General features: G+C 47.4%; 1 protein-coding gene across 2 annotated transcripts; it reads right to left on the bottom strand.

Moving 5' to 3' along the window:
- Window positions 1–43,409: 43,409 nt before the first annotated feature.
- On the bottom strand, window positions 43,410–69,988 carry TRIM29 (tripartite motif containing 29). 2 transcript variants are annotated; one of them, XM_054005707.1, is made up of 9 exons: window positions 68,893–69,988; window positions 61,434–61,529; window positions 59,505–59,738; window positions 58,887–59,085; window positions 55,479–55,562; window positions 52,485–52,574; window positions 51,093–51,194; window positions 49,844–49,920; window positions 43,410–46,076 (listed from the first exon to the last, which is right to left on the bottom strand). In XM_054005707.1, exons 1-9 carry the CDS (start codon window positions 69,748–69,750, stop codon window positions 46,014–46,016), a joined length of 1,803 nt encoding a protein of 600 aa, XP_053861682.1. In that variant the 5' UTR covers window positions 69,751–69,988; the 3' UTR covers window positions 43,410–46,013. The 2 variants fall into 2 exon arrangements, with proteins under 2 accessions (XP_053861682.1, XP_053861683.1); XM_054005708.1 differs by lacking the exon at window positions 51,093–51,194.
- Between the last annotated feature and the right edge of the window lie 1,359 nt (window positions 69,989–71,347).

The raw sequence follows: 71,347 nt of genomic DNA, 5'->3' as shown, positions 1-71,347 counted from the left end.
GATGTCCTTTCTCTGAAGACTGAGGCATTTTTTAGAAATGCTAGCAAATGACTTAGGGCTCAGGGCTTCCTTCCCCCCGCCATACACTCTTCTACTGACATGCATATTAATTCAAACAAGCATTTCCTTAATTATGCAAATGGCTTCACCAACAACCTCCCTTCCTGTCACAAGCGGGAATGTGTCCTTGTGCTAATTATATATATTGAGAGAAGTTTTGAGCAAGGCCCGAAAGCAAACCCCCAGTTGTGAATATGCCTGAACCATGGCCAACGGGTTGGTTAGAATTTGGGGTCCAGCTCTGCGAGTCTCACGTCTATGACTCTAGCATTGATGATGATGATCCTTTTGCATTTCTCTAGCGTTTTTGCCCAAGGATCTCAGTGTGCTTTACAAATATTTCCAACTCATCAATACCCACAACATCCCTGCAGGGTGGGTGAGCAGATACATTTGACGGTAGCTATGCCACTGTAGCACCACAGTGTAGATGCTTCTTACAGTGAGGGAGGGGGTTTTCATTGCTGTTGGAACTCCACCTCCCACAGCGAGGGTAGCTAGGTCAGTGGGAGCGTTCTTCAGCTGACCTTGTTTTATCTACACCAGGGGCTAGGTTGGCATAGCTACCATGCTCAGAGGTGTGGGCGCTCTGAGCATCGTTAATATGTCGACCTTGCTTCTTAAATAGAGATCAGACCGAAGATGGTGACTAGACTATGGGGCATCTTATTCCCAAATGCGGGACAAGGGAACAGGCAGAACCAATGGGTAGATGTTTCTTTATCTCCGTCCAGGGTTTCCTCAGAGGAACAGGAACACTGGATTCTATGGGCATGCAAAAGGCTTGGCGGAGGAATGTTTTCCTAGGGGCTATGGAGCGTGAAGCAGATGCAGTAGAAACTGGCCAGGAATCTAACTGGTCCGGGTTTTACTGCTGCTGTACAGAAGCATTACAGCTGACTTGCAGGGTAAAGGTCTAATCCCAGCTGAATAAAGTATTTCTCCTGTGCATTCTCCCATCTTCTTGCCACGATCCCAGTTTAACAATCTGCGTGTCAGTAAAGTAGCTGTATCCCTTTCCATTTGATAGCATCTAATTGGTTGTGGATAATCCTATATTAACTCTCCCGGCTGGATCAAAAGGCCCTTGCGCACCTCAGTCACGTCCCATCTCCACAGAAGGTTCTGTTATCATGTTTATGAGCAGCCACCACAGACAGGAAATTTGCATATAAATAACCTGCCAGCACAGAAAGTCAGAGAGAGGCACCTGGTAACTACTTCATTTATTACTCCGGAGAGAAGCAGAGGCAAATAGGCCACTGCGGCGGTCAGCTATAGAATCATAGAATCTCAGGGTTGGAAGGGACCTCAAGAGGTCATCTAGTCCAAGCCCCTGCTCAAAGCAGGACCAATCCCCAGAGAGATTTTTACCCCAGTTCCCTAAATGGCCCCCTCAAGGATTGAACTCCCAACCCTGGGTTTAGCAGGCCAATGCTTAAACCACTGAATATCACGGCAGATTCATCTCCCATCACTGCTTCGTCCACACCGCTTCCATGACCCCATACAAAGGAATTTTTGGGTGTACACCTAAAATTTAGATACGACCGTGCACATTTCAGTGGCTCCTGCCTCCTACTGAGAGGGTGGGGGCAAGACCGGATCTACTGATGCTCAGTGCCAGGGCATTAACCCAAGCAGAGGGCGAGGGAGTCTTTACTTAGCCCCGTTGTCAGAGCCATCATTGCAGATTAATGATGTGTTAGCCTTGAGCTTGACTTTCTCTGTGCTTTGAAGGCAGGAGGAAGACAGAGAGAAGGGATGATCTTGTTGTGTAGGCAGCAGACTGGGATTCAGAAGAGCTGTGCTCACACCCTAACTCTGCTACAGATGCCTTGTGTGATTTTGGACACATCACCCAAGCTTCCCTACTCTGAGTCCCCCATCTGCAAACCGGGAGAATAACACTCCCTTTCTCCCACCTTTTGTCTATTTGGGTAGCTAGCAAGATGGGCCAGGGACTGTCTCTTTACTCCGTGTACGTACAGCGCATTGAACAATGGAGCCATGATTTCAGTGTGGGCTGCTAGAGCAACCTGAATACAAACAGTGAAGTGGAAAGAGACGTAGGAGGGCAGCTCTGACTTCCTGAATCTGGGGACCGCAGGTGTAACGTGAATGATGGTGCCACCGGAGCAGGATTCTGGTGTCCCGCACAATGGGCTGGGTTCCCCTTATTGCATGTGGGTTGTTGATATGAGGCTGCCATGGCAACCAGAGCATAAGGGAACAGGCTGTAATGCTGTTGTGCACAAAGCACTAATGGGGTTCGTTAGCACAATGCGACGCATGTTAATAACGCGACTCGGAGGCCTGCGTCTCCAGCAGGAGCAGACACAAAATAGACCATTTGCAGAGCTCCATTAAACTTGAAGGCAAAAAGCTCTTAGCGGGGGGAACAAACTTGTGCTTGGTGTCTAAATCAGGCCCAGAACTGTTCAGACCAATGATCCAGAGAGATTTCTGGAGAATCCAAATACCAATACCAGTCCCCATGGCCACGCCAGTCAGTGAGCCTGTGTCTGTTACTCCATTCCTAGGCTTCGGAGGAGAGGGTTACGATGGCTTTAAAGCACCTGTACACTTCTCACATTCTGCAGCTGCGCAGGGCTTTGCCTGGCCCTCCCAATGAGGTTAGAACAGCTTTAGGACTGCTCTAATTTACATTCTACATCCCGTGGCTCCCTGGGAAGCCGAGAATACCCCATAGCGCAGTGTGCTCTGACGATGCCCCTGAGAGGTGTGAGCAAAACCAAGACTTTAGGCCCACTATGTGGAGGCAGTTTGCAGGCCAGAGCCTGAGGGATCAATAAGAACAGCCATATTGAGTCAGACCAACGGTCCGTCTAGCCCAGTATCCTACCTTCCAGCAGGGGCCTGTGCCAGATGCTTCAGAGGGAATGAACAGAACAGGGCAATTATCAAGTGATCCATCCCCTGTCGTCCACTCCAGCTTCTGGCAGTCAGAGGTTTAGGGATATCCGGAGCATGGCGTTGGATCCCTGATCATCTTGGCTGACAGCCGTTGATGGACCCTATCCGCCATGAACTCATCTAGTTCTTTTTTGAGCCCAGTTCTAGTTTTGGCCTTTGCAACATCCCCCAGCAATGAGTTCCATGGGTTAACTCTGTGTTGTGTGAAGAAATATTTCCTCCTGTTGGTTTTAAACCTTCTGCCTATTAATGTCATTGGCTGACCCCTGGTTCTTGTGTTTTGTGAAAGGGTAAATAGCACTTCCCTTTTCACTTTCCCTACACCATTCATGATTTTATAAATGTCTATCGTATCCCCCGCTTAGTCGTCTCTTCTCTAAGCTCAGCATTCCCACTGTTTTTAACCTCTCCCCATATAGAACCTGCTCCATGCCCCTAATTCTTTTTGTTGACCTTTACTGTACTTTTTCCAATTCTAATATATCTTTTTTGAGATGGGGCAACCAGAATTGAACATAGTATTCAAGATGTGGGTGTATCATGGATTTATAGTGTGGCATTATGATATTTCCGGTATTATCTATCCCTTTCCTAATGGTCCCTAGCATTCCGTTAGCTTTTTTGCCTGTTGCTGCACATTGAGCAGCTGTTTTCAGAGAACTATCCACAGTGACTCCAAGATTTTTCTTGAGTGGTGACAGCAAATTTAGACCCCATCATTTTGTATGCATGGTTGGGATTATGTTTTCCAATGTGCATTACTTTGCATTTATCAACACTGAATTTCATCTGCCATTTTGTTGTCCAGTCACCCAGTTTTGTGAGATCCCTTTGTAACTCTTCGCAGTCTGCTTTGGACTTAATTATCTTGAGTAATTTTGTATCGCCTGCAAACGTTGCCACCTCACTGTTGATCCCTTTTTCCAGATCATTGAGAAATATATTGAATAGTACAGGTCCCAGTACAGATCCTTGGGGGCCCATACTATTTAATTCTCTACTGTGAAAACTGACAAATGATTCCTACCTTTTGTTTCCTATCTTTTAACAAGTTACTGATCCATGAGAGGATTTTCCCTCAATGACTCCTTACTTTACTTAAGAGCCTTTGGTGAAGGACCTTGTCAAAGGCTTTCTGAAAGTCCAAGTACACTGTATCCATTGGATCATTCTTGTCCATGCGCTTGTTGACTCCATCAAAGAATTCTAATAGATTGGTGAGGCATGATTTCCTTTTCCAAAAGCTGTGTTGACTCTTCCCCAACAAATCGTGTTCATCTATGTGTCGGATATTTCTGTTTTTTTGCCATAGTTTCAACCAGTTTGCCTGGTCCTGAAGTTAGGCTTACCAGCCTAACATTGCCAGGATCACCTCTGGAGCCTTTTAAAAAAAATCAGTTTCATATTAGTTATCTGCCAGTCATCTGGTACAAAGGCTGATTTAAGCAATAGGTTACATACCACAGTTAGTAGCTCTGCATTAACTTTGATTTCCTTCAGAACTCTGGGGTGAATACCATCTAATCCTAGTTTCAGAGTAGCAGCCGTGTTAGTCTGTATCCGCAAAAAGAACAGGAGTACTTGTGGCACCTTAGAGACTAATCCTGGTGGCTTATTATTATTTAATTTATCATCTTGTCCAAAACCTCAATCTAGGACAGTTCCTCAAATTTGTCACCTAAAAAAGGCTCAGGTGTGGGAATCTCCCTCACATCTTCTGCAGAGAAGACAGATCCCAAGAATTCATTTACCTTCTCCGTAGTGTTCTTGTTTTCCTTGATTGTTCCTTTAGCACCTTGATCATCCAGTAGCCCCACTAATTGTTTGGCAGACTTCCTGCTTCTGATGTACTTTTAAAATGTGCTGTTCGTTTTGTAGGAAGGAATTGGGGAGAACAGGGCAGTGTGGGACGTCTGACATTTCCTTCCCCTTCCCCCCTCCAAACACACAAGCAGAGGTACGGCCATCAGGAAACGTGTCAGTGGAAATAAGTTGATGGGAAGCCTTTGCAATGGCTGGTGAACAGGGTTGGAGGAAGGCGGATGTAGCTGTGATGCTGAGGATGGAGGGGGTGAAAGAGAGACAGCAGACTCTGGGCATTAACCTCGGACACTGTGGCGGTCGATGGAGAGGGCTAAGCAGTGATCTCAGGCATGACTGAGCACTCAAGGGGCACACAGACGGCTTACAGCTTGGCATTTGGCGTGGAGGTGGCTAAGTGTGACTGGGAAGGGCTGATCCAACAGGGCATTTGGGACGGGGTTGATCGAGCAGGCGGGTAGGAGGAGGGGACACTGCAGGACGACGGGGTGGGCGTTGATTGAGCAGCATGGAAGGGATGGATGAAAGTTTTGCTGCAGCCAGGCTCTTCTGCAGGGGGTTGTGGAGCAGCCTGGGAGGAGCGGAGGGCTGAGGCGGAGGAATTGCCAGCTTACAGGCGCATGGGGATGGCTGAGAGGTATCAACGGCAAGAGAAATAAACACGTTTGCAAGGGGTGTGAGGCTTTTGCTGATGGGTTTCTTCTCCCCGCCTCTCCCCCCTTAACTAACGATAATGAAAACAGAAACAATTAATATAATGTCAGCCGCAGGGTGAAGTGCGAGTCCCAATGCAGAATAAATAAAACAGGCCCGTTCTGGCTACACATTCAAACAAATTCCAGCCTAGATAAAAAACAAAGGAGTTCAAAGAGAATATAATGAATTGGATGAAATAAACAGCGAATCGCCTACAGATACTATCGGATGGCAGCCGGGGGAGAATGCTGAGCAGTGCAATAGGAGTGGGGAGCAGGGAGGGGAACATCTGAGTCAAATGCACCTAAAGTGACAGCGACAGACTCGGGGCCAGATCCTTAGCTGCTCTAAGCAGCAGAGCCACTGTGAGATCTGGCTCATTCTATGTCAGACCCAGCTATCACGGCCCTGCTGTAAAGGGTCTGCATAAACCTGCAAAGGCAGGAAGGGCCCCAAATGAAGCAGAGCTGGTGAAGTTCCTCCGAGTTGGGTTGGGGGAGTGTGGTTTGGAAGGAGTAGGGTTGTGGGTGGAATAGGGCCACACACTGGAGGGAGGTTTCCTTGCACTGGCTTTGTGATGTTAGGGCAGTAGGGGGGTGCCTCCAAACTCAGATAGACAGACTCGCCCTAGCAGGGATCGCGCCAGTGTGTTAAAAGGACATTGCAATGCCGGCGGAGACTCCGCTCAAACTCAAGGGCAGGGTAGACTTGACCTCAGGGGGCTAGCCTGAGCCGCCACCAGTGCCACAACCTCCATGCTGTGATTTTTAGCATGCTAGCTCAAGCCAAGCGAGCATGAGTCTGTCTCTCCTGGACTGGAAGCTCGCTCCCATCCCAGCTCCAGCATCGACATACCCTTTGAGGGTAGGTGAAGACACTGCTATATGCATCCACTGGCCGTTACCCCCTGCAGGACTAAAGGGAGTTACCGTAGCCTGGGGAAAAGAGAAGGCATATTTCTCAGCCTTCCCCGGAAGCCCTGCTTTTGATACCAGGCCCATATATTATGACTGCTACTATCATAGCATTTAGGAGCCTGTCATCGACCCATTGCGCTAGGCACTGTAGAAACGCAGAAGAAAGACTGTAAGTTCTCTGGGGCAGGGACTATCTAAGTAGCCAGGAAATTCTCATCCCTCTCATTCATTAGAGATTAATCCAAATCCAAACTCCACTAGTTTCAAATACTCCAAAAATTTGGATCTGGATCCGTAATTCATGGTTAGTCCATAACTCGAACATGGGCCAAACCAAAGTCCTCTGTTTACCTATCCATCCTATCGCTCTTCAATGCTTGGGAAAGTTTACATTTGGATCTGAACTCACTAGTTCAGGCCACATCTGGGCGGTATTAGGTTTTCTAATTGAACTATAACCCTAAATCATGTGTTTATAATTGAATCTGAGTCAAAGTTTAAGTCTGTTTATTATCATGGTCATTATTTATTTGTATTACAGGAGCACCTAGAGGTGCCAACCAACCCTGAGGCCCCTTTGGAGTAGGTGCTGTACAAACTCATAGGTGGGAGACAGTGCCTGCCCAAAAGAGCTTACCAATCAAATAGAGCAGTCAACAAAGGGTAGGAACAAAAATTGACACATGCTTGTCCAAGGTCACCCACCAGACCTGGGTGGTAGAGTTGGAAATAGACCCTATGTCTCCTGAGTCCCAGCCCACTGCTCTATCCATTAGACCACACTGCCCTCCAAATCAGGGGTGGCTTTTCTCAATAGCTACCTTTCTTTAATATGTGTCAGCATTCAGCCTACACACAATTGTGCTGTCCTTGATACCAGAGAGGTGGGGTGAAAGTCCAAAGGGGATATGAGAGAGAGAGCATCCACTAACCTTCAAGGTTTGTACTTGAAACCTTGAGTCTTGAACATTTCTCATTGCTATCCAGATGGGACTCATTCCAAGTGGATGTTTGCAGAACTCCTGAGGGGCACTCGCATCTCCAGATCAGCATTTTAACCTTCATTCATTTTCTATTTTCTTTCAAGGCCCCCGGGGACTGCCTCGGAGCTTTTATCAGAAACAGAGACGTGAGGTAAAATGGGGCCTGGTTCTCTAGGCTAAGAAATGTTTGCCCCAGAACTGGAGGGACTTTAACTTCAAAGTCTCAGCAGGGCAGACTGAAATGATTAACAGCATTGTTGGTGCTCTGATGCCATGGTGATGAGCTCAGAATAAGACCCCAAATAGCACAAAATAGGATCCCATCACCATGCTCTTCTAAAGCTAATATTGAGACAAATCCTTCCACCATTCTGCATTCCGAAGTAGTCAAAAAAAAAATGTCCGCTATGCTCAAAAGCAAAGCCCAGGCCTTCCCATATTGTCAGGAAACAATTTATTCAATAGATCTGGCCTCTGACTAAGAGCATGGAGTGGTGGGCTCCAGGAGATCCTGAATTCTAATTCTGGCTCTGACTATGGTCTCTAGAAAGTCTCTTAATCGCTCCATGCCTCAGTTTCCCCATCTGAAAAATAAGGATTTAATCCCCACCCTACCTATGAGCTCTATTTTATCTCATTGTCTTCTCTCCACCAGTAATGCTAGCCTTTAGTGCTCATTAGTCAATCCCCACCCCCCACCCCCAACCAGCTCTGTGCTTTCTTTGTTACGGCATGGAACAGGCTCCTCTCAAGATGTCAAGTTCCACCATTTCTAATCAAAACAGAATGATTTGACCTTTTTCTTTTTGATTCTCCTAAGAGGAAAAAACAGAATTTCATGGAAATCGCCGTTTTCTTTCAGAAAACTTCCATTTTGATGAAACGGTCTTTTATGATGGGGGAAATTTGTACATGAAAAATTATGACCTGCTCCATGGTGTAGAAAGCATGCAAAGGGTTGCTCTTGTGTTTATGTGTCCAGATCCCTTTGGCTGCCTTAGTTCTGCAATGACTGTCATCCTCTCTTGGGCCTACTATATTGATGACCTTAATATTACCATCCAGCAGGCCGAGCAGTGGGAAAACAACTCTTTGCTGGACTTGGGTAATTGAGTAGCAGGGTCCCATAAATAAGGAGCACGGGCACGCAGAGCATGTGTGTCGGGCTCTTTCGGGTGATGAAGGGACAGTGCAAACACTGAGCCTTCTGCAACAGACAAACTAAATTTTATTTCCTTCGGTATCACAGCCTTTGTTCCCCAGCCGCTCCATCTGCCTTCTCTCACTGTAAATGAATCTCAGTGTCGCTAAAGTCCCCATCCCGGTTCCTGTGTTCCACCAGGGGAATTTCTCATCAGCATTGTAAAATGCCTCATTAGGAAGGAACCAAGCTGAGCAGCCTTTGTTATGCTGGAATCCAAGGGGTGTGAAATGCACTCTTCACTTGCACCGTCTCAGGGTAGGCGATGTGGTGGTTTCATCTGTGATATCTTGCTTGACTTGACCTGGAAGTGGCCTCTTCACATGTGAGGGGTTTTATTCTCACATTCTCATCTGCATCCATTGAACTGAGTGACCTGAGAGCCTATCTGCATCTCTTAGCATCAGCCTGTCTCCCCCACACACCCTCCAACTCTGCAGCTCAGGAAGACATGATCTCACAAGGGACAAAAAATAAAAACACCTAAGCCCCTATTCCCCCATATCCTTTCTCTCTCAGTCCTGGCCTGGCAAATGATGAGCTTCATGTACTCAAATGGCTTCTTCCCATGCAGTGAATTTGATCAAACGGCTGAACATAGAGCTATAAAAAAAACTTAATTTTTATTCCACTATTTCTTGTGTGTGGCTCCCTAACTCTGTTTGCTTTAACCTTCTCCTTTTCTCTTCCCTCTGAACTGGAGTGGAACAGAGGATTTGCCAATCAAGTCTCATGATACTTGGTGTGTTTTCTTAAGCCAGCTCCTGGAGTCCTGTGATTATCTGAAAAGCTCAGATTTTGTTAAAAAACAAAAAAAAGTTTTCTAGCCCTCACAGTTGTAGAGAACAGTTTGAAAACCTGAACCATAAAGACTCAAAAAAATAAAAAAGAAGGCAAATAAAAAAAGAGCCTGAGTGTAGCAGCCTTCCTGGAACTTGGAAGGAGGAGCACAGGTTGCAGAGGGAAGAGTTTGGAGGAGGCTCTGGGAAGTCAGTCTGCATGCACATGGCTGGAATGTTAGCTGCAATTGCAGCATCTCTGTAAATAGTTCGGTTAATAAAAAGCCAGTTTGGTTTTAGTAACATGGAGGCTTCTCATGTTATTACTCAGCACACACTACAGGAAACATCCAAATTTGTTCTTTTATTTTTTAAATCTCATAATTTTTTTAACAGTTGGGGATAGGAATTGTAGTGTATAGGAATAGGGAAAGTTTTCTTAAAATAGTTTATGGGCCCTGTAGGTGGTGCTCACTGTCCTCTCTGCATTAGAAGCCAGCAAAGGGCACAGCAGGTAGTTTGTGTATTCATTGTGCCCATGAGCTTCATATTGTTTTTGTGCAAAGAGCAAAAGACACCACAGCAGTAATGCCAAATTATTATTTAATTGTATTGTGATGGCGCTCAAAAGTCCTGATCAGGATCAGGATTTCAGTATGTGTTGGGTGTTGCACCACCCCAGAGGTAGACGCAGTTGTGTTTTGGATGGAGTGGAAGAATCAAAGTTTTCCACAAGGCATACTGAGAGGGCTTTCTCAAATGCTGAAATCCCCTCCGGCTCTTTTTTTTTTTTTTTTTTTTTTTACCCCGCTCCCAAGGATACAGTCTCCAATTCCATTAACCTCTTTCTGCAACTCATGAACAAATGGGCTGCGGATGACAAGTAGGCTCAGGAGAGTAGGAGTCTGTCACAGAGTGAAAAGCAGAACAACCCTCCCATGAACACCCCTCCTCAGGTCTGGGATAATCCCAGACATGGGCAGGGGGAGGTGTGTGGCAGGGTCACTTAGAAGCACAGTGCTGGGGTACGTGTCACTTCTCTCATCCTGCTTTGCCTCAGACATGGAACACGATTAGTAATTCCTGCATCTGAGACAGCCCATGGGCCAAATTCAGAGGGGGTGCAGACAGAAATGATCCCTGGGTAATTGGGTCTAAGGCTGTCTAAGCTGCTGTAACTCCCAGATGTCAAGGAGCCTGTAGTGAGGGTGTCATGAACTGCAGCTAGCAGGAGCACGTAAGTTAAAGCTGCCTACACAGTTCACACCCATTCTTCCATCTTCTTGCAACCCCTTGGCACGTCAGTGCACCAGCTGAGGGTCTGATTCAGATCCTGCTTGTGCTCCTGCAAACCCCGGGGTATCTCTGAAGTTAATGGTGACGTCTTAAGTTCAAAACTGTTGTAAGGGAGATCAGAATCAGACCTGTAGGCAGCTCTCTGGGTCAGATCCCATTCTCATACACCAGTGTGAAGCTGCTGTGACTCCAGTGACCGTGAATCAACTAGCTGTGAAAGATTAAAATAACTTCCTCATGCCTAACACCAGTGAAACACTCAGGATATGTTTGCACTTAAAACGCTACCGCAGCGCCACTGTCGCACTTCAGTGTAGACACTCGCTACAGAGACAGGAGAGGTTCCCCCATTGCTGTAATGAATTCACCTCCCCGAGAGGTGGTAGCGAGATTGACATCAGAATTCTTCCATCAACTGTCTGCAGCGGGGGTTAGGTCAGCAAAGCCATGTCTCTCTGGGGTGTGGATTACCCCTGACAGACATAACAGTACCGATGTACGTTTTCAGTTTTCTAAGAGGAGTCAATCCCAGGACCCCGGATAAGAATGCAGAACGACTCTGCTGAGCTACCCAAAGCCCTAGAACCTTAGAGAGAGATGGAGAGTAATTATTGCAGCCACATGGAACCTGGTACCCTCATCGCTTCTGGGGCAGAGGGAATTAAGGATGGAGAGACATCATGCAGAGCAACCTCTGGGAACAATTCCTGCCTTAGGTGCACAATGGGAGTGAACCCTGTGTAGGGCTGGCTGGGGAATAAGATTTCTGTTTCATGAAAAATTGTGAGGTTTCAACATTTGTTTCCATTCCAATAACTGATTCAGAGCAGGGACCTGAACGCAGGCCTCTCCTATCCCAACTGGCTGCCCTAACCACCGGGACTCTCTCTGGTTTTGGCCAGAAATTGCATCCCGCACTGAGAAACCTCACCGGTGAAAGTTTAAGCTAAACTGATAGGTTTCCGCCCAAAGTTTCAATTTTGATGAACTGGTATTTTCCAACAACAATAAAGTTTTGTAGAAAAAGTCTCGACCTGCTCTAGCCAGGTATCTCTCTTCTGTTCAGAGCTGGGTGGGAACATGGAATTCTTTATATATATATTTTTGGCCTATCTATTCTATTCTCTCACCAGTCCGTCCGGTGCATGAGGACAAAGGAGCTCGTAAATAAAGCCATGGATTTAAGGTTGGCCTAAAATCTTATTTGAAGGGATTTGCTTTCCATTTCATGTTTTTAATGTGTTTTATTAACAAGTCTATTCAATCAGAACTGGAACTCTGCTGCTTCTTAATCCCGGAAGGATCTTTTCAATGTAATTTTTCAGCTGGATCCTTTCCCGGTCATCTTCCTGTTTTTCAGCACATTCAGATTTCTCCGTTTTTCATCACATGCAGCCACTTTCTATTCCTGGTGCATGGGGATGTTTCAATCACGATTTTTGCGTACACACACACACACACACACACACACTTATTTATTTATTGAGCTTAAAGTTTTCATTGAGTTTTATGTGGGGGGAGGAGTAGGAGGGGAATGTCCTGACAACTTGACACATGAAATTACAATCTTCTCCCTCCTCTGCTTGCCTTACAGAAATTGTATGTAAGCCGTGTCCACACACTGGCAAGTCTCACCGTTGCACTAGGCCTGGCGCAGCAGTAGCGCTGTGTGTAGCGACAGCTGGTGTTTTTTACCACCGAGTCAGTGAGGGTTGAGAGAAGGGCAGGTCAGTGAAATGGTTGGTGCAATCTCTTATTGTCCTTGTTGCGGACCTACTTTGAATAAATTGAGGACTACAGTAACACCCCGCTTTGTCTGCTGGTTTGATCACTATCTGGGGGCTGGATTTCAGGGACTGTATAGCTGACCTCTCGGTGATGGAGAGATGGTGATGTTTGTTAATGATTTCATCATTTCTCTACTTATGTCAACCTTAGGTTGTGTTCTCCTAGAAGGAGGCAGTCCTCCTTGAATGCTCTTTGGACATAATGGGTGCTTCAGAGCAGGGATGGGTCATGCAATAGTCTAAAACTGATCAGTGCGGATGGCTTGTACAGAAACAGAGCCCTTCCCAGTCAATAGGCATCCATTCTTCCAGCAATCAACTAGAACTTATTGCCGTGTTAGCATTACAACCATTGCTCCATTTTAAAGGGGAAGGCAAAGCCCAAACCACACATGCCAGATGTTAGCTACATCGTGTAATGGAGGACCGCAAAGCACTGAGATACCGCAGCGATGAGGAGGGTTGGTATCAGAAGCTATGTAGAGTCGAATAAATACCCCAAGGTCTGGGTATTCTGCACTCCGCCTGTACATGACATTCCCATTGATATCCATTTCTGGTTTCCTGAAAGTTTGGGAGTTTCCCGAGCAGGGGTATAGCTTTGACACACACCTCTTCTTTCTTGCACTTTTGATCTATCGTGCACCCCCCTGTTGTTGTTCATCGTTAGTGGGGAGTTTGCAAAATACCCCCCTGGCTGCCTGCAGGAAGGGGCCATTCAGAAATGGAAATCTCCTACTGATTGCTGCTCCATATCAAACCTTGGATTTCAAAAAGTTTAATCATCCCTGTTAGCATAATTTGGGTGGATTTATTCCATATCTCAGTGACAGAGCTGATTATTTATGGGACCTAACAGCAGATTACAATTAACTTTGATTAATGTAAAGATTTTTGAGGGGAAAAAACCCCACCTTCCTCCACTCCCACTATAATTTATAATGCAGATTAGTTTTGGTGCAGATAAATTGAACCAGGTCATAAACCATTGAGACTCAAAGCATGGGGGTCGTGGGGGGAATCTGTGAGCCAGATCCCCAGCTGGTGTAAACTGGAGCAACTTCACCAAAGCCGACAGAGACGTGTTCGTTTGACATAAACTGAGGATCTGGCCTTTTATTTTTAATCCTGTTTTTTCCTCTTTCCTGCTGATCTCTCCTTTGCTGAATGCTAAGAGAGGAGAGGGAGAAAGTGGGTTTTAATTTATGTAGATTTATGCACAATACCAATATTTATGTAGGTGTGAGTGCGCAGAGAGGATAGGGGGAGAACAGGGTGTCCTCAGAGATGTCCCTAATAAGCAGATGCTGCAATCTCCAGGGATCTTTACTCCAGTAAACAGATCTCTAAGCAGGCTAAATGAGAGAAATAATCTCGTGAGCCTGGAATGTGAGAAAAGCTGCATGGCAGAAAAATGATGCAGCCTCAGATCAAGGTAATAACCAGAGAGAGGTGGTATTGAAATGTCGAGGAGCAGGGTGGGAGAAACACTGTCTTCACTGGGATGCCATTAGCATTCCAGGGTGATGCTGTATCCATTGGGGGGGCGGGGGTGTCAGTATGAGCTTGGGCTGGTATTAGTTACCCTTCTGAGATATAGCATTCCGAGATGCAAGGTCAGTTCCTGAGTGATAGAAAGATGCCTTCAGGATGAAAATAACTGCGCTTGGGATGTTGCTATGTCATTTGAGAGTTTCCCCAGAGATGCTCTGTGAATTCAGATCAGTCCAGCACTACTCCAGTTCCATGCCCAATTAACTCTCATTGGTTGAGATCTGGTGTGAAGGGCTGGTTCTTCTAATCTCCTTCCTCTAGTTCTGGAACTGGACATCTTTAGCAAAGAGCCATTCTCTGGAAATGTAGTTGCATCTGATTGGAGTGGCTGGTTGAACTATTTCCTATCCCTTCTGAAGTCTGCTCCTGCCCTGTACGTAATGGCTATTCAATTAGGGCAGGATGCCTTGGAAGATGGGTAACAAGGGATATAGAGCTTTTCCCACCAAGTCTCCTTTGACTGGTCAGTGGTAACTGAAAGGTGGCTAATATCTAATGTCTGCTCAGCGGCCTACGTGAAACTGGGGGATGTGTCACAAAAGAGTCCCACTATGGCTGGCTCCCTGCTGGCAAGCTCAGCAGAGAGGCCAAGAGCAAACAGGCAGGGAAGCCTTAATCGTCCTCCCTATTTCTTACCTGGAGACGGGGCTCCTGGCTCAAACACACTGGCTGGGCAGCATGGAGGAAGATGGCAGTGCTGCGGTCCCTGCTCTGTGGATAAGCAGAGCATTCCGTCACTAAGGCTTTAAGCCAACGCTGGGGCCAAAGTTTAGGGGTCAGCTAGCGCCAGCAACGACTCTGAGCTCCCACTTCTGCCCGGGCACAGGTCTGCCACCCATGAGGTCAAACTCTTCCCATCAGATTCACATGGCAGCTCTATCTCCAGGCTGAGAGGAGGGTTACCCTCGCACCGATGACCAGGAGAGCATGCTGCCTAGTGTTACGCTATATGCCTCTTGTGCAAGAACATACTGCCTCACTCAAAGGAGAGACAGTGCTTTTGCCTACAGGGTAAATGCTGCCCTCTGTAGCACATGGCAGCTGAGCTGTGATTACTCAGCTTGAGAGCAGCATGCGTAGTTCCTTCTTCCCCAGAGCGTGCATGATAGACCTTGTATGCTCAGCCATGTTTCACCTCTCCAAATCGCTGGTTAGCAACAAGTCTCCGCGGATGCTCACGGCTGCAGCCTTTTGCCCTGGACTCGCTCCGAGTGGGGTTTTGTTCATGTAGTTGTGTTCAATTCCTTAGTCACAGCTGCCTGCTGAACGTGGTGTTTGCACCAGGTCTGCAGCTGCAGCTGGCTTGCAAGGATTCCAAAAGGGACTCCCAGCACCTGCCTCAGCCATGGGATCTGTGCCTGGAGCCTGCTCACATGGAAGCAGTAACCAAACTATTTTAAACAGCAGAACTTAAAAAGGATCAGGGAGGTGTTTGGATTGACTGCCAGAAATCTTGTTGTTTGTCCTAAGCTTCCCTGCTCCTGGCTGGGAAGCGTGTGATGTTGCCGGTGCTCCTGGGTTTTGTCAGGTCAGAATTAGAGGCTGGGACAAGATGAAAAGTTAAGATCTTGGATTGAGAACACTCAGTTTGGAGGTGTTAGGATAAAGGGGCTGGGCTCATCTCTAGCTAGACTATTGCTGTTAGGAAGGTATCCTGGCCAAATTTCTACTCAAGCGATCTTATGCTGCTGATCATAGAATGAGCCATACCCTTATAGGATAAGCTCTCCCTCGCTTTGAACGTGCTCTTGCTGAAAATCAATGGGAACTTTACCATGAAGCAAAATTGAGAGCGGTTTTTCGTCCATGGGTCCTCACTCTGCAAAGGTTATAGTTAGCTACTCAGCACCTGCAGGAGTCACTTGGCACCTTGTGGAATCAGGTGCTAAAAGCAACTCTAAGCAGCAATGCAAGTGCAAGAACAGCTGCCGTATTCCATCTCCGAGGCGGCTGCACATCACTGACGAGCAATGTGGCAGCAAGAGGAAGGTCTGGCCTGTTAGTAGTTTAGAATATGGGAGACTTGGGTTCAATTACCTGTTCTGCCACAAACTTCCTGTGTGACCTTGAGCAAGTCATTTAATTTCTGTGACTCGGTTTCCCTTCTTCAAATGGCAAAAATAGCACTTCCCTCCTTTGCCAGGGTGTTGTAGGGACAAATGTATCAGACTGTGGGGAGCTCAGTAACCTGTTGTACGACAGTGATTGGGGGGCCATAGACGTACTATAGATAGAACACAATCCCTGCGCTTGCAGGACCAGCCTCAAGTCAGCATGTTAACTACAACCAGCTGAGTAACTGGCCCCCAGTCTGTTGATCACTGAGCAGTCCCCTTTGTGGATGAAAAGGTGCTATTGGAATGCACAAGGCATTGTTCTGTTTAACATAAAGGGGCTTGCATGCAATTGTTTCTTTGTGCTGCTGACCTCGGGGTGACGTCCTCACACTGAGCTTTTTACCAGCTGTGGTAAATGTTCATTCTAGATTAATTCTGTCTTGGATCAATAATTAATGTTGCTGCATCCTTTACAACTCTCCCCAGCGAGAAGGAGAGAGAAGCTTGGTGACAGGATAGTATTTCACACGTTCCCTGTCAAAAGATCTTTGTTGTATGCAATGGTGGTGTTGCCGTGTTGGTCCCAGCATATTAGGGACACAAGGTGGGTGAGGTAATATCTTTTATTGGCCCAACTTCTGTTGGTGAGAGAGACAAGCTTGTGAGCTTACACAGCTATTTGTGAAGGGCTGAAGAAGAGCTCTGTGTAAGCTCAAAAGCTTGTCTCTCTCACCAACAGAAGTTGGGCCAATAAAAGGTATTACCTCACCCACCTTGTCTCCCAAAAGATCTTTTGTATTCTTTGAAGACCCCTCTGGCCCAAGCTCTATCAGGCTTTTTATATCATAGATGCATTTTACTGCTTTAGGGAAGGCAAGATCTCAGGCCATGTTGATTGACATGCTCTTTAATAGCTTCCCTCCTTGCTACGTACATGAAACCCACCTAATACGCTTGCCTGGGTCTGTGAAGCAGAACCCTCGCTGTCCAGACACAGTATCTTGTTTTAAGGGGGAGTTGAATATTTTGAGTCATCTTAGTGCTGCTGAAAGATGCCAGATGGCAATGGAGATCAATCCTCCAACCACAACATAGACAGATTCCTCACTCTTGCACCTCACTCCTGGCTTAGAGAGAGACCCCTTCTAAAAGTGAGAGGGGAGTTAAGTCTCCATAACCCATTCAATCCAGGCCTTTCTGGTGAGACCCCCAACAAGGGGACAAGTGAGTAGACCAAGACCACCGACTTCCTTTTGGCCACCAAACAACTGTTAGATCACTGACGTCCAGCTGCTAACAAACGGAGTCAGACATGAAGCGGTGACCTAAGGTGAAAATCTCTGAATCCCATTACCAGCCCCCTGAGCCATCCAAGTTCCTAGAGCACCTCGTGTTAAAAATCAAAGTGATCTTGATTCTGTCTCTTTAGAAGACAAATAGGTCAAGACAGAGCAAGTTTGAGTCAGAGCTCCTTTAGCCTCCAGCTCCCCCGGAGACAGCTCGCGACGCATCAGGGTTCCTTCCCAACTGCAGTTTTGACTAATGCATTCGCCACTGGATAGAAGAATCTAAGCATCTATGTTTATTTCTATAATGAAGAAAACTAGCAGTGCAGCTGGACTTAGCCATGCTGGTGGCTATTGAGAAGCCTTGCGCTTGCACCTGGGACATAGGATTTCTAATAGGTTTACCGTATATCGGACAAATGCTCACTTAATACTGTGTTTCAATAGCCCCTTTCATGCATGGATCTCAAACAGATTTTGCAAGTCCTAACGTGTGGATTATGAATTCCTTTAAAGAAACTGAGGCAACGATAGGTGCTGGAACAGGCCGGTATTCACCCAGAAGAGTTTTGAATGGAGCTAACTGAAAAATGCCAACTTTCCATGGGCAATCTTGAAAGATCCTTGGTTTATTTGGGGGTTTGGGGAGGGAGGTCTCAAAATTTCTTGTGATTTTGTTTTTTGTCGAAAAATGAAACAAGAAAAACTTTGATTTTGTATTTTTTCTCAAATTGATTCCAAAAACTGATTTTTTGCCTGTTTCTTTTTAGAAAAGGTTGACAACTTATTTTCTGCACCCACACAAAAAATACATACAAAAATCCTTTTTGTAAAAAATTGTCAAAATGGCCTTTATGATAGAGAAAAAAATTGATGAGAAATTTGGAGTTGTAGTTGTTAATAGAACTCAAGTCCTGCCTCCTAGTTCCCTCTCCTAACCATTGGTTACACTCCTTTCCAGTCCATGGGTATCACAGTGGATCAGCTAGACAAAGCAACAGAACCCAAAAATTCTTACTCTGTAAGCACCACTTCCCTGATCTTAGTGGCCAGAAAAGGGAAAACAGAGATTCTGAGTATAGAAAGAATAAAAATGTGAATAAGGATGTGGAATGTAGACTGCAGTTCCTCCAATTTAATCTCTCTGGGACCAGGACTGACTCTTGCTATGTGTATGGACAGAACCTAGCATAATGGGCCTAGACATCAACTGGATTCTCTAGGCTCAGGTGTAATAACAACAATAAGAGCACTGACATTTGGAAGAGCTGACTGGTAGCTCATAGTTAGGCTTGACAGAACTAGATTTTTATTTTTTGTGCCTCTTTATTTTTAAGCATTTTTCCGTTTTTATAAATGTTCACATTTGTGAGTAAATATGGGGAGGGGCTCAGACAGCAATTATTTAATGACCGTAGAGGCTGACATTCAAAAAGTTCAAGCTTTATAATCGTCAAAATCCAAATACTCAACATCACACGTCAGGATACACAAGCAAATATCCTTAACTCAAACCCTGATAAGTTCTAAAGCAGCATTTTTCTTACCTGGCCTATCTGTACATTTTGATCATTATCGATGGGAATATTTTTTCGTCAGTTTGTAAGCACGCAGCAAATTGACATTTCCCGACATTTACTGGGGTAAAAATCTAATCCTTCCAAGCCTACTCCTAGCACAGCCCAGGACCACCAGTTCTCTCTCTCTGTCTCTCTCTGTCTCTGCAGATTTTTATTACAGGGAAGTCTTGCAACAAGCAATTTCTATTCATCTATCTGGGAACATATGAGCTCTTTGTTCTTGGTTTGTTTTTTCCTCGATCAAAATAAGTCGTCTAACCTGAAAGAACCAGTTTCACTCTTATGTCTACAAAATAGCATAAGAGACAAACCTAGGGGGGCAAAAGGATCCCGGTGCGCAATAGATCCTCAGCTGGCAGAAAGCATCGAAAGCTGCAGTGCTTTACACCAGCTGCGGATCTGGCCCTCACAATGGGAGAAGCTTTGATACAATTGGCCTTTATTCTCTCTCCTTGCCCCAGACTTGGGCTCAGGGAAATCCTCTGCATGCTTCCTAGCCAGCACCAATCGGTTGGTGACAAGCAGAAAGGCCCTAGCGCCCGCCCTCATGCCGCTGGTCTCGTAACACACGGGATTGTGACAGCGTTGGTCTGTTAATGTGATTGATGCCACGGGAGTGGCTAAAGCCCAGCTCGTAAATCTAGCTGTGCAGACGTCGTGCCGAACATCGGTCGCATTGATCACTGAATCGAAGAGTCTGTGGCTGAGTCTCTTGGGGTTCCTCCCACAGGGTGTCTTCACTTGTGAGTCCATTAATCAGAGCTGGGAAGAGCGAACACAGCCTAACTCCAGCCTTGCTGCTGCAATACGCGGTGTGGCTTTCTCCTTGCACCACATACGCTTGCATATAAAACAACCCGCATGTAAACGGATCCTCCCCGCGCTGCCCTGCAACCAGGGCCGGCTCTAGCTTTTTTGCCACCCCAGGCAAAAAAAAAAAAAAAAGGCAGTCGGACAGCCAAAGCAAAAAAAACCCGGCAGCCGCAGGGAGTGCGTGGAGGGTGGTCAAGGCGGCTTGCAGGGGGATGAAGGGCGGCACCCGCACGCTCCCTCCGCCCGTGGGCAGCCAGGCGCTGCAGCCCGCTTGCAGCCGGGCGAGAGGGGCTCCCCCTCCGGCCTTGGGGTGCCTCTCTCGGCCGGGCAGGCTCCAAGGAGGCCGACACGGGCAGTGCTGGCTGGGGTCTGTGACCTCCACGTGGGGCCGGCATTGCAGCGGGGCTCAGCACAGTGCAAACGGCGCTGGGATCAGTGGGGCCCGCCCCTCCGCTGCCCGCCAGGCCACCGCAGAATCCTCCCTCCCTCCGATGCCTGCCGGGCCACCGCAGAACTATCCCTGCCTCTGCTGCCCGCCGGGCCGCCGCAGAATCCTCCCTCCCTCCGATGCCTGCCGGGCCGCCGCAGAACTATCCCTGCCTCTGCTGCCCGCCGGGCCACCGCAGAATCCTCCCTCCTTCCAGTGCCCAGGGGCTGCAGGAGGTGCTGGCTCAGCCACTCCTTTAAAGGCGGCTCGGCCGGGCCGGGTTCAGAGCGGAGTGGGAGGCGGAGGCCCGTGCAGGTGGCGGGGAGTGGCATGTCCCAGGGAGCCCGGCGGCACGATGAGCAGCGGGGATCACTAGTTCCTGCCCCCCCGGGTCGGGGTCCGTGCCCCTTCAGGGCTGGGCTGGCTGCTCCAAGATTGGCCGGAATGCACCCCTTACAATGTGCCGCCCCAGGCACGTGCTTTCTCGTCTGGTGCCTGGAGCCGGCCCTGCCTGCAACGTGCTAAGATTGAAACAAACAGCCTATAAATAATCCAATCCCCCGCCACAACCTGCGTTACCACTCCACTCACTTCTATTGTCCTCTTCGTTTTCCGTGGACATCCTCTCCATCCTTCAGGCGCTTTGCCAAACTCATTGTTCTCTCTGTGCCCAACAGCCTTTCCTCGAGGCCTGGCAAGGCATCGTTCAGCTCCCTTCTGCTCATCTATTGGGTTACCCTAATTAATCCATAAATATGTCAGTGAAATGGGTCGATCAGCCTTGGTCTCTTGATTGGCATCAGTGGAAAGCCATCTATTGACATCAGGCCTATCCTGACTTGAGATTCCATTACGCCTTCCTTTATCTCCTAGCTGAGAGTACATGGTATGTTGTTTTTACAGTTCAGGTGCTCAGATACTCCAGTGAAGATCAGGCAATAGAGTTGTCTGGTGGTGAGGGGAGGGGTGGAAGCAATATAGGGAGAATAATCTAATTACAATGGGACATAGGGAGAAAATGTGTAAATATCAAGATTAATTGTGAAGGATTTTTTTTTTTTTTTTTTAGGCAATATACTGTTTGCTCTGCTGTAGTTCTTGACCTGCAGAAGGGACTGTGGGATTTATTCCTGAAGTCAAACTGGTGGTTTTGTCTCACACAGAAGGGCAAACACCTTTGATTTTTTTTTTAAAACTAGTTAACTTGTTTCTGATAATGGGGGGGAGGGGGGGAAACAAAGAACAAATATAAAGTCTCTATGAAAGAAAGCACAGTGATCTCGCTGGAACATTCTGCATCTGAATTAAAACACACAATGCCTGTGCAGCAGACAATAAGGGTCCTCTGCATTTCAAGGGGAAGAAAACAGAAGGACCAACATCTCCATAGCTACAAACACCATCCAGACCAAGTGTTTCCTTGGGGAGTCGGGATTTGGAGTTATGGTTGGTGGCTGGCCAGAAGTACTTAAGAAAGAAGTATATGAACAGGAGTGTGTTGCTGTACAGTGCCTGTAGGAGGAGCAGGAAAAAATGCTCGGTTCACAGATTTAAGCCCTGAGGAAGGGAGATGTAAGCGGTATATGCATGATAGTTCCTGCCTTAGCTGACACATTAGGGACTGAACTGGGGACCTCAAGAGCTGAAAGCATAAGCTAAAGTACCAGGGCTCCTTAGGTGTGATTGTAACAGACACACATCCTCGCCAGATTGGGCACACTCACCAGTGGATTATGAGGGCTCTTATCCCCATGGGGAGCCTAGGCTAAGGGACTTGCCCAAGGCCACACTGAGGGATTCTGTGGCAAAGCAAATAATTGAACCTAGGTCACCCAGTTCCCAGGCAACCTCTTAACCACTGTGCCATCCTTCTTCACAGATTTCTGGGCTGTTCAAGGGGCCAGAGCAGTCCCTGGTGTTGCTCTAAGTTATGGCCTCCCATCCCAGGCTGTGCCACTGCGTTGCCTAGACCTGCACAGAAGGTCCACAGTGCTATGGGGCTGTCTCTCTGAGCTGGGACTTTGTGAGGGAGCTTGTGTAGAGCAGTTTATAGCAGCCCTAAGCAATGCCTACACTGTGGGAGTTCTCCCCTGGCAGGCTATGGGCTTTTACAGCCAAAGGCCAGTGCAGGAGGGTGGGGGTAGTGTTTCCAAGACTCCTGAAGAAGGCAAAGGGGCAGGTAAGGGACTTTGTCTCTCTCTCACAGGGTCAGACACTTCCTCCTCTCTCGCTTGTTAGCAGAAGGGACGAAGACCACTGCAAAGGGCGGCTCTCTCGCTCCACACAGGAGTGTGCTTTACAACTTGAGGTGCTCAGGCGTATTCCTGCATCGAGGAGACTGAGATGGAGAAAGTAAAATATGGATTTTTGCAGAGCTGCAGCAATTATGCCAAATTACAGCTCATGCCCACACCTTGGCTACGAATACATACTTATGAGGAATGCACAGCATTCTGGGAAGGGGGGAAGAGGAGACAATAATAGGTTTCTTTTAGCAACCGCATTAGAATAGCAATAGCAGCGGCCATGCGGACTGGCCAGCCAGGCCAACCTGCATTGCTCCTGCTGGAATAATTCACTGCAGCACAGTTTGCAGCTCTTGCCTAGGACAGTCATTGGCCCCAGTAACTGTACGACTTCATGCACTGATTGTATATGCTAAGCAGGGTTGTGTCTGCTCAGTCACTGGAGGGGAGACCTCCAAAGAAAATTGGGGGTGCTGCAGGTGAGGTACTAATGATTTAGTGGCTGCTCCCTGGCAGTGGTGTGGGCTGGTGGGTCTGCCTTCTAGCTGAGGTATAAAACCCTGATTTCAGTCACCTGTGATCACTAAAAACTCCATTGTTCTGCCTACCTCATTGTCCTTCCAGTGTGAGTAATTGCATTCTGCTTCTGAGTTATCCGCCCCTAACTTTCCATTAGAGCTGCCATTCTCCTTCATGTCCTGTCCTTGCTTTTTACAGACCCTTTCTAGGGCCTCATTTTGTCCCAGAAGCGGTTCAGTGATGGGAGAAACTATTTGTATAATACTTAGTCCTGCCTTGAGTGCAGGGGAATGGACTAGATGACCTCTCAAGGTCCCTTCCAGTCCTATGATTCTATACGCTATCCATGTTTTGTGCTGCATGCCATGGTCATGAACCAGGGAACTCAAATTTGTCTGATCTAAAAACACAGGCTGCTGCCCCTGGAGCTAAAAGAGAGTGTTAGAATTATAGGGCCTATGATATACAGCTGCGTTGTTCTGATTCCATCCAGTAGAGGACAGAGGCCAACTCACTGCATGGGAAAGCTGTAAGGTGCTTTGGGATTTGCTTAACTGCAAGGGCTTAGGTAAGCCAAAGCATTCGGGTAGTTGCAGGGCTGTCCCCAGAACAGAGAGATGAGGGGGGAGCGGTACTAGCCTTGTGTGAGCATTTCCAGTCTGGGTAGTAAGGGAGTTTTGGGGAATGCTTTCACTGCCCCCGCCCTGAGAAGCCTTAAGGCCTGCGAAGTACCTGTCTTTATGCACCCCCTCTCTGAAAAGCTACCGCAAAATCATCTCGCCCCAAACAAGAGCCCACAGGCGTGAAACCGCTGAGCATTGTCTCATTAGGAGGTGTCAGTCACAGAGGATGGAATAGGCTGTGGGAGGAAAGCCGCTGAAAGAAAGAGAAAGAGAGAGCTGGGAGCCAAAGAAGGGTGGGGAAGGTGCAGGGGAAGTGGGAGTCTGACGGACGTAGTAGTGAGAACAATCTCTGACACAGCACCTGCACCAGCAGTCCTTCCCACCGAGTACACCTGCTCCACTGCACCCTGGAGCACACACAACATTTGTCTCTCCCCAATGCATTTGACCATGCAATAGACACCTGAGTGAGCAGGGGCACCTGCCAGGTTCTCTCTGCCTGTCCTGAGGAAAGGGAGAGGAGCACTTCTGACGCTTGATAACAACACCGAAATAGCCGTCCTGGGCCGGGCCTTTGCTGGTGTATATGGATGTAACTCTATGGGTGAAGTCAACAAAGCTCCACCAAGCTACGTGAGCTGAGTCCCACGGCCCCCTGTCTGCGGTTTGCGTGCATTCACGTCTTCTGAGACTCCAGCACCAGTCAGGGACCGCATTGCATTGCATTGCATTCGGTGGCAGGCAGTGGAGTTTGCAACGTGGTGATTGGAGGATGGAGGAAATGGGAAACCTGCCTTCCATGATTACCCAAGCAAGCTGCAAAAATCAGTCGCCTAGAGTAGAGATTGGTCTTTAGAGTATCCCCCAGGTGCCACTGTAATTTCCTTCAGCTTTTATTTAAAGAGCTGATTTAAGATGCAGTCAGAAGGGTCCTTTGTATAAATTTCCCTGTTATTTCTTGTCCACCAAGTGCCTGTCTGTCTCCTCCTTCCAATCTCTGCATCTCCCACAGATCCTCCCGACCTTGCTCTCTCCTCTTCCTTTCTCTCCTGAATTGCTTCCTATCTGGGCCATACAGAATACACCCCCCTTCCCTTCTGGCATGATATGGGGAACTGTAGCCTCCCTAAAACAGGAGCCCTTTCTGAAACTGCAGACCCACAAACCTGCTTCCCCACAACTTGATGCTAGCTCTGTCCCCTCTGTCTACCAAGAATCTGCAGGGAAAGGGAAAGAGACCTCTACTGGCTGAATATCCTAGAGCAAGCAAAGATGATATTGCTCTGCAGGGAGAACAGAGGGAAAAGATGCAATAACATCCTATATGCTGGGAACATATTTCATTTGCCTGATGACTATGTTGTTATCTGCAGCATATTGCACAGTGGATTAGGTCTCTGCCTTTTTCCTGAGCATTGTGGAAAAGCTGCCCCTAATTCAGAGTTAAAGTGAAATCAACCCATCTGAAGGCGATGAAGCTGTAGCCCATCGTGAGGTTGGTTTAGTCACACTGGCTGTTTTAGATGTAGTTTAGCAAAGATCAATTCATCTGTTTCTGCTTTAAATTACATATGAAACCGGTTTATTTCATGATAACTCAGAATTAAACTAACTGCTGCCTGGCTTACTTAATCTGTAGCGAAATGGGTCCAGGTTAATCAGTCTGCACCCACCAGTTTAGTGTGGATTTGGCTGGTGAACAGCAGGTGCTGGCTGCAGTCACATAGATAGTAGCTGCCTTGGTTTCTCTGTACTACTGGCCTACCTGTCTGTGGGGTTACTAGGCAGCTCAGCTTGTGTAGACACAGCAATAGCAAATATTGACTGCTATAGATTATGATCCATTGGCTGCATCAGCGGCACAGGAATGATGGAGCGTTGTGCCATGACTGTTCCTTAATGCCACTCAGAACTATGGTGGCTGATTGACACATATAAAGTGCTACCAACCTCTCGGTCCCTCCCCATCCTCAAGCAAATACCTCACTGTCAAAGCCCTCCTTGCCTTTTGTCTCAGAAAAGGAGTCTCTTTTCTGCCTTTTCCCACATTCTTGCTTCTGTGGGCACAAGGGCCTTATCGTCTGCAGCTCCTACTATCTGGAAAAGAGGTCTTCCTCGTCATCTCTCCATTTTCCCCAAAATGTCCTTGAGTTGCTGGCACTATAGAGCTTATGACACACAGTAGGGCACTTGTGATTCCATCCAGCAGAAGGCAGTGATACAGTGGCCAACTTATTACAGTTTATCAAAGAGAAGGTCAAGAGGTGACTTGATCATGGTTCACAGGTACCTACCAGAAAGAAAACTTCTGATGATAGAGGGCTATTAACCTAACAGACAAAGGAAGAACAAGATACAATGGCTAGAAGCTGAAGCTAGAGAAATTCAGGCTTGATATAAGGTACAAATATTTAACGATATGTAACCATTCCAATAACTGACCGAGGGACAGGGTGGATTCTCCATCACTTGAAGTCAAGATTGGATGTCTTTCTAAGGCCTGGTCTACACATATAATTTAGATCAACATAGTTAGATCCCTTGGATATGAAAAATTCACATCCCAAGCATTGTAGCTATGCCAACCCAACGTTCAGCGTAAACATGGCTAGGTTGATGGAAGAATGCTTCTGTCGATCTAGCTATTGCCACTTGGGGATGTAGATTACCTACCGTGATGGAAAACCCGTAGCACTGTAGTGCCATGGTGTAGCCATGGCCTTAAAAAAGTGCTCTAGTTCTACCACAAGATATGGGCTTAATGCAGGTATTAGTGGGTGAAATTCCTTGGCACGTGTTATTCAGGAGGTCAGACTAGATGGTCCCTTCCGGTCTTAAAATCTATGAATTACAGCGTGATAATGCATGGTCTGTTCTGCAAATCTTTCTTGCCTCAGTACCACTCGGAGCACCAGGGTCTCAATGCTGCTCAGAGTCTGGGTAGCACCACTGAAAATCTTGTGGCCCTCGTCAGCATGCCTATTAGCACAGCTGAAAGAGTTTGACATGAACTCCACAAATCCCAGGATTACCATAGGTAGCTAAATGTTTGTATAGTGCTTTGGAAAACAGAGAACACCGTCTTTAAGTACTTAGGTATTATTATTGCCACCAGCTCTCAAAGGCCTCTTTGGTTGGAGTTCAAGCTGTGTTCGTGCACAAGGACGTCTTTTGAACCCCATCAGGAAACCATCTGTCAAAGCTTTACGTGACCTTTTCTGGGCCCTCTCTGGATGCCGAGGAACATTCTGAGGTCTCCGTGCTTTAGGGGACGTGAGGTTCAACCTGTGTTTGCTAAGAACATTCACATGAGGCAACACAGGCAATTGTTACTTAGAGGACTCCTAGTCCCGGTTCCAGTGAGGCTGTTACTAGTGTGCATGTCCCCATCCCGCCTGATTACTCAGTTGGCAGGTTCTGAACAAGACTTGACCCACGGGGAAAGCTCAACCTGAACCCCATTCCAACCCCCACAAATTGGCCAACTTGGAAGTACTAATACCTGTCCTCTTGGTATCATTTAGAATACACACTTGACCATACTCTGGAGCTTCTAGCAGCGGTGTGGTGAAGCTGGGCTCTCTCCTTAATTCTGTTGCTGTGTGAGCCGAGGCAAGTCACTTCCCCTCCCCGGGCCTCAGTTTCACCGGCTGTCTGGCATGTATGATAATGCTTAAAGTGCTTTGAGATCTGTGGATGGGAGGTGAAGCCAAGAGCTTAGCAGGATTTGAAAAAGGATGGGACATTTCCACGGAGAATAAGACTATCTGGAGTTACATTAAATGGGATTATTCTTTTTAAAGATGGTTTGGAAGGGCTATATAACCCCGCCTGCTTTTGAGAGTATAAGCCGACCTCTGCGGGAGGAGTAGGAGTATCTTCGTCTTGTCTACATGCATGTTCCTCATTGTCATAGCATCTGAGCCCCTCACAGTCATTAGTTGATGTGCCCTCATGATACTGCTGTATGAGAGGGAAGGATTAATCTCCCCGTTTTTTATTGGGGGGAACTGAGCACAATGTAGATCAAGTGACTTGGCCAAGGTCAGAGAGGCAGTCTGTGGCAGAGTGAGGAATCAAAGCCCAGTTTCCCCAGTTACAGGTTTAACCACTAAAATCATTCTTCCTCCTTGTGGGAAGGTTATTTGATTTATTGCCCTTTTTTGGGGTGGGGGAGTTGCACCTTCCCCTGATGCATCTGGTGTGAGACATTGTCAGAGACAGGAAACCTGTCACTCCAGAGGCCAGCTTGCTGTCTTCTTCCTCTGCTCCTCATCAGTGCCATCCTTGGACCTACTTGGCATGGCCATCTCCTCCTTCCACTGCTCTTGCAAGTTGGCCACCTGGGTTGGAAGCAGGTTTGAGGGCGGAGCTCGCCCATATGTTGCCAGCAGCCCGCGCCGCTTGAAGCCGGTGCCTGCTGCCAGGCTGGAGGAGGAATCCGCCTCCTATTTCACTTGCCATGGCTGCAACAGCAGCGTGAGAGGCAGGGGATGAACCAGGAGCCATGGAGATGTTTCGCCATTAAGTGGTGTAATTTAGTCTCGGCTCGGTGTTTTGATTTTGCCCAGCTGAGTCTATGTGCATTTAGATTAATCCTGTTAGCTGGCAGGAGCAGGGCTGCCTGCCGTTTATCAAGTGTGCTTGTGTGATTTCTTATTTGATATGCAGCCGCCACGGAGAAGGACTTTGCTGCCTCGCTTCTGTCTCTAGCGAGGCCCTCTAGACAGACCATGATTGGAACCTGGGGGAGGGGAGAGGATCACGGGCTTTTTGTTGCATTCCTTGAGATTGTCTGAAATGCGAAGAAGGGGCTGGCTCTTCAGAGACTTCCAGGTCCCTCTGGGTATAATGGCTTGTTTCGTGACCATTGCTGTCTACCATACTATTAATATAACCCATTGGTGTGTGTGTGTGTGTGTGTGTGTGTGTGTGTGTGTGTGTGTGTGTGTGTGTGTGTGTGTGTGTGTGTGTGTGTGTGTGTGTGTGTACTACTACACTCTACTGGCTGGAAGTGGAACATATCAGCTATATGTCATAGACCCCATACAGCTAACAGTAAATGAAGATTCTCCTTTAGCACAAGTGATGGGGGTGCTTTTAAAACAGGAAGTTTTGAGCTCTATCCCATCTGCCACCATTCATTTCTGAGCGGCCATGCTACGCAGCAGAGTCACCAACCATGAAGTCCTAAGTGGCCACAGATTGGTTACGGGATAGATCTGTCTTTTCAGGTGTGTCACAGTTTCTTCTCAGGAACTTTATCCTAGATTTATGGGGGTAAGGTCTGAGATTCTAAATCCAGGGGTGGTGAGGAGGGAAACAAGTTTGTGTTTTGATTGTAGGAAATGATCTGAAAGTGGTCAGTCTGATTCAATCAATGTGAGTTTTGCCTGAGTCAGGACTGAAGGTCAAAGCTGTATCCTCTATCTTTTTTTTAAATAATGCACAATGAGCCAGTGGGACTTCTTGCCACTAGATGTCATTGAGCAAGGAGCCTAGCAGGGTTGTAGTGAAGGAGAGCAGAAGACCCTGGTAGAGTCTGACCCTGGGACAGAGCTCAGGGTAATAGCTGGTTTTCAGGATTATTCACCGAGTCCTCTGAGGCTGGTCCAATCTTAGCAGGAGCTGGCAGATCAGGAACATTCAGTCCCAGAGCTGCTGCCATTAGAACTGGCTGAATATATTTTTTCAAAAAAAAAAAAAAAGTTTCAGTCAGAAAATGGCTCTTTTTTCCAAATGAATCTTTTTGCAGAAAATTTATATTTTTGTTGAAAATTTTCTTCCTCCCATCCCAATATTGGGACTTTCAAAATACAAAGCGCTTTTGGTTTTTGATAAAACTGCCAAACGTCCACAAAATAAATGGATGCATGGAATATACTTCCTATATCCCAACCAGCTTTACTTACCATGAGCCTCACTGGCATTATACCTGCGGGTTAACAGATCCCCCCTTTATAACAGAGAATTCATACTGCATCCTGAAAGAAACACCCCAGAGTCCTCACCCCTAACACCACCATCTCAGTCCTGCCAGAGTTCTCATTTTGATCAACAGCTGGCCTTTTAGCCGGTATGATTTTGCTAATGTAAATCCACTGCTCATGACAAGTGAGGATGGATGAAGTCGATTCATCAACACATGCTTATTGGCTTCTGTTGTATGCATCATTGGGAAAATCAGGCCCGTCATCTCATGGGAGAGGAAACTGCAGTCTTTCTATATCCTGGCACTCACTGTGTCCATTGTTCACCAACTGACTGTCAAATACGTTGAGACCTTGGTGGAAGGGACATTCTAACACATGGAGCAATTAATGTGAGGACTTCCCGAATGAGGACTGCAGGTCAGGGCCATGTCTTCTACTTTTCACCTCATGCATAACTAGCCAGTGGAACTCCTCAACTAGATATTGTTGAGGCCAAAATTCTAGTGCTTTTCAAAATAGGATTAGACATTTATGTAAAGAATGAGAACACTCACAGTTATGTTAGGAAGCATGGTCCGATGGTTAGGGCACTAGCTGACGACTTCAGTTTAAATCCCTGCTCTGCCACAATCTTCCTGTGTGACCAGGAGCAAGTCACTTAGCTTCTCTGTGCTTTACTTGCCCATCTATAAAATGTGGATAATAGCACTGCCCTGCCTCGGGGTAGACTGCCTCCCAAGCACCCCTTGTGGCCAGAGGTTATTCAGTCAGAGACTTAGGAACACCTAGAGCATGCGGATGCACCCCTGACCATCTTGACTAATAGCCATTTGATGACCCTATCTCCCATGAGCTTAGCTAATTCTTTCTTGAACCCAGATTTGGCCTTCACAACATCCCCTGGCAACTGTGCGTTGTGTGAAGAAGTGCTTCCTTATGCTTGTGTTAAACCAGCTGCCTATCAATTTCATTGGGTAACCCCTAGTTCTTGTGTTATGTGAAGGGGTAAATAACACTTCCCTAGTCACTTTCTCCACACCAGTCATTATTTTATAGACCTCTATCATATCCCCCCTCAGTCATCTCTTTTCTAAACTGAACAGTCCCAGTCTTTTTAATCTCTTCTCATGGGGAAGCTGTTCCACACCCTTAATCAATCCTCATAAATCCTCATCTTTCACGGCATAAGCCAACCACTAACTGATGGGTGTCAGGAAGACGCTCCCATTATGGACAAGTTATTCCATATTGTCTACTGTGTTTCTTGCATCTTCCTTTTCAGCATCTGTTACTGTTCACTGTGAAATGGGAGACTGGCCGGGAGGGATCCTTTGGTCTCATCTAGTCTGGCATCTCCTTTGTCCTTGTATTCCCTGATTCCCCATTCAAATTTGGCATTTTCCCTTTGTTAATGGGGACTGATTATTGTGGAACAGAATCCATCTCGTATCCATTTGGAAAATCTGATACATGCAGAGGCTTGGCTGAGGGCTTCTTTGATTTTTTTTGTAAATTATTTTTAATAAAATTGGAAGTCATCAAAGAAAATGAACCTTGCTCAGTGGTATTCAGGCCTCAGTGACTAGGCTGAGATGGCATCTGATAAATGAGAGGTAAGAAGAGTTACAGGAAATTTGCTTCTGTTTCTTGGAAGCACATGACTAAGCGAGGTTAATAATCTGATTCATTAGTTTATATCTGTGTGAACTAAATGTGAATCTTAAGTCAGCACTGTATATCCTCCCACCTGGAGGTTACCACTTCCAGGCCAGCCCAGACTGTTTGCCAGTTGGCCAACGAGTGCCATCCTATGGCTGATGAGTGATGGATATGCAATGAATTTGGTTAGATTCTGCCCCATTCCCAGTATCTGTATTAAAAAAAAATCTCACAACAGTTGTCGGTAGCGGGCCTCCTTGTTGGCAGGGACAGCACAACCCATTAGGCGACCTAGGCGGTCACCTAGGGCGCTAACATTTTGGGGGCGGCGACCGCGGCGCCCCAGTCATCGGTGGTATTTTGGGGGCGGGACCATCCGCCACCTCTGTCGAGGGCAGTATTTCAGGGGCGGGACCTTCCGCCGCCTAGGGCGGCAAAAAAGCTGGTGGCGCTCCTGCTTGTTGGCCACCAGCGGAGAGGTCATGCATTGAAGAGGCAGGGAGGGGGGCAATGTACCACCTCACTCCTAGAGATGGAGGCATCCTGGCAGGAGTGAAATTTGCCGTGTTCTGTAACTAACACGTCACCATCTAAGGCTACCAGTTGCCAGCACTAAATGGAGATGGATTTCACTGTACGTTACCATAATGGGTATTGTTATTCTTGTTATTCTGACTCTTACTGTGTGACAGGGTGTATCCATCCTGTCCACAGATGGGCAGGGAAAGGGCTTAACCCTCTGGCTCTGGCTAAAGGAAGGGCCCACAGCTGCCTTCCCTGAGAACAGAGATCTACTGGGTAGCAGGGCTGGGACAGCCATGGGGAACTGATAATTACTGGGATTGTCAGAGGACTCTAAGGGAGTTAGATGCATCCTACTGAAACCAATGAGTCAAGCACTTAACTCCCTTAGCCATCTCTGAAGACCCCAGTCTGCATCCCTCCTAGCATATTTAAAGGCGAGTTTGCAGAGGGGAGCTGGGATGGACTCTGAGCAGGGAGAGTTGTGTGGAGGGGAGTGGACAGCTTCCTCTTCAGAACTTGGCTGGAGGGGGCCATCCTTGGACCCCTGCCCTGGACACTGGCTGAGAGGCCCTGTTGCATTGAGGCCCTGAATGGGGCAGGCTGTTCTTACATGCGCCCTCCTGGCTTACAATAAAGCTCATCACAAAAGTTAAAGTCCATAGCACTGGGGGAAAGCCCTAATGCACTGCTGTAAAACAATGCTTGCATTGGCCCTGCTTATCCCACAGTAACTGGAGTCATTAGTGCATCTCCTCTGGGGATTTCCACAATGCAGCTTAAAGCCAGTGTAGGCGAGACCTTAGAGGGGTTAAATCCTCCGCTGCTTCCTTGTGGGAGTGGGAGTTGAACAGTAATAAAAATCAGAGACTTTGTAACAGCAGTGATGTGGATAGACCCCTCCATGTCAGATCACTGGAGCTTGCCATGCCGGACTTAACTCATGCAAGTAACACAGATCTCATCCCTCCTGCTCAGAGCCCCTGGAAAATGGACACTAAACAAGCTCCTCTTGCCGGTGCATGCAGCGACGCGACAGCAACACGTCCTTCACTGCACAGGAGCCCAGCTGCAGGTCTTTAAGCTGGGTAACCTTGGCAGTGCCACCCCCGCAGCCAGTTCCATGCAGGTACTGACATGCCTCCAGCACCCACAACATTAGCCAGCTGCGTATCTCGGCAGGGATGGCCGGTGATGTATTTTAATGAGAGAGAGAGTGAATTACATCAGGCTACAAGAGCCCCTGACTCCTATTTGACGGCCTGGGAAAATGGAAAGACTAGCATTTTCAATTTAAGGTTTAGTTAGATAATGCCTATTGGTGCCAGTAGATTACAGAGTGGATATTAAATCCTGCAGGATTTGCAATAGCAGAATACCAGTGGAATCTATAAGTAGGTGGGAGAATGCAGAGCCAGGGAGCGATCGTCCTCTGGAGGTCCTGAGAGGCAAGAGAGAATCAGAAGTGAAGCTTTTCTGTGAAGGATGCTCCAGGTCAGGGCACACACACACACAGGCCTGTGGCCTTTAAAGGTTCCCTCTTGAGACACTTTGGGGCCTCAGACAGTAGCTGACTCAACGTGCCTGAAAGAAGAAGTGTAAGAGAAGATGGGGGCATGCCTAGATGTTGGAAGGGGGACTCAGGAGTCAGGACCCTACAGTGCTATCTCCCAGCTCAGGGAGGGGAGTGTGATTTAGTGGTTGCAGCAAGAGAACAGGACTCAGGCGAATAGGACCCAACTGACTTTTTTTGTGCACCTCGTTTTGCTTTCCACTAATGTTCTAACAAGCCAGTGCACTGGCAGGAATTTCTGCTGTAAACGTGATAAAATAGTCAGAGCCAAATTTCATACTTGTGTTATGGTATTGGGCCCGGAAAGGTGATTCTGAGAGTTTGGCTTATCCAGGCAGGGTACAGAGACATACCACATGACTTCTGCCTGTACAGCACCCAATAATAGCATCCCAGCACCTGTTCACCCAATCCACATGGCTTTAATCACTGATATCCAGTCCTTGCAGAGACAGCTGCTAACAGCCCAGGACAGTAGGTGGGAAATGTTGTGCGAATCATTTAAGATAACAATTGGATAACAAGAACATGCAGAGTTGTAACCGTTAATGCAAACAAAGAGTTTTGGAAGGGATAAACCTCCTCCTGTTTCAGGATTTAAACCAATCTCTAGCTATCCGGGATTAGAAGGAGACCTTCTTTGGCAGGGGGAGGTGGAGAGATGATCCCACATCTGTCTTGTCTTGTGCCTGCCTCTGAAGCATCTGATGATGGGCACTTTTGGAGACAGGATGCTGGACTAGATGGACCACGAATGACCCAGTCTGACAGTTCCGATCTTTCTCTCTCCATAGGAAACTGGCAAATGGAGAGCGGTGCAACAATCTGAATAAATTATGCATTGTGCATTGTACATCTAGTCCATTTTTGGTCTAGCCTAAGTAGGGTGACCAGATGTCCCGTTTTTAAAGCGACAGTCCCATTTTTGGGGACCTTTTCTTATATAGATGCCTATTACCCCCCCACCCCCATCCCGTTTTTTCACGGTTGCTATCAATGCCCAGATGCTTCAGGACAAGGGCAGCTTTACTGCAAGGTCGTGGGTGCAATTGCACAAACAGGATCACCATGCCTGGCTAGCTTGCTCAGGCTTAGCCCGGCCACCCCTCCTTTGTGACATCATGGCAGAGGGGCAGCCAGGCCTAAGTTGAGTGGCACTGAGACCCTCTGCATCACATTGCAATGGCCTGAGCTGGAAGCCAAGCCCAGCTCCGCAGGACAGGAGCTGTGGCTGCAGGTAAGCACAAGACATGCTTGCCCAAACCCCAGGGCCTCCTGTCTGCACTCATTGAATCGGGAGGCTACATCTGCCCCTGCTTCCGGGTAAAATGCAAGAAACCCTTATGGGATAACCTAACTCCAGGGAAAATTTGTGCCTGACCTGCATTAGAGGTCGGTTGCTACCCTGAAAAAACAGGGTTTCTATCACTTCCAGAATTCTTGGTGTGAAATCCTGGCCCTGTTGATGTCGATGGCAAAATATCCATTGGCCCGAGGAGCCAGGATTTCACCCTTGGTTGTTTTTAATCCTTACTAGTATAACTCTGGATATGTTTGCTAGCAATATCCGATCCTGCTTTGAATCCTGCTGAGCTCTTCATCTCAATAGTGTTTCACAGCGACGAGTTCCATGCTAGAAATGCCAGGCCTCAGTTTCCCCATTACTAAATGCAGGTAATATTTGCCTACCTCCCAGGATGGAAGTGGTGAAAATGAATATTTGCAAAGCACTTTAAGATCACTCTGATGGCAGGTGCCAGAGAAAGGCAAAAGGTTGTCACTTACTATTCTAATGTACTGGTTGGTTGGTTTGACAGTTCATGGAGACTATTTATGGACTATATACATGATTGATGAGGTTATATAGGATTATTAGTTTTAAGTAGGCTAAAACGTGTACATTAATTACCACAATTATCCCCGAATATTTTATATGGTTCAAACTTTCACTCATGGGTTAGGAGAAATATTAACCTTTAAGCTCTTTTCCAGCAGCGCTTCCTTCTGTTTGGATATTAAGGTTAATTGAGAGCTGTTTAAAACATCCTGTTAGAAGAAGGAGTTGGAGTGGTAAAGGAATGTATCATATGTTTATTTCTAGTAGTCACTTGTTTTACAGTAGCACAGAGAGGCCCCAGCTGAGATGAGGGGCCCATTATGCTAGGCACCATAATATGTGGGATGCTCAGAAAATTCGGAGTAAAAACTAAATGTTCATTCTCTGACCAGGATGGGAGAGAAGGGGTGGTGTGTGTGTGTGTGTGTGTGTGTGAGAGAGAGAGAGAGAAAGAGAGAGAGAGATATGGCCAAGCCTTCTGAGTCTTAAGGAAACAGTCAATTTGCACGTGGATGTCACCTGGGGACTGGTGAATTTCCATAGGTTTGAACCCCAAGAGGGCGCTGTGTTGGGGAAGGAAACAGGGGTTTCCTGGCCACTGAGAATTATCGGATACCTCCCAACAGAACTTGCATCCCTCTGCGGATGATTCCAGGTCACTGCCTCAAGAACTCCAGTGGGCAGGAAGGTGGGTGTCCTGAAAAGCTGTGCACAGGAGCTGCTCCATAGAGTGAAGTTGACAGCACTGTGGAGTGTGAGACTTCTAGCCTTGGGAGGGCGTCTGAGAGGGGTAGGGGATGGCTGAGCAGTGGGCGAGAGCTCGTTATGTTCGGGTGAGGGAGGAGGAGCTCGGCCTGGGAGAGAAAACAAATCCAAGTTCTGTCTTTCCCTAAGTCTGGCCCGAGAAGGTGAGGTCGCACGGGACTAATTTCCAGCAAGGTCTGATGATATGCCTTGAAAATCAGTGTGTTTTGATGCATGGGTGAAGGACAAAGAATGGAATGAACAGACTCCTGGGATGCAGAGTAGGTGGCGACGTCCTACAGGGAGTCCAAGAGCTATTGCATGGACTCATAAACCAAAGGGCTCCCAGTCAAATCACAGGCCTGCTGAGCACCTCCAGCTTCCATTGATAGCAACAGGGGTTATAATGCTCAACACATCTCCGGGTTTGGCTCACTGACCTTGGTGAGCTTTGTGGGTGCTCAGCATCTGGCCCTGCTGGCGATGGCATCTCCACAGATGTGGATGCAATACACAGGCCTGGATTTCTACCTCCTGCCTCTGTTTGTTCTTCCTGCACTTAGAGAACATTAAGCACATGACTATTCACAGCTGTTTCCTGGGGCATTTTGCAAATGGCTGAAAAAAAGCCAATGTCTCACTGTCAAAGGTATCACCGTTACCAATCCCCTCAACCTAGTGAGGTGGCCGAAGCACTAGAATGGTCATGTGATCAGAATTATTTCAGTAACACCCAGAGCCACAGTCATGCACCATTGTGCTGGGCATTGTACAAACACAGATCAAAAAGACAGTCTCTGCCCCCAAGAGCTTACAATCTAGGTATAAGATAAGAGGGAGAAGATGGATACAGGCAGGCACCTGGGGGGACCACAAAGAAACAAGGAGAAGTAGCTCACTATGATCTCTGGGTGAGGGTACTAAACCATGAGCCAGGAAACCTGGGTTCTGTTCCCAGCTTTTCCACTGACTTGGGGTAAGTTGCTGCTACAGCATTTCCGCCCTGTAAAATAGGGCTAATATTTCCTTATCTCCTGCGATGGTGTGAGGATGAAGTTCTAAATGTCTGTGAGGTACTCGGACACTTGGGTAACAGGGTGTATCATATCACTAGCTACATAGTGTACTGAGCGCCTATGTGTCTAACTTGCCACCAAATAACCTCAGGCCCCAGTGCTGCAAGCACTTACGGACGAGCTTAGTTTTTTCTCGTGCACTTGGCTTCAATGGGATCACTTGCTATGAGTAAAGCTAAGCAAGTGCATAAACGTTTGCAGGCTCAAGGCCCTAGACTGTAAACTCGTCAGGGCAGTGATGTCTTGCTAATGGCCTGATTCAGCTCCTGTTGAAGTTAATGGACCCCCTTCCATCAACTTCGACCTCTGTGTTGTCATTAATGTGGTTTTAGGTTCTGTATTGATGATGGGTGGGGGTGGAGGTTATTTTCCAGCATCCTAAACCCAGGAGTTTCCGATGATTTGGATAAGCTCTTGCTAAGGATTTAAAGGTTGAGGTGCATATTGGAACAGCACCTCTGGGTCTTCCGAAGGTCTCCAGTCACTATTTGTAACCCTCAAGTAGTTTTACCAGGAGGCTGTATTTTACCCTTGCTAATTTGCAAATTCAAATGCTACTTTCATTTTATTTCTTTTATGCAAAAAGTGGTAAATTTATGTGGCAAAAAAACCTGCGAGAACAGAAAGGTTCACATGCAATTAGATTTTATTAGCCTTGTTTATGTCTCCCAAGAATTGTTCATTTTAAAACTTTAGAGTCAGTATGTAAGAAAGACAAAACGGTGGCCTGACTTGCTCTGGTAAGAGGGGCCAAGGATCTGAATGGACTGAAAGGGATTAATAAGAAGCCCATCCTTTGGGGGGGGGGGGGTGTAGGGGACATTGGGTCACATCCCCAGCTAGTGTAAACTGGCCTCAATGGAGCGATGCTGATTTACGCTAGCAGAGGATCTCGCCCAACATTATCCTGATCTCCTGCCCAGTGGTGCACATCGAGAATAGCTCCATTTAAGTCACGGGAATGACAACACGACACAACCAAGCATAAGTATGAATAAACTCAAGCCCATTGTAGTGCAAACCTATGTTAGTGTGGATTGAGGGTCAAATCCTGCAGTGCTGAGCACCCTCAAATGCCATGAAAGTCCATTCACAAGACAAACACTTCAATGCTGCTCTGGGGTCATCCTGACCTTCCTGAACAGGGCTGTAAAAGCCCAAATTCAACCACTGGCGAGCTGAGGTATTGCCCAAATGTCTCCTACACGAACACTAGGCTACGTCTGTGCTAGGAACACTTTGCCAGTCTAGGAAGTCTGGAATACTGTGCTGGCAAAGAGCTCCTAGCGTATGGCAACATTGCAATCCCAGGTGTGATAGCAGCATGGCCAGGCATACCTGCCTTAGCACAGCTAAAAATAACAGTGCAATCATGGGGACGCAGGCTTCAGCGTGGGCTAGCAGGGTGTGTATGTACCTAGAATCCCCAGTGTGCTTGTACAGCCCATACTGCCCTACTCAAGAACTAGGGGCCACCAAATGAAACTAATAGGCAGCAGATTTAAAACAAACAAAAGGAAGTATTTTTTCACACAATGCACAGTCAACCTGTGGAACTCCTTGACAGAGGATGTTGTGAAGGCCAAGACTATAACAGGGTTCAAAAAAGAACTAGATAAGTTCATGGAGGATAGGTCTATCAATGGCTATTAGCCAGGATGGACAGGGATGGTGTCCCTAGCCTCTGTTTGCCAGAAGCTGGGAATGGGTGACAGGGGATGGATCACTGTGTGATTACCAGCTCTGTTCATTCCCTCTGAAGCACCTGGCATTGGCCACTGTCGGAAGACAGGATACTGGGCTAGATGGACATTTGGTCTGACCCAGTATGGCTGTTCTTATGTTCTTATCTACACTGCTGGTTTTAGCCCAGCTAGCGTGGGTAAAGCTAGCCGGCTATGCCTACCCAAACGTTCAGTGTAGACGTACTCCTAGTATAGACGCAGCTGTGCCAGCAAAGATGCACGTTGTAGCAGGATAGTAAAACTACTGCCCATGAACGAAACAAGCTATGCCAGTAAAAGCACAGCTTTGCCGGTATAACTGTGTCTACACTAGAGACTTCTGCCAGCACAGCTATCTTGGGCAGGGGTCTTCACCCCCTTATCTGACAGAGCTAAGTCAGCAGAAGCCTGTTGTGTAAACACAGCCTTAGCATTACATAGTATTGCAGTGTTCAAAAAACATGAGTCAAGCCCCAAGAAACCGTGAGCTTGGCTTAAAACCCATGCGATTGAATAATAATAATTAATAGGTTCTTTTTATTTCTTTCGGCGCTTTTAACGGGCACACGTCACATTTTCCAGCTCCTCTTGGCAAGGAGGAGGGCTAGAAATTATTTTTAAAGGAAGCTCAGCTTCTTATTTGAACATGTTTCCAGGACCTGGTGCTTCAAGTAAAGCATCAAATAGTGCGAGAGATGACAATGCTGATTACAGGAAAAAACAAAGAACAAAGGTTAGACACCAGGGAATGCCCAGTTCAGACCACGCTGCCCACTCCACCCCACCTCAGCGCTGCCCCTTCTGGAATAATAATAGCAGTTGGCTGTACTGCCATGTTTGGGAGTGGGGGGTTGTGCATCTGGCTCCAATGAGGCATCTCATCCTGTCCAGTGTGATCTTTCAGCCAGTGACAATTGCGCTGCTACACAGGCCAGACGGAGAGTCCCATTCAATTGTAGTCATGCCTTGGAGCTGGGGAGCATGGGAAGATGGCAAGGAGGGGATAGGCTGCAGTGGGGTGGAAGGCTTTTCCTGGCATCCCAAGGGGCATGCAGAGGAGCCTTAACTCCACCGGATCTGGTTTTCCAATGGCTGGATTCGGGCTCTGACACTTGCATTCAGGAAGGGTACAAGGCCACCAGCCAGCGTGTGGGCTGCAGCCTTCACTCCACCTTAGCTCCCTTGGACTGTGAGAGAGGAGGAGTCTGCATTCAGGTCTCAGCTTCACCGTTCAGACCCAGTGCTACTCATATATTATTTGTATTGCTGGAGCACCCAGGAGCCCCAGTCATGGCCCAGGCCCCATTGTGCTGGGTGCTGTACAAACAACAAGACAGTCCCTGCCCTGAAGAACTGAGTATAAGACAAAAGACAAAGGATGGATGCAGATGGACAGGGGAGCACAGGGAAACAATGGTCTGCATGATAGGCAGCTCATCCACCCCTTTCTGAAGAGCAGCTGCCGCCTTTGACTCAAGGGCCACTTTCCTAGGTCTAGTCTGGTTCCCCTTTTTGGGCAACAGGCTTTTGCCGTGTAATTCCTGCGTACCTCATGGTGAAACAGAGGCGCAACGTGCTTGAACACACAGTCCTGCCTATGTCCTTTCAGCCCTGCAACACCGGAGCTGCAGCCTCCTTTGAGAAGAAGATGACCCACAGTACCATGCTGCCATCTAGTTCTCAGCCTGAGCAGGTAAGAGAGACGACTGAGGCATGCAGCTGTTTGTCTGCGCTCCCTGCCAGTAGCAGTCGTGCGGCTAATTCACCAAGTGCCGTGTCGAAATGAAGTATCTCGAAGGGTTAATGCTGATCCAGCGTGGGACGATAATCCCCAGAAGGGCCCAGCAACAGGGATGTGCAGCACAGAAGGTGCTATAACTGAACGGCAGTTTAATGCTGACACCTATTGGACGCTCGTGTCTTACAAACCTGGAATTCCCCCAGTGCTATGGGAATAGATGCGCGGGAAAGGCAGCGATGGCCTTTTTCTGTCTGCTCCCCTTAGAGGTGTAGGTGTCTGAATGTTCCTCCCTGCTTCTCCGGGACGTTCCGGGCTGTAAATCGACCGCTCAAAGTGCAGGGCAAGGGGGAGCCAGGGCTATTGTCCGCCAAGGAGTCTTTACTGCTAAGCTGCTGAGGAGAAACCCCTCCTCAGTGCCAAGACTCTAGATCCGGAGTCTCCTGGGTTTCGTAGGGAGTTCAGCAGAATAATTCCCAGGCGGGAAGAGTTGGTGCTGTGTTGTGAATAATAACTGGGTTTGTCTTGAATGCCTCAACCAATAGGACCTTTTGGCAGAGCTGGGAAGAGCCTTCTTGGCTTGTCCTCCTCCACACAACCCTTATTCTGAATCTTTCCATCTACTCCCTCCTCTAACAACCAAGCTTCAGGGCCCTCAGCACCAGCTCCATCGCCCTCCCGCTGCTGGCTGGCCATGAGATGCTCATCACCATGGCTATGTTCTCCTTGTAGTTTGTTTCCTTTCTCTCCCTTAGAATCTCAACCGAGGAAAGGCTACATGAGGGGAGCCCCTGGGCAGTGGTGATCTGGCTTTAAAATAGTCTGGAATGAATCAGCCAATGTCTGGAAGCACCCAAAAGCATGCTGGCCTGCCACCCCAGAGGCTACCGCCGTCCTGCACCCTCTGACATCAAAAAGAACAGGAGTACTTGTGGCACCTTAGAGACTAACAAATTTATTAGAGCATACGCTTTCGTGGACTACAGCCCACTTCTTCGGATGCTTATGCTCTAATAAATTTGTTTGTCTCTAAGGTGCCACAAGTACTCCTGTTCTTTTTGCAGATACAGACTAACGCGGCTGCTACTCTGAAACCTCTGACATCAAGTGTCCCTGACCTGAGCAGCTGCTTTCGTTATATATTAGGTGTGGAAGAGGGATGTGGTTTGGGACCTGCATGTCTTATGTTGCACAGGGTCTGGCAAAATTTGAGGCCAGCCCTGCACCTGTTCTCGCTGGGACTGGAAACACTGAAAATCTCTGTTCTTGTCAGATTGCCAACCTGGTTCTGCAGCTCCTAGAGGGGCCTGGTGGTGAACTGGACCTCAAAACTTTTTGAGGGGGGTCTCATAATGCTTGGGAGCAAGCATCAAAGCATGAATCTGGGTCTGAACTTCCCCAAAGCTCAGGGCTGTGTAGATCCAGCTTTGGTTGGGGCTTGTCTCTTTCTATGAGGCTCTGTCCCAGTGTCACAGAGCTGGGCGTCAGGCAGGGTTGTGAGCGTGGAGCACACTCCCGGGCGGGAGGTTCATTATTTTGTCTCTTGCGGCTGGCTCTGACTATATTCTCTAAGCTGGGAGTACACAGTCCTGCAGCTGTAAGGTTCATTATTCGATCCCCATGCTACTGCGCTGGCTCTGAGGCTGGCTGGCATTGAGGTTCATTCCCAGGAGCTGACGTTCATTATTTTCTCCCGGAGTCACAGAGAAGGGAGTGCAGGCTGAGGCTGGAACTTCCTTGCCTCATGCTTAGGAGCTGGAACGGAGAGGTGTTCGGTAATTTCAGGACCGGAAGAAGATTCCCTGTGATTGCTTTTTAATCACGGTAATAACAGTAATGGATGCAGCAAGTGGAATTGATGGGGAAGGGCTGAGATGTGTGTGCTCACAAACACACGTGGGATAAATGAGCAGGATTTATTGGCTTCTCCACTTAAGTGGCGCTGGCTTCATTCTGCTGGAGAGCAGGAGAGACCCTCAGTGTGGAAAAGGTACCCATCAGGTATCCTATGGCATGAAATGAGCCAGCCACTTCTGGAAAGAGATGCATCTTAGGGGCTTATTATGGCACCAGTCACCACAGTACCTGGGCACCTCATAATAACCTTCTGAGATAGGGCTGGGCTGTTATCCCCATTTTACAGGCACAGAGACTAGATGACTTGACCAAGTTCACACAGGAAGTCTGTGGCAGAGCATGGTATTGACTCTAGGTCTTCTGATTTCTAGGCAAGTACCCTAAACACTGGACCATCTTTCCTCTTGTGCACAGTGAGAGCTTCACCCTGCTCTGACCAGCCTTCGGGCCCTGAAGACATAACCATTCTCATTCTAGTGTCATTACTTTGGTTTCCCACTACATTTAACTTAGCATCAAGCCCCTTTCACCAGCAACCTTGTTCTGGTGATGTTCAATCCTTCCTATAGGAGGAAAGCTGCTTCCAGGGAAGAAGGTTTTGTAAAGCTAAGTTAGTGTGGGGGACCTACCGGTAGATAGAACCAGCGTATAATGTACCAGCCTGTTACAGAGACCTGGGCCCAGGCCATGGGTGAAATAGCATCCTCAGTTCAGCCCCCTTATATCATAAAACTGCTACACTCTGGTCTTTTTTTGTTCGATTGGCAGCTTTTGCCAAATCTTTTCTTCAGCGGGAAGTGCACGTGCTCAGGATTCAGCCAAAGGTGTGAGCTGTGAATGACACTGGCAGAGTTTTGCGAGGCCCTAGGAATGGGTATTAGAGGGAAGGAGCTGTGTGGGTGGGATGTGACTGGGCTAGCTGCAGACCAAGTGCGAGGTGCATTAGCGGAGCTATGTGTGAGAGGGCCTGGGCCAGCTAGGAATTCTGCACATCTGGATTTCTATGCACTGGCAGAGGGCGCAGAGTTAGAACAATGGGATTTGTTATACGTCAGGGGATGTTACGGGGGCACACGGCAGGGGTACACTCATCCCTTCCCCTAAAAGTCATCCAGAATAATGGAAACATGCAATCCCCAGAGAGCGAACTCTTGAGCCCAGCCATTCCTCAGACAGAGGTTTCTCTTTTATTTCTGCAGTGCAGGTTGCACACTCCAAGAACCTCGTTTACATCAGCACAGCGCCGGCCTGCCCGATAAGACAGAATTCTTAGTGGCGTTTCTGCTTTGCTGATCAAGACAAACAAAATAATAAAACAGTTCATGCAAAATTCACCTCTAAGCCGGGAGCCCCAGTGCTAATCCACAAGGTTCAGTGAGGACAAGAGCCCTGCCGGATACATGATTGCTTTCCATTGGGTGAGAAGGTCTCAAGCAAACTAGGGGTGCTGGCTGGAGAAAGTGGAGGCCTGATTCTTCTCTCACGCTGGGGTAAATCAGGAGCAGTTCCACTGAAGTCAATGGTGTTACACCAATGTAAAAAATGATGTGGGCAAGATCAGAATCAGGCCCATCAGAATACAGGTCTAAAGTAGGGAATATTATCGAGATGGGCATGAGACGTATATACACTGGGGCGGGTCTCGGGGAGGCAGAAAGCGGGCATTTTCCCTTATTATAGACATAAGAGCCTGCAATGAAATTCAGATCTAGATGTGAGCTCCCCCCAAAGTTTGTGGGTTGTTTAGATCTGGGGTTCTGGGGATCATTCTTGTCTCCTAACAAATACGCATGAAGGAAGTGGGAGCATTTATCAGACGAAAACAATCAGCGTGCCTTTCAAGAGCCCAGACCAGGGACATTTTTTGTAAAAAAATCAACCGCTGTTGTATTTGGAGGAGAAGCCAGGGAAATCCTCTTCCTAAATTACCCCATCCCTGGTATCTAGACAATGCATCACTGCCCCTTTCCCCTGTGGTTTGTCTTGTTGCTTGCTAAACATATTACTATGCGCTGTTTCCCTAGGTCCGTGGGTCCGTGACTTTGGGACCTGTATCTCCCCCCGCCCCCACGCACTCCTGACTTAAAACAGCAGCATGGGCAGTAGTTTATTTTAATATCACACACATGCACACACACTACTCTAGCTTTTTTTCAAAGCAAACAGATACACAAGCCCAACCCCACTCCCACCCAACCCCAGCCCCCTTCTCCCTCCCCAGCCCCGTCCTTTCATTTAAAACATGGATATAAAAGAAGTTTTGTCTGCAGAGTCAGATTAAAAAACAGCACATAGCTTTGCCATGGGGATTAACTACAAAGTAATTTTCAGCAAGCAATAGGTGTGACCTCGTTCAACCAGGTGCTGCATGCGTGTGCGAGCGGGCACGGGTGAGGAGAAGGGGTGGGCTGGCTGTGAACCTGAGGAAGGCTTGAACTGAACAAGTCACGCAAAGTAGCTGCAAACACTCGCTTCTCCAGCAACTTATCATTGTCAGAGAGCCAGGCCTTGATCCTGCAATGTGCCTTTAGTTCCCATTGAAGTTATGGGGAGCTGAAGGTGCTCCGCAGCCAACAGCAGCAAGCGCTGATGCTCTTGGAGATTTTGCATAGTTACAATGACCCCTCCCTGTTACCCAGAGGGAAAAGCTAAGTTGGATCATTGGAACGCCAATTGCCTTTGCCCTGCTTTCTGGCTGGCAACAGTCATGTGACCGCTCTGTCCAGAACACCGTCAGAAAAAAAACCAACCCTGAAATATTACCGTGAGCAACAACAAAAATAATTCCTGATCCAGAAAAAAATAATGGAACCAAAATATATAAGCTAATTTTGTTTGCGGGAAGAGGGGGGGAGCCCACCTACGACATCTAATCAATCTTCCATTAGTGGGATGGATTTTCCTTTTCTTTTTTAATTTGAAGCGGTGGCTGGGGGGGGCCCGTTAATGGGATGTAGAGCCTTTTTGCCATCGATTGGCAGCCAGCCCAGGGGAGGAGTGACTGGAAGCGGTTACAGTCTGATGCATCTCTGGTGGCCACTGTGAAATGAGTGGGTGGGACTCAGAGCTGTCCTTGGTGCAGAGGTGGTGTCCACCATGTGGTAACCACTGGACATTGTCAAGGAGAAGCCCAAGAGTGTCTCCATAGAGAGGCCAAGGATTGAGTGGCTCACAGAGACAGACTTGCCCTTCCCACTGGGGGAGAGGGGAATGTCTGCAGATTAGGTTTGAGGCAGGTGGATGGAGGAGCATGGAGAAAGCTTGGCCTGCCAGTTCCCAGGATGACCCTGCCTTGTAGATTTAAAGAGGACTTCAGACTCCAACTTGGCACCTTTCACCAGCTCTACAAATTCATTCAATGATGACTATGTGGTTGGGAGAGCAGGAAGCACATGGTATGATATTATGGAGGGGAAGGGCTCAGTGCATACCATATCCAAGACCCCACCTTCCCCAAAGCACCTAGGAGAAGTAGAGCAATCTCTCTGCAGGTAGAGGAGGGTGTGGCGAGACAGGGAATAAGAAATCTACACGGGTTGGGCTTGTTACAGTTCTCCGGGGCTGCAGAGCTTTCAAGGGAAATATAAAATGGTCCTGGGACCGATTATGAGTTGGGAAAAGTCCTCATTTTCTCTAGCGCCGACCACCCTATCCAGCCCCTCCAGAGATTAGAGCAGGAAGTTTAATATAGTAGCAGGTTCATATGTGAAAATTCTTGGTTGGTTCTCCACTCCCGGCACATCTGGCTTTTCCCATGGACAGCGGGATTCAAGGTGCCTCATTTGAAGTGAATCCGTTGCCTTTGTTGACGTAAAAGGGGCGGTGGTGTGACTGCAATGGAGAATTTTGGGCATGTGAATTAAGAGCAGGACTGTAGCTTGCAGTCTGTCCTTGACCTACACTCAATTTGCACTGCCTCCGCCATCTAATTAACCCTCCCGCATACCCCTTCCACTCAAACGGTTATATATTATTAACAGTTCCAGCTGTTCTTTTAGCAGAGCGACACCACCCATTCCCCCTGTTCAGAAACTGGAGCCGCTTGACTTATTCATTGCAAACGTAGCCCTTATTCTCCAGCTGCACACAGACTTTGGGTGAGTTTTGTTCTGAGGCAGAGGGTCTACACCAAGTATCTGCATTAATTAAATCCCACGTGAGCCCTCAAAATAGGACTTAGGGGGTGCATGTGTCTGCTGCCAGCCCTCTGGGCAGGGCTGAATTTCACCCTTTGATATTTGTATGTAGCTACTCATTGTTCAGAACTAAAATTTGAATCTATAGGATGTTCACAAACATTGACCTATGCACTGTGTGTGATGGATCAGCTAAGCTGCATGGTATTTTTCTGCTCTCTGGCTGGATGACGCAAAACCCTTAAACGTGACTGTAAGGAATAACCATTGTTAAATAACCAGTGCTGTTGTCTGTCCTCAAGTCCACATGTGAATATAGGTTTCTGTGTGAAAAACAGCCCAGCCCTCAAAAGTCCGTGTAAACAAAACCCAGTTTGTGCAAATCTTCATGAATGACAAAAGGGCAGGAACAAAGCTGAACTTGAGCATCTATGTTACAAACTCCCCCCCACTCTATTCATTGCTGCTTTCAGTTGTGCCACTTCCCATCAGCATCTAACCTTGTCATCCTGCTGTTACCGCCCGGATGATCTGGCCATGTTTATCCCTGGGAAGGGTGTGTTGCAAAAAACAACATTGGCTGGAATGAGGGAGCTTGCAGCTCTTGTAAAACACAACAGCCATGTTATGGGTTAGTTGTGCTAGTTGGTTGCAACATCTCAGACAAGATCTTCAACTCAGAACCACCTGTATTGGTAAAATCTACCATGACTTCTCTGCTGTGCGTAGCTGCACCAGCTCAACAGGTCCTCTTAATTACCTCCTTGAATGCAGTGCATTGCTTATGGAAACTACCCAAATGCCTCTGCTCCCAGCAATGTTGCTGGGCCCTGTGAAATCCACTCCAAAAATGTGCTGATCCGGCCAGAGTTCTAAGGAGTACCAAAGTGTCAAAACTAGTGTAGCCATGAATAGGCGATAAGCCAGCACAAGGGTAAATGAGCGAATCAGCCTTTTCATGACATAGATATCTCTGCTTAGCACAGGGGTAAAAGCAAAGGCAGCCTTGGTTTTGCTTCATCATGATATACTGACCTAGATCCAGATCGTAGCTTGGGAATGGTTGGGTAGATATCTAAAAGGACTGGTTTGGGCTTCTCTCTATTAATCATACCAATTAACATCGCATACACCGTGCAATGCTGAGCATGAGATGGATGGATGGACGTAACATGTCCATCCAGTCCTGCTGTTCAGCCCACACTTCTAATACCTGCTGTTCAATGCCCTCTTGTGTGTGAATTCCATTTGCTTTACAGCTCCAATTTCCAGCGTAATTAAAGAAAGAAGAAAAGCTCCCCTTTAAATAACTCTCTGTGGACCGGCAGTTCTGGCCTCCTAGAACATTGCAGTCCGTTGTGTGAATTAATATTTACAGGCCTTTTAGAAGGTGGATTACTTAAATACATATTTAAGGCTATTTTAAAAGCCAGATTATTGGCCCAATAGACTGTAACAGCTCCTACAGAGCCACTGCAGTCCAGAGCACATGTATCTATTTTGCAACTTTTTAGTGCTCATATATATCATCTGGATTGTTTGGTTCAGGTCTGTCTGGTGAATATAAACTATAAAAATAAAATAATCCCAACTACTATATGCACGAGAAAGAGATCCAAGTGTTTACAGGGGGGAATCGACCCAGACTGTTGGATTAATAACAGGGCACTAGTAAGGGTGTGATTTGTGTTAATGGAACTGGACTGTCACAACAGGTCCATGCCCATTGTGGGGCTCACTCCTAGTAGATAGTAACTCTACCCTCAATCTCATCACTGTCAGATGGAACTGGAAACCCACTTCTCTAGCCTTGCTTCCCCCATTATAATAATGTGCTATAGCAACAACTTCTGGGTCTCGCCTAACCTCCCCTACTGCAGGGATATCTCTTATGGGAACATTATTCCCAGCATGCCTTTCTGGGTCTAGTCCTTTAAATTTGGCAGAGCCAAACAGCTGTCACCCTAAAGCAGCCATTTTGCAAGTGGTTGCTGCATTCTTCTCTTCTAGCTGGTAAGTGCTCTTAACTCCTGGTATTTTTTCCCTTTCTCATTCCTAAGGCAATGGCATGTTCTTACAAATGCATAATAATCATTAAAAGATAAACTTTCTTTTGGGAGGGGGAGAAAGACCTTTTCATGCATTTAATTTTGATCTTGCAAGATGCTAAGATATTTTGGTGCTAAGGGAGATAAGGGAACCAGGAGAGATAGGTTCAAGTAGGTTTTTATGTGATCACTTGTTTTGCTTGTTAATCCAGTATGGTTTTTATTTAGGAATTAAATAAAATGGCCTTGCACCTTCTGTAGTCCAGTGTTTCTGATTCCTGTGAGTTGAGATATTTGGTGGTTTTTGTGAAGCCCCAGCTCCTGGAGTCAGGCAATTAACTAAGAATCTCTGCTTTTGGGTTTTTTAAAGAAAAGTAAGCCTCTACCCATCATGGTTGCAAGGAAATCTTGAAAACATGAAATATAAAGGCTCAAAAAGTAGAAGGCAAGTAAAAAGAATGAGCCCCCAAAATGTACTATTTTTAAAATCTCTTGAGTTTTGGATGGCCTGACTTTTGAGATTTGAACACATGGGGTTGGTAATACTGGTATTTGTTTAGACCAGTGGGAAACGGGTACAAAACACGACCACATGGATCTAGGAGTGTTTTATGACCACTTTGGAGTGGTATAAATGATTACATAGGGTACAAAGTAGCAATGAATTGGCCAACTTTTCATAAAGACTGATCCTTAATCAGTGATACAGCGCATCAGCCTTCAAGACTCTGATCAGTATGTGAGGTAGTCTTATGCTATGGTGTGTGGTGTGCAGACTCCACATTATGTGTTTTCTAGGCACCACAGACCACACTTATAATAAGTGACCCCCATGCAGTGAACAGTAATATTGCAGAGTCTAAGCCAGTGGTTCTCAAACTTTCGTACTGGTGACCCCTTTCACATAGCAAGCCTCTGCGTGTGACCCCCCCTTATAAATTAAAAACACTTTTAAAAATATATTTAACATCATTATAAATGCTGGAGACAAAGCAGGGTTTGGGGTGGAGGCTGACAGCTCGTGATAATCTCGTGACCCCCTGAGGGGTCCCGACTCCCAGTTTGAGAACCCCTGGTCTAAGCAACTGTGGCAAGGTCTAGACTGGAGCAAATTACCATTTAAAGCCCCAAAATTAAGATTTGAAATGGGGTTGAACCAAAACCCTGCATCCAAACGTTTCTGAGCCATGGGCAGGTTTGGAATCTGGTTTGAACCGTGCAACTCTGCCCATCTCTCAATGACACAGAGTTGACTATGAAAAATAAGAAATACTATCACTGGTGAAGCTTAGTTGCTGGACCTTCTCCAGATCCAAAACACCCCTTATGACTCCCAACATCCTGGGTGCTCCCATAGCAGTTCCTTCTCTTGCTGGAGCCCCATGAGTGCACAAGTCCAGGTCTTATTACTTACCAGCATGGACTGCTTGGAGGATTTCCATGTCTGCGGCTGCACCTTTGTAGCTTGGTGTCTCACTATGGCAGGGTAAGCTGCGACAATACAAAATAGCTAGTTAGGAGCAGTGATGGGGTTATGATCTGGTCTGTGTAACACCCCTTCCTGCAAGCACCATCGCAGATTGCAGAATTAGAAAATACACATAGTTAGGAATCAGATAGTCTATGACCGAAATGCTGCCACTTCTGGGGTGGATTGCAGCATCTATTAGAACAGTGGCACCACCATTCAACAGTTCAGGGAGAAGGAGTGAAAAAATAAACTATCCAGTTAAAATGTCAGGGGAATTTATGGAAGCAGAATGTCATTAGCCAAATTAAAGTTAGGCCAAGATACCAGGCTAATTGCTCTAACTCTTACAAAGAATGCAAAGGGATCTCTAATTTCTGCAAAAAATCAAGACCTTGGATTTACAGCTTAGCTGAAGGATGGCATTCCAGCAACCCTAACCCATAGCTTTTATATTGGCCAGGCCTGACCCTGTTTAGCAGGAATTGATGCAATTGCAACTCTTGGCAGTAGCCAGTGAGGAGGAGAGGATGAAATCCTGGGTTCAGTGAAGTCTGAGGCTAAGATTTCACCCTTAACGTGCATGTTCCTCTGTTTTAACTGATGGGGATAACACTTTTCATCAGGAGATCTCAAAGTATATCTGTATCCCCATTTTACAGATGGGGAAACTGAGGCACAGAGCAGGAACATGATTTGCTCAAGGTCACCCAGCAGGCCAGGAATTAGAACCCAGGTCCCTTGGGTCCCAATCCAGTGCTCTATCTTCTAGGCCACACTGCCTCCCACATTATTAAGTTAGAAAAGGTGTCTCCATTAGGATATTACAGGGAGGGGTCAATGAATGTCATTCACCAGAATCCTTTTCCGCCCCCCCCACCACTGCCCAAATAACTTTTGCTTTCCATTCTCTCCCTGCCCCCCAACAAATCACTCCAAACTGTTCATTAGATCTGACAACCCCAAAGTTGAGCAAAATCCTGCATTGCATTAAGCTACGCCCATAACCAAGCCAGAATGAGTGTTCAGGGGGCCATGTGTGCCATATTCCAGGCTGCCTTTCACAGGGGGAGCAGCAGAGAATGGGATTAAACACCCCCCTCAGGTCAGTCACTACAGACTGACCCCTGAACGGTGGGGTGGAAGGAACCGATAGAGGGAAGTATAAAGCTGCTAAATCCCTGAAGCCCTGTACCAGTCTTAGTGAAGAGGCTGCCGTCGGACTGTTTGCTGAAGTCACCAGGTGAACTTTGCCCCATCTGGGGGAACTGATATGGCATCTTAGTTCCATTGCCCACTGGAAAAGAGAAGAGCTTGTGTTACTTCGAGAGGTTGCCTTCCAGGGGTAAAAGTCCTTGTCTGTGTAATCATCAACCTGTATAATGGCCTGGCACCTGCTGGGCGGAGGGAACTTAGATCCCTGGGAATGCAAACAAAGGACTGATAATTACCCAACAGCTATCTCGTTTAGTTTTAACGGATTCTTAACGACCAGAAACGAGAGAGGAGGAGGTGGTGGTCTGGGTTTTAAAAAGCTGCCTTCGGATCTGACATCCCAACCTTCTTGGGGTACTTGGAAAACCCCAGCAGGACCCAACAGAGGAAGGGAAGGCCAGGGCTGCAAATGCGGGAGTAGGTAGGAGGTGGCCAGGCCAAGTGAGAGAAGGTTGATGTTTGCAGGGTGTTCGTATGGTGTCAATGTTCTGCATAGGGAGGGAAGAATCTTTCTTCCGAGAAACCACGGCGCGTGTGTGATGCAGTATGCGTGGTGCCGGCGCCAGGCCCTAATAAACCAGTGTGCCACAAACTAGAATCATTAGGCAGACTCCAAGTCTACCAAAGCTCTTTCACCATCAGCCTTTGGGACCCTGGGCAATGCTCAGTGAAGTCATCGGGAGTCCTCACTAGAGCTTTGGATCAGGCCCTTCCTGCTGAGGGGAGTCTCATGGCAGAGCATGTGGTAAAAAGGAGACAATCCTGCTAGCCGTGTGGGTTGTGCAGGAAGGCCTATGAGAGAATATTAAGAGTATGAGCAGAGAAATGAAGAGAGACCTAAGGGGAAGGGCGAGTGTTTAGTCTGGTAGTGCCAAGGGACCAACCAAGAACAGGGCCCAATTGTGCTAGGCGCTGTACAAACATAGTCCGTGCCCAAGCTTTCAATCTAAACAAAAGAGAGATGAGAGGAGAAGCATGGTCCTGTAGGTAAGCCACAGGCCTGAGACTCAGGAGATCTGCAGTCTGTTCCTGTGTCTGCCACAGAGTGCCTGCATGACTTTGGTCAAGTCACTTAATCTCTTTATGCCTTGGTTCCCTATCTGTAAAATGGGAATAACAATATTTCCTACTTCCCTTTGTCTCTATTTAGATTATAAGGGGCAGGGACTCTCCCTAACGATGTTTAGCACAATGGGACCCTGAACCTGATTGTAATGTAGATGATGATGATATAAACCAAATAGAAAAGGTACAAATATGAGCTAGGGCTGCCCCAAAGTGTCAGGGTGGCTAAAATGGCAAGGCTGGAGAAGCAAAGGAGGTGGACTGGGTGGAAAATGGCGAGAAGCCCTGGCACAGGCGGTAGGAGTACCTTTCATTGAGAAAGCAGAGTTACCAATGCCAAGTGTCTCCTCTGCATTTTGGAAGGAGGAATATTCCCACGCTCGGTTGTTGAAATTGGCTGCAAGACAAGAGAATCCAGTTTAGCAATCAGCTCCTGATAACCCACACCTAGGCCTGTGCCCTGGTGTTGCTCCACTCACAGTCCTCCTGACAGACTTAGAATCAGAACCAGCACGGTATAGGTGAGGTTAAAGTAAGCCAAGCCGCAGAAGAATTGTCCATCTGTTCTTTTCACAATGCCCAGGGTGGGAGAGGAAGGGCGGTGTCTCTCTCCCTCTTTCTGAGCGGTGTGAACAAAGCTCCCTCAATGTAACAAAAAGCCATCATTAGTTACATTAAGCTGCCCACTCATGATTTTTCAGCATGATTATCTTGCAGAGATACCTGCAGGGAGAGGCTGGGACTCCGAACATGAGACACACGTAATAGGGAAAAGTTTCTTGCTCACTCATTCACTCTCACTTCACCTCCACCACCATAGACTTGTGCTTCAGGGTTTCCCCAGCACTTGCTGCAGAGGTGTGGGTCTCCGCTGCATACCTATCTTCCAAGCTACCAGACACCGAGGCCATATGCAAAGAGGAAAGGAGCCAGATCTCCGAAGTGCGTCTGCTGCCACCCTGTGGGCTGCTCTCATTTTAGCACTTCCATTCATGTTCCTTTCACACACCGTAACATCTGCACCGCTCCCTTGCAAAGCTCACCAGATACAGGGACAAATAGAGTGACCAGATGTCCCGATTTTATAGGGACAGTCCTTGTTTTTGGGTCTTTTTCTTATATAGGCTCCTATTACCCCCCACCTCCTGTCCTGATTTTTCACACTTGCTGTCTGGTCACCCTAGGGACAAGTAACCTCCCTGTTCCAACTTTTCAGTTGTGGGCAGGTGGTTTAAACAGAGAGCGAGCTGCCCCTTGCTAGATGAGGGGTTGAGATGGCCACAAATGACTGATTTGCAAATGAATCCGACTCCAATGACCTTTGACCACATCACTCTCTAGTGTCCACTAGGATTACTTTGCACTAGCTGGTACCGCAGCCTGTCATTGTATATGATACTGTGGGGCCATCAGATTAAGCACTGCACGCTTGTTTCCTTGTAGTACATCCTCTAGATAGACCTCTCACTGCTAATCTGCACATGCACTCAGAGGCTTGCTATTTGAAAGGGCTCACCAGTACAAAAGTTTGAGAACTACTGTGCTAGAGGGCTCTGAAGCAGAAGACTGTCCCTGTATTTAGCAAGTGCTAAGGGGTTCCCTGTGGTGCCCTGTCACAAAACCCCTATTGGTAAGAACCTCCCTCTGAAAACTAATTGGGGGGAGTGCAAGGCCCCAGCACTGCATCAAGAGGGGGTGTCTGTTCAAATGCAGGGAGAGATGCACTGAGATGGGTATCGAAGGAATGTACAGGTTTGATAACTTGCTGTGAAGTTATTTATTATTAGGAATAGTTGTTTGGGATCCAGCCCCCTTTCCTGTTTTGTGAATCCTTTACGAATCAATCTTGCTGTCTGCAAACGGCTTTACTACGTGTAGCTCTTTGCTGAGATCTTTGGACAAACAGTTTTCAACCCCCCGTGTCTTTTGGGAACTATTCACTTTCTGACTCTGTGCTATTTGTTATTGCCTAAATGACATGGTCTTGATTTTGCTCCCTCATTGGCTGATTAAAACAGAAATAGCAAATGATTGAGAGCAAATACCAACTAAGGAGTAGCCTTGTTAGGGAATGAATCCCCTGTTCTCATGCCAATCGGGGCGCTGTTGGGGCAGCAGCTGCTTCTCCTACAGTGTGTACATGCAAATAACAAACCAATAAGGGGTGGCTGAGGGCATTGGTGTGAATTCCAACCATGGCTCTGCAGCATTCAGCCAGCTCTGTGCACTACTAACCTGTGAATCCCATCTGGTTTATTAAAGTGAATGTCCCATTGACTTCAATGGGACAGCCCTGAGTAGTAAACACTGCTCCCTGTAGCGTTTGTAGAATCTGGTGCATCAGGGCCGGCGCTTCCATTTAGATGACCGCCTGGATTTGGGGGGGCGGCATTTTGCCACCCTCAGCAGCAATTCGGCGGTGGGGGGTCCTTCCACGCTCCAGGTCTTCAGCGGCAATTCTGCGGCGGGTCCTTCACTCGCTCTGGGACCCGCCGCCGAAGTGCCCCGAAGACTGAGAGTGCGGAAGGACCCCACCCCCACCCCGCCGCAGAATTGCCAACGACGACCGGGAGCGCGGAAAGACCCCTGCCTAGGGCACCAAAAACCCTGGCGCCGCTCCTGCGGTGCATAATGTCTATTACACTGTAATATGTCCACCTACTAATGCAGGGGATGGATAACGTTGTGACCAAGGGTATTCAGTGCAGTTCTCCATATAGCAAAAGATACAAGAGGCTCAATCTAGCCAGCGAGTGGAGCTATGATATGCCCCATGTTTCCCAGCAATCCCTTGGCAGAGCTGGGAGTAGATCCCAAGACTCCTGAGCTTTCATACATGTTAGCAGGTCGAGGTAAAGAGCTCAATCTGCTAACTCATGTTAAAACTTCAGACTGCCCCGTCTTCACTAGGGTTTTACCTCATGTTGGCTAAGGCAAGGTCAGAGCACACCTTTGTCCGAGGGAGACAAGCCCTGAGCCCTTCAGTGCTCCTCCGGGCTTTGCACTCAAAGCCGGTTACCCTGGGCAGCACCTTGTCTGTTGCCCTGTTTCAGAGAGTGCAAAAATGTCTGTGTTTTTAGGCTAGACAGAAAACATGGGGCCAGATTCAGACCTGGCATGAACAGTATGAAGGGGCTGAATATGCCCGATTCCAGGATGGTGATGTGAAAAGTAAGTGGTCAGAGGAAGCAAATGACACGCCATACGTTGCATCTCTGAGTCTTGTCTGCCCTGCTTTGTTTAGAGGCAGCCCGGCCGTGGACGGACAGAGAGCTTGAGGGAGAAGGGTCAGTCACGGTACCTTTTGGAGTCAGGTACATGGAGAATCTCTTCACGTTGTCAGGCTGATTCCACTCGTAGTTATTGAGCATGTAGCGGTGATCACCTGGAGGAGCAGAGCAAAGTCTGGGTCAGCAGGAGGTAGGACTGGAAGCAGCAGAGGCGAGGGGTGGGTGGGATGGGGCAGCATAGGCCAGGGCCGTTCCCCTTTGGCCTTCCTCAGACCTTTAGGGAGAAACCATTTTGCCCTTGCAAGATGGATCCTTTGAAAATAGACTTCCTTAGTTCTCCTTGGGATGGGGTGAAGTGAGGGTGGCTGTACAGAACAAAGGTATCTAAGTGGATTTGACTCCAGGGTCACCGAGGCAGTCTCATCCCTTTTGAAGTTAGTGGCAAAACGCCCATTAACCCCATTAGGCTCAGGATTGGAGCCACTGTCTCAACCGGATCCTGCTGGAGAAGTTTTCTAATAAAGACCTGTCCTGGGCAGAATTTACATTAGCCTTTCCTCCCTGTCCTCTTTCCCTCTTCTCTGCCACTCCCTCTTCTCTTTCCTCCTGCCCCTCTGTTCAGAGTTGGCATCATTAATGCACCAAGGCTCTTGGCAGAAGGGTTTGTGGGTGAAAATGGGATCTTAGACAATGCGCTCGTTTGCTATATCCGGGCCTCTCTGACTGTGTAGCAGCCTCCCCCTCCATCTGCCTCTGTCCCCTTCCCACACAGGCTGTGCTCCCAAGATCACTAGTGAGAAGATAGAGTAACCAATGTTTTGGGAAGCAGCAGTTCCTCATAGAAGAGGCAGAGGACTGAAAGGTGGGACTCAACCACTCGATGAACCAGCGCTAGAGGTCCCCATGAATGTGTGACAAGAAGCCTGGGGCTCGGTGTGACAAAATGAGAAAGTTCCTTACTAGCAGCTTCGTGGATGATTCCCAAAGAGCTGAGGGATGGACAGCAAGTGCCTCCTCGCTAGTTGACACTTTTGCACAATTTTCCTTGGCCTTACACTGATTGGACAGACGAGAGAACCTGATGGCTCAGGGGAATGGAGTCAAATCCTTTCACTGGTAGGTCAAAATCTCAAACTGGGCCGCTACTGGTTGTTATCCTCTAGCAGGCATCCAGGGCATTACATGTTAGTTTGGGGGTTCATTGGGACATGCCCATCAAATGTTCTCTAGAGACACTCCTCTCCAGTTACAAACAAAGGGTCTGATTTGAAAGTTCTTGGATGCCAACGGGAAGACTTCCCCTGAGTCAGGTGTGTGTGGCTCACACTCAGCGTGTCCACCATGATCACAGGGGAGCCTACTTGGGGATGAGTTGGATCAGCTTATCTAGTCACAATGCCCCCATCTGCAGAGTATCCCAAGTCTTGGAATAGGAGAGACATCCTCTCCACCTGCAAGCAAAACGCCTGAGAAAAAGGAGAGGGGCCTACGAGGGAGTTGCCCTAAAGTTTTTGACTCCCCTCTTCAGTGGCTTCTAAGGCCCTGGCCCTTTCCCAGGATAGCTGGCACACTCTGAAGAGGGGAGTCAAAATCTGCTGGGGCCGTGGAAACTGCATTCCAGCCCCATCTCTAGAGGCGGAGGCCTTGGATCATATTGGTTGGGTGAGGGTCTTAGACATTTGGATCAAGGAGTATTGACAGGGTGAGGAGTTAAGAGACTCAGCTGGCTGCTGAACCTGGGTAAATAAAGGACTTTGTTCTCCTGAGCTGTCAATCTGGCACCTTTTGCCAGCAAAGAATTAAGTTTGTTGCTTGGATCTAACTGCACATGAGAAATGTACCGTCTGCGTTGAATTAATGAGTCCCCATACAGAAATCCCACTGATCAAGAAGGAGCAACACTTTATAGAAGCTGACATTTTACAACCCAACCTATATTTATGTCCACCTGCTATCCACAAGCACCTGGCACAGTCTCCGTCCTTGTGAGATTTCCTATCGCTTCCAGTTTAACTCTCCCTATAGTAGTCAACCACTTACCTAGGGGGGTTCCACTACCCAGAGACCTGAACAGCTGAGTCAAATGCATTGCAGTCAATTAGAAAGAGGCCCCCTACTAAACCCCTTGTTTAAAACATCCACATCACAACTTTGGGGTTTGGGCATTTCCCTTTGAGTGACCTGCTGCACTGGCCAGAAATGGAAACCACTTAAAGATTAGGGATGTTTTCTCTTGGGTGCATAGATGTGGGCGCAAGCAACTGAAATTCAAACCTGGATGTAGAATTGCAAACACCCCATTATGTGAGGATTTTCAGATCAAGGGGTTTTACTGTGGCCCATAATAAAGACACATGCAAAAAGTTGCCCTAGATTGCACACAGCTCCGAATTCTGGAACTGGTTTGGATGAGAGGTATTGGGTCAGGCTTAGTTCTAAATGTGCAAAATTGACCCTGTGCAAAGAGCCAACACAAGGCTTACGTGCCGCTTACATCTGACTTCAGCCTGGTTGTGAGGCCTTGAGTGGTGTATGAGCCTTCTGCCAGCTCTCTGCAAAGAGGTGAATTTCACCCGATGTTTAGTTTGTTAGTTGCATTGGTTTGACTCTTACGTTAGCAAACGGAGTTGTGGTTTATTTGCTGTGATTTATTTCTGCCATATTAAAACTCTCAGGATGCTGTTTGAAGGTTCTGCCTCTTTGCAAGATTATTAAGCAGGCACCTGTTATAACAACAAGCGGAGTCTCTTTGGAGACTGATATTAAACAGGTTTCACTCTACTAATATATTATTTCTCCCAGTGAAGTTTTTAACAATGAAAGATCAAATCGGTTGCAGATGAGCTTGCTAGGTTGACTCGGGGAGTCTGTAAATTAAGGCCAATAAGTAATTGTAGAGTTATTTCCTTGCAGTCACTAGATACAAACTCTTCCTTCTTTCAAGTATAACTATGGTTTGCAGATATGATGGCTGTGAAGAGTTTTTTGGATTACCTTAAATAACTTTTCCCAGCAGTTTGAACACCCTTGGACTTATTAGCCAGATTCTAAGCAGTATCCATTAAACTATTGGTAAAATTTTCTAAAGTACCTGAGATGTGTAAAGGTATTTAAGCATTGCTACAAGCAGTGTTGCAAGGCCTAAGTCACAGATGGCGAAGTCCCATTCTGTGTTACGCAGGAGGGCAGACTAGATGATCACAGTGTCCCTTCTGGCCTTAGAATTTAGACTTATGAAACTTCAGAAGTGACTCGGAAGCTTACGTCTGTTGACCTCTGAGCTCTGACCTCATCACTGACTTTGTGTTACCTCCTTTGCTGGAGTTTGGGGAATGGGCCTGGCTGGCTGGAAAATTTCAATGGGAAAAAAAAGTTGAAGTTTTTTTACAGGGAAATGCTGTGACCTGGAGATGGGGTTGACTCTGGATATGAATAGAAAGCAGAAAAAGGGAGGGAGGAGCAGCTCAAGGAAACACTACCATTCTCCATGTGATTCCTCTCTATGAAGTTCCGGCTGAGGTCTGCCTTGCAGATCTTCTCCACATGTCTCATGCAGACGTTCAGCAGATCATCCCGGAGGAGCCCCATCGACGGGCTCATGGTGTCCCCGTCCAGCAAGACGCTGTAAGTCGGGAGAGATGGCGGGGCGATATAGTTCCTCATCATTGCGCCAAATTCCTGCCAACCGGAAGGTGTGGAGGTTAAAGTACCGAGAGGCTAGGATGCAGGGGAGGCTAAGGAGAGATTCAGAAGAGGTTAAATACAATGGAGATTAGGGCTCTGAGGAGGCTGGGGGATGTTAGGTTTCAGGAGAGGTAGCGGGATCAATCCGCTAAGATTGTGCATCGCTCCTAGGCAATGCAGTATCATGTGAACGCCCTCTGATCGGGTGAAAGCCTTGGATACCCTGCTCAGTTAGTTGATTCCTGCTTATGTCAGGGGGACGTCTCCAAAAAACAGACTCTAACATTTCACAGCAAGATTGCCAGCTGGTGTATATTGACCCCGTTCTGTTACGCCTGTGGACCATCTGCCCATCAGAGATATCCCTTTCTTAGTAGAGACAGGAGTGGAGGAAAGACACCGCCTCGATTTACCTGCAGAAAGAGCACCGAGTCACTGATCTGATGTATCTGCTCCCTGGTCTCCTTGTCCTCTTGCAGCAGCTTTGCCCTCTCTTCTAGCTCCTCCACGATTTCTTTTATGTTCTCCACCGCGGTCTGTTCCCTCTGCTCCAGGGCAGCCTTCACCTCATCCCGCTGCTTCTCCAGGTCGCGGACCAGCTCTTTGTAATGCTGATCCACGGTGGCTTTCTCATTGGTGGTGAAGTTCTAGTGGGGGGATATAGAAGGTATGTGGCGTGAGGCGCTCAGACCGGGGACTCCCGCAATCCAACACAACCGCAACGTATGTTCAGGAGAGGAAGAACAGCATGATGTCGGAGGCAGACACCCCTCTCCAGCACCTCCAGCTATTCCACACATGGCCAGGCCCCTTCCTCCCATTAGGCAGCATTTGTGCATGCAGATCCCCTAGCCTATCAAAACGCAAGCTGGAGAGGCTGAAATCCTAGGCTGTGTCTGGAGAAGTGTAGCATGGAGACTTCTTAGACGGGAAGTTCTCTGGGCTAGGGACCCTGCCTGTGTTTGTGCAGCACCCAGCACAATGGGGCCCTGGATGGGGTTTCTGGGCGCTACTGCAAAATAAAGATTCATCATTGTCACTTAAAAGGAGTCACTTACTAGAGTGAAACCCTTGGGACTGAGGCTTGGAGGGTGGCAGAGCATTCTCAACAGCCAGCCCATGGGAGCAGAGATCCTACCCGAAGGTCTGGCCACACTAGAAAAGTTACATTGGTACAACTTTGCTAGGGTCATGTTCTACCAGCATGGCTAAAGCAGTATTACTTCTAGTCTGTATGCAGTTATACTGAAAGAGCTTATATACACTACACTAAGATACATCCATATAAGCACTTTTGTACTGGCGTGAATATGTCCACACTCAGCGGGTTTCTGCCATGTTAACTATACCAGTGTAGTGACAGTAGCAAACATTTCTAGTGTAGACAAGCCTGTGTCCCTTGGACTTTCAAGAGAGTCCTAGGTTCTGAAGTGACGCTTGAAAATAGGACCTGGGCTCCTAAGTCACTTAGGCCCAGGTCCTCAATAGTATTTTGGTGCCTAATTCCTATTGAAACCAATGGAAGTACCTAAATACCTTTGAGGATTGGCCCTTTGGTCCTTTTGAAATTGTGTCCCAGAATGACCAAGGATAGTCCCATGTTCAGGCCTAAGCTTTCTAGCTTGGCTTCCCAAAATAATATTAAAGGAAGAAAGAAAACCAAGGTACAGTTGTGGAAGGACTGAGAGAAGGCAGGATTTCTTGTTGACTGTACATACTTGGTTGGGCCTGGTGTCCAGGTAGGGTGTGAATTATGTTGACCGATATTTACATTGGTCCTCTCCTATGGATGTAGATATACCAGTATAAAGGTGCCTATACCAGTATAGCTTATTCCCTTTCCCATACAGAAATAAGCTGTATCGGTATAAGGCACCTTTCTATGGGTATAACTTGATCCGTATTGCGGGGGCTGAATCATTTTAACTATGCCAGTATAGTTGAGCCAACCCAACCTTTGTGTGTAGACTAGCCTTCGGTGATGCTTGCTGGATAGCTGGATGGAGAGAGAGCACCAGTAACCCCAGGCAAGAAGGTAACAAGGATAGTTATCTAGCAAGTCCATCTTGTGCGTTCTTGGTCTCCTGCAGGGTGTGTCATGTGAGAATTGCAGCGGACACCATTCTCCCAGACTTAGAATGAGTGTGGTTGATCAAGTGATAAGAGAGGAGTGGAGGGAGGGAGAAATGAGTGTGATATGAGAATGTGAACGGAAGAATCAGAGCACGGGAAAAGCGGGGAGGCGAGAGGGGCAGGAAAGTGTGAAAAACCGGGGAAAGCATGTGGGTGAGAAGGGGAAAGGGGGCAGTTGGGAAAAGCCAAAGAGAACGTCCCGTCCTCACCTTGATGCGATCCTTCTCCTTTTGCCACTTATCCACTTCATCTTCTACCTCTATGATCTTCAGCTGCAGCTGCTCCTTCTGCAGCGAGAGCTCAGCCTGTGGGAGGGAGGAAAGGGGGAGACCTGTGAAATCGAGCAGCGTATGGCCTACTTCAAAGAGAATTTCTGCTTTTACTTATGCATTTGGCCCTGAACCATAATGGCTGGGAGCTACAGGCTCCTGGCACCACTTCAATGGATATCATACACTGGCAGCTGGAAAAGATCCCGCTGTCTTCAGTTGGGTCAAGAGATGTGGCTCCCTAAGCAAAGGAAGCAGCAGAATCTCCTGCTCGGGAAGGGTGGGATTGCAAATGGTACGGCTTTTAATCATGCTGGAGTCATTAGCTGGAGGGCAAAGAGGCTTGTTTCAAAATTCAGCGGGGTATGAAATGAAGGGCCCAACCCAGGGCGTGTTTGTGCAGCAGTAGCAGTTTTCATGTAATTATGGAATGACGTTTGATTAGTGTTGCAACCAGGGGATGACGCCCCCGGCAGGAATTCTGTTTAGACAGGACTGTGGATTAATGTGCTCTGAGTCTAGGGTTTTAATGTTCTGCTAGAGCTGGGTGAAGGCAGCAAAAAAAAAAGGCGAGGTGGGGGAGTGACTGGGAACATTTGCTTGGTCTAAATCAGCAACTTTGCTTTGATACCTTCATGACCCCTTTTTATTGGCTTCCCACAAACATTTGTACAACTGATTTATTGGTCGATGAGGATGTTCATGTAAAGAGCGAGAGCCCGAATACCAATGCAATTACGGGTTGTGTAACCCATCTATCAGTGTTTGCTGTGTTTCCCTCCGCGTTCTGCCTTCAAAGGGTGAGGATGGTCTAGTTCCCACCTCTAGAGCCTAGCTCAGGTTGTAGCGATTCAGATCTTTAGCTCTGGAGATCCCTGGGATCAGCCAAGATGGGTGGCTATCATCTTTGCACAGCACAGTGAATTGCGTCAGGAGAACTTGCGTGACTATTTCAAGGTCTTCCGCTTCTGGGTTTACACTATAACTGTAACCAATCAGGGAATCGAGATATAATGCTGGTTTGCTTACAATATGATTCAGTTGTGCCGTATCCCCATACCTAAGCTAAAGCTAGTTTCAAAGATGCAAAGTACCTTTAACTCTCGCTGGCTCCACTGGCAGCTGGGGTCACTCACTATGTGTGTAACCCACTCTGTCCCTGTTTATGGGGTACTTGGGCCACACGGAGGCGATTGAACTGCTACAGCCGTGGCTAACAGAAGTAGGTCTTCTAGCAATTTCAACCACATTGTAACTAGGTTCCCTATCTTAATGATAGCTGTAGTGTAAGGAGGGCCTAAAGGTTTCAGTCATCCAGTCGGGTAGTGGAAAGAGTACCATGTGACTTAAGAGATTAGCTGCACAACATAAATAATGCACACAGCAGAAAGTCAGCCAAACAAGCCCAACCAAGCTCAAGCCAAGGAAATCTGTCTACGAGGTTCTTACACTTGTGCCCATCACCGTGGTATCAGAGTGCCAGCTTGAGCAAACTGCAGCAGCTTTTGAGACCCATTGATTCAAACTGTCCCTCTTTAATAAGTCCCTATTTATCAGGGGAAACCTAATTTGCCAGGTTTTTTCCTATTGCCCCATCAAAAAAAAAAAAAATCCAGCCACTCCAATATAGCTCAGTGAAGTTAAAAGTTGTATCCCTGTTTCTCCAGCAAAATCTCACTTAGAACAGTCTTTGCATGTTGGTATCTGTGATCCTCTAAAAGGGGCCCCCCAAGCCATTTTACAGTTCCTAGGTCCGGGGAGGCCCCTTTGGGCTGTTGGACTGTGACTACCCACATAGAGCCATATCCCAGAGTTCCAGGTGTACAGAGAGTGGAAAGCAGACATAAGCAGGTTGAGTGGCTGGGAAAGGATGCATCTGGGGCTTGTTCACCGACCAGCTCCAGCTAACATACAATGAGTGGAAGAGGAAAGGTGGATTGGCCTCAGGAAAAGATATTATGACAATGAGGGGGGCTATTGATATATCTAAGATAGAGGAGATTTTGCTGGACCTCAGAGCAGGAAGGTGAAGGGATGAGACTGAATTCCTTGATTTGTGTTTAGGGAATAGGTTACCTGGAGCAGCACATGCTGGAACAGTCCCTGACCACGTAGCAGCCTTCCTGAAGGCTTTCTTTCTCTCCCTCATGCTGTGCAATGTCATATACAGGGCATAGTCAACCATTGGTGCAGAGGTGGGGCGCCATGGGATGCGAACCCTTTGGCTCCAAGCCCCCATTATTCTCTAATAGCCAGCCCAAATTCAGAAATGAAACTGAACGGCAAGGGTTTTCACAGACAACCAGGTCTGTGGGGTTACCTTCTGGTAGCACTGAATGGTTAGTCAAGGAAAGAGTTGGACTATGAAGGTGGTTTTCTCGTAAGCGTTACTGGTATCATTTTCAGGAACAAGATCTTCGTCGTATGGCTGGAAAGCAAGTGCCAGTGCAGAGGGGTTTAGGTCTGCAGGGCATTGGGGCTTTCTTTGGAATGGATCATCTCTTTCTGAAGGGAGGGGGACTGGATAGAAAGCACTGTCAGCAGAATTGAAGCTGATGGATGGATGGCGGTGATGATGATCCTGAATTTTGATGGTACTTTTTATGAAAATGGATCCCAACAGGATTTCCCCAATTATTACTAGCTCACTGTATAAGTTATAATTATCCCTGCCTCCAGCACTGAAATGCAGCTGCCTCTGGAGTGGAATGAGGCAGCTGTTTTAACAAGAAACACTTCTCTATGATTTAGAGCAAGAATGCCATTTTTGGTGTAAATCAGAGGCAATTTAGGTAGCCAGAATCTAAATATTGTAGTTATCCACACCAGATATGGCACCAGGGCCAAGGGAAGATGGGAAAGCTTATGAAGACACCAGCAAAAGGCAAGAAAGATGCAGATTAAATCAAGTGGATTGGGAGGGGGGGTAACTGAAGCAAATTAGAGTACTCTGTGGAGAGGTAATTTATAAAAAGATTGGAAGATGAAAAAACTGTTCACAGAAAAGAACAGGGAAAATAATCTAAAAATAAGCTGGGAGGTAGAAGGGAAAGAGAAGGAAATTTGAATACAGCATAACTAGTGACAAGAGAATTAAAAGATCTGAAAACAAAGGTCCCAATTCATTAGTGGGTAAGAACATCAGAACGGCCAGACTGGGTCAGACAGTCTGTCTAGCCCAGTTTCCTGTCTTCCGACAGTGGCTGATGACAGGTGCTTCAGAGGGAATGAACAGAACTGGACAATTTATTGAGTGATCCATCCCCTGTCACCCAGTCCCAGCTTCTGGCAATCAGAGGTGTAGGAACACCCAGAGCACGGGGTTGAGTCCCTCGCCACCTTGGCTAATGCCATTGATGAACCTATTCTCCATGAGCTCATCCAATTCTTTTTCGAACCCAGTTACGGGTCTGAGCATATCCAAGCACGCAACCAGAGGGTTTGGGCAAAGGTGCCTCTTTGCTGCCTTGGTTCTGGGGCTACCTGGGAGGCCGGTTCAGCATCCAGCACAGATTACAGCAGCCTCAGGGCTGGCCTAAATTCCACTCAGCTGCTTGTGGCCCAGGGGGGCTATTTTGGCAGCTGGGAATAGCCAGAGCACAGGGATGCTCCAGACACCCCCACACCTATGCCTAGGAACAGCCTTACAGGAGGGATTTTTAGGGTATCGTAGAGACTTTGTGCCAGCTCCAGGCTACTTAAGGAAAATTCCCCCGTGCTGGGAGGCTTCCCCAAGGTCCAGATCTATTGGCTTTGCTCTCAGACTGCGCAACTTTTCCCAATAGTTTCAGAACCAAACAGTGGGGGGATTGGGTCAAGCTTTCCCTCCCATAATGATCTGAGGAAGGCAAAGGTTGGAGAACCCCAGCTCAGGTTACTCCAGGTCTCATCTACATTGGTGGATTTGGCTCTGGCTCCTCTGGGACTGTAACTGCACCAATACAAAATCTTAATGAAGAAGCAAAGTTGCTCTAAGGGTTGATTTGCAGCAGTGCAGTTTACCCAACCTTCAAGTTGTCAATAACTACACCGGTGCAAGATGTGCTGCCCTCGAATAGACTGTCTGCATTAGGATCACATCTAGGATAGCAGCAAAACTTCTCCAGTGGCTGAAAACTCCACTGTACACAAGGTCTCATAGACAAGCCAAACCAAAACCTCACCTTACATCAATGGGGGAGGGGGAAAAGCTCCTCCATTGTGTATATCAGTGACTGTTTGCTCTGTAGCCGACAGCCTGTAGCAATACAGAAAGGGCACTGAGTGGAAGCACCCCAGACCATTGGAATGAACAGTCAACTTCAAAGCCTTGTTCGCTCCATTTAAAGCCACTTTGTTGAAATGAGCAACGCCCAGTTCCAGTCACTTGAATGTCAGTTCTCAACCACTTCATTAAACCTGCTGTACAATGTAAACTTTTCCTTAAAGGGAAAAGAAAAAAAAATATCAAAGCACTCTCCACTAGATGTGATCTGATATGCAGAATATTAAGGCTTGGGATGGACGGTAATGCAGTGTTGTTTACAGATCGGTGGTTGTTGGGTATTTCTGATACTTCCTCATTTGAAAACAGGCCTGCAAAATTGGTTGTGAGCGGAGTGTGTCTTTTTAAAATGCCGGGTGTCATCTGTGCTGCAGAAATCTCTTGGCGAATCAGTTGTGTGTGTGCATTTGCTATCAGCAGCCACCATTTGCCAACATTTTGTACTGCTATCTTAGCTTTATGATTTGTTGCTTTTTAAACAGCCTGGCCCTGAGGATGTTACTGTTTGTTTAAATCTGTAGCAGGAAACTAACCAGGAAGGGTGCCTTGGGGAGGATTTAAGTGCATACTCTGCAGTGTAGCAGAGGGAAAGACAGGGAGAGGCAGGATGGTTTGGTGGGGTGGACTGCTATCCAGGAGACTAGCATTCAATTCCCTGCTCCACCACAGACTTGCCTGTGTGATTTTTGGGCAAGTCACTTAGGAAACTGCGGCAGACAGACAGACTATCTGTAAAATGGGGATAATAACATTGCCCTACCTCGCAGGGGCGGTGTGAGGATAAATGTATTAAAAAGATTGTGAGGTGTTCAGACCCTATGGTCAGGGGATTGTCTAAGTACCTACGATAAGGAGAACACAGTTTGGTATGTGACAGGTTGGTGCGTCTTACCGTGTTCTCAGGCATTCAAAGCAATCAATAGGATCAAGTGTAACAGGAAAGGAAAATAACGTTGCTGCAGGAGTCCCATGTATTTGGGATAAATTTCAATGGATTCCAAGGAAGAAGCATCCCTACAGATTTCCCTTGTTGTCAGATGATGAGCAGCAGAAGGACCTGATTGTATGTGGGAGGATTCTGGACTCCGGTTTGTGGTGGCCTTTTAATTCAAGCTAATTAGCTTCCACCACTCACAAGCAATTATAAATGCTAATGTAGATACTCTCCCCTGTTCCTTCCTCATTATGGTTCAGCCTAGAGTGAATTAACCAGCACCAGAAACAAATAAGCAACTACAGTTAAACTAATTGATTTCCAATTAATTCAAGTTACAACATGGCCAAAACCTGTAGTCTAGAAAACCCTTGTGCATGTGTGTGATTCACATTGATAAACCCCTGAATCCTGTAGGCTTAGCAGCAGTGGGAACCACATAGTTCAGGGATGTATTTGAAGTCCTGCTTGAGTTCCCCAGGGACTCAGCCGTGGTACTAATGAGAGCCAAATAAATGGACAAAGACAGATATGAGAAATCAAATGACATCACTTAAGTCCTGGGGGAGGGGAGAGGCTATCTTTCTGCCTGCCCAGTTATGGTCACTTGCTTACAATCAGGATGGTCTAGGTCCATCGAGCAACCGCAAGGATGCAGGGCCGCTTGGAGACCTGAGTTAATCAAAAGAGCTAGAGAGAACATGATGGCCAGAGAGCAGAGATTAAGCGGGGACCTCCCTGAGATTAGACATGATGTTAAAGGGAATAGAGGCAATGCAGATGCTACAAGGCATCAAATGTAACAACGAGGCATGAAATTAACCTGCAGACTGAGAAAGACCTTCAGGGATTTAGTTGGGATTTCTTTATATAGAGAGTTGCTGAGATATGAGCAAACCATCATTTAGGCTGGTTTTAAAAAGCAGCTAGATGAGGACAATGTTGCAAGCAAGACTGCAAACTGTGTAAGAGAGGATGGAGATTAGACAGACTTCCCTGCTGCCCTTCTTCACCATTAACATATCTGATCATTCTAGATTCCCTGGAAATCCCTCTTGCATGCACTTAACTGAAAAGGGTAGGCCGTTTCCTTCTGCTCGGCCTTAAGAAGAGTTAAACCAGTTCTCTGTATTTAGTGTCACTGAAGAATTCTCAGCCTCTGTCCCTTTTGGCATTTGTATTTTCCTGTTCACCATGGTATCTGAGTGGCTTCCCAATCCTCAAAGAAAGGATGGGTTTGCGCTTAAGACGCAGGAATGAGATCTGGGTTCATTTCCTGACGCTGCCACAGATATCCTGTGTGACCTTGGGCAAGTCACTTGATCTCGGTATCGCAAGTCCCCATGTGTAAAATGGGGATAATCGGCCTTTTTCTGTCATATCTATTTTGATTGGAAGGTCTCTGGGCAAGGACTAGCCCATACAGCACCTAGCACAATGGGGCCCTGACCTCAATCCCACACCCCTGTAGTAACTATACCACATCCACTCAGCAAACAGACTGAACAAAGGTGGGAAGGTCTTTCTTTAGCCCTTACTTAATAGTGAGGCTACTACACTCTTTTGCAGACTCCCTCTCAAATAGGATTCCAGTCCTGCAAGCTTCTGTACAAGTGAACAGCTCAGTGATAACAACACTTTGCATTTACTATGCAGCTTTTGTCCCAACAAAGGGCGGGCTGGCATTATTGTCATCTCCTTGGGGGATGGGAACAACCTCAGAGAGGTTCAGACCAACCTTTTCAAAAGTGGCCACTGATTTTTTTTTTGAGGGTCACCACCTTTGGGTCCCCAACTGGAGACACCTTGAACTCAAACTAGGCCCTACCTGCCTAGGTTTGTGTACTGAAAAACTGAGGCATTCAAAATTTGAGGTTGCTCTTAAAAAATTGGGTCCTAAATCATTTGCTCAAGGACACACGGTGAGCTAGGGGGCACAGCAGGGACTAGAACCCAGGTTGCCTCACACCCATTTCCCCAAGATCAGTCTGTTAGACCATATCAGTGCCTTACTAATGTCATCCAGTGCACCGGCCATGTCCGTTCAAGGCCGCTGCAAATGCTCCGCCTCCCCAGAGTAAGTAACATTATACCTAGACATTCTGTGGGGTGGGGGGAATTGCAGGTGGGAACAGAGCGGGAGCTGTCCACTATTTAGATGAGTGGAAAGAATGATGGGAACAGGCAGTGGAGAGCATTACCTCTTTCCCCGATTTCTCAACCTCCACCGTCACTGTGGTGTGGTTCTTGTGCTCCTGGAACATGCAGAGGTAACAGATGCACATCTGGTCTGTCTGGCAGAACAGCTCCATGGTCTTGCCATGCACCGGGCACTTCCTGGCTTCAAAGTCCTTGATTGGGTCCAGCAGCTGGTGATCCCGGAAAGCAGCCCCCTCCAGATGGGGCTTGAGGTGCAGCTCACAAAAGGAAGCCTGGCACACCAGGCAGGACTTCACCGCCTTCTGCTTGTTATCGATGCAGGAGTCGCACAGGACCTCCTCTAGCTTCATGCGGGGTCTCGACCCGGGCACTCTGTTGGCCATGTTGTAGCTAGGTCTCTTCAGGTCCCCTGTCTCCACCGGAGGGAAGGAGGGCTTCTTCAAATCCCCTATCTGCCCGCCTGAGTACAATGACCTCCTACCCTCTCCTTCGCTGGAGAAGAAGGTCTTTTTCGACTCTGCCATGAAGAGCGGTTTCCTCAAGTCCCCTTTGTCTACAAAGGAGATGGGGGGCCGACTCACATCCCCAAGCTGCACCCCAGGGTATGATAGCTTCTTCCCATCCCCTGAATCCATGCTGAAGTAGGATGACTTCTTCTCGTCTGACTCCACAAACTGGATGATCGGCCTCTTCCAGTCAGTCCCCGAGTAGATGGAGCTCTTCAGTTTCCCCGTCTCCAGAGAAGGACTGCCGGTGCTTTTGGCACCTTCCTTCTCACCCCCACTGGGACTGGTGGACTTCTTCAGCTCCTCTCCCTCTTTCTTAGAGGGGGACGGACAAGTCATATCTTCTTGGTTCCCAGCCACGCCATTTGTCCTTGTGGCACACCCTGTTTCCATTTTGCAGAGGAATGATTTGACCTTTCTGTTCTTTGCTCCTTTCTCAGCCCTCTTGGCAGGGGGTAGATCTTCTGTCCAACTGCTCTTCTCTGTAGAGCAGGCAACCTTGCTGGTGGTTGAGTCAGCAAGGAATGGAGGAGGAATGCAGGAAAGCCTCTGCCTAAATGACACACCTTGAGCTGCTGGGAGGTGGAGAACACCAGAACTATGCTGGGTAGAGCCAGAGAGAGGGAGATGTTACAAAGGGATCAGAAGCCACAGCTGTGCGATTAATTATACAAGGCAGCCCACACCCAGAACATTCTTGCCTAACCAGGTTTTGGGAGGAAGAGTTGTTTATATCCTTTTTTAAAAAAATAATAATTCTGATTAAGACGCAGCAACCGGTTCTGCAGCTTGTTTCGAAAATGACTTTCTTGCCATCAGGAGCTAAGCTTTACCTCCTTGCAGATGTGGGCAGGGCTAGAGAGAGTGAGGTCAGTGACATCGGTTTAACTGGGTCTCTCTCATGCACTTGCATGAAATACTCGCACACAAAATACGGTTGACATTAAAATGAATATGGTGAATAAAATTGTGTTGTATTTAAGATGGGATCTCCCTAGGATTTCAGGTGATGAGTACAGGTAGGGGAGAAAATTAATGGATCATACTAGGTATAAATGATCCTAGTATCTTTATCTATTTAGATTTTGATCTCATATAAACCCCATGCCATGGGGCATGCATTTAGAGCTTTAGACATCTCTGCCATGCATTTAAAAAAGAGAACAACGTGGGAGATAAAAGTAAAAATCAATCAGAAGCTCAAAGAAGCTGACTTTATCTCTGCTTACCGCGTATCATGTGATCACCAGTCATGTGACCAGTACAACTTTAACCCCCTTTCCACCCCAACGCACTTTCACACTGGACAGGAATCAAACTCTCATCTGCCTAGGCTTCTACTAGCAGCAGGCCTCAAAGCTGAATAAGTGACTGTTTCAGAGCTTGCTTGGCAGAGCGAGGGCTGGCCAAAAATAGTGTGTTCTGTGAACATTTTTTGAAAAAGATGAGGGGGAAAAAATGTCTGAGTTTTTCCGTAGAAACTTGGACCTTTTCGTCCAAATGAAATGAAAGAATTTTGGAGGTTGGGGTTTTGTTTTCTTCTCTTTTTCTCTTTTTTTCCCCTTGGAAAAGAGCGGGCGGGGGGGCAGGGAAGGAGAAGAATGGGGGAAGACCCTACAATTTTTCATTTTGATTCAGATCACATTGAATGTTTCCATTTTGTTTGGATGAAATGTTTTGAGAAATATCAAATATTTCCATGAAAGGGTCGTACGACATGCCCATTTCATCTCCCTCCCTCCCACCCCTTCCAGCTTTTTGATGATAAAATGTCGACGAGCTATAGACGTGGAACAGTCCAAAGGCAAAGGCCCCTACGCTTTGTATCATAGACAAGTAGGGCTGGGAGGGACCTCCAGAGTCAGCCAGTCCATCCCCCTGCACCAAGGCAGGATGAAGTATACTTTCAGGGAATTTCAGAGATGAAGCCGATTCTCCTCTCGCATTGGTTTAATACTGATTTCACTCGACTAGCGTCAGTGGAGTTGCA

Source organism: Malaclemys terrapin, chromosome 15 (assembly GCF_027887155.1).
Source record: "Malaclemys terrapin pileata isolate rMalTer1 chromosome 15, rMalTer1.hap1, whole genome shotgun sequence".
NCBI lineage: Eukaryota > Metazoa > Chordata > Testudines > Emydidae > Malaclemys > Malaclemys terrapin.
This window is presented reverse-complemented; position numbering and strand designations above follow the sequence as displayed.

What these genes read in the sequence shown, in the direction of transcription:
- TRIM29 (XM_054005707.1), bottom strand. Translation starts at nt 69,750, where the DNA reads ATGGAAACAGGGTGTGCCACAAGGACAAATGGCGTGGCTGGGAACCAA. An exon ending in TTGAGAAATCGGGGAAAGAG is followed by an intron (nt 61,530 to 68,892) that starts GTAATGCTCTCC and finishes TCCCTCCCACAG; the next exon opens with GCTGAGCTCTCGCTGCAGAA. An exon ending in CCTCCAAGCAGTCCATGCTG is followed by an intron (nt 46,077 to 49,843) that starts GTAAGTAATAAG and finishes TCTCCATTGCAG; the next exon opens with TCACACCACCGCCCCTTTTA.